The sequence below is a fragment of the Lissotriton helveticus genome, chromosome 1_2 (assembly GCF_964261635.1).
Source record: "Lissotriton helveticus chromosome 1_2, aLisHel1.1, whole genome shotgun sequence".
NCBI classification, from domain to species: Eukaryota; Metazoa; Chordata; class Amphibia; order Caudata; family Salamandridae; genus Lissotriton; species Lissotriton helveticus.
Window position 1 is genome coordinate 425,540,725 of NC_136058.1, and position 72,089 is coordinate 425,612,813.

General features: G+C 48.4%; 1 pseudogene; it reads right to left on the reverse strand.

Annotated features, from left to right (window-relative positions):
- Window positions 1–18,695: 18,695 nt before the first annotated feature.
- Window positions 18,696–57,395, reverse strand: LOC144804931 (uncharacterized; annotated as a pseudogene).
- Window positions 57,396–72,089: the final 14,694 nt, after the last annotated feature.

Genomic DNA, 72,089 nt, shown 5'->3' on the forward strand with positions numbered 1-72,089 from the left:
TGGGTACGCCCACTTTGCATGTCTTTAGCGATAAATATCGCTGACATGCAAAGCGGGCCCCAAACCTGTAGCTATCGCCTATAAGCTGTCGCTAACTGCTGTTAGCGACAGCTTGCTAATAGGGCGATAAAAATATTGCCAGCTAAAGCGGCGATATCGCCCTTGCTAATATGCCCCCACAGTCCTCTGCATCAGCACTTGTCAGGGGTGTTACTGTGGCTGAAATTTACTGTGCGGTGACATGGGCTTCCCTCCTCCACACCTTCACTAAGCGTTATTGCATGGATTCAGAGGAGAGGAGGGATGGCCAGTTCAGACGTTCAGTGCTTCAGGGTCTTTAACAGGGTTATTTATTTATTTATTTATTATTTAGTAGTTTGTAGAGCGCTCAGCTACCTCCAATGGAGGTGTCCCGGCGTTGAAGATATTACCTCACAAAGGGTCAGTGGGATGATGTAGGGAGTAGATAAATTAGATGAGGGATAAGAGCCAGGTCTTCACTTTTTTTCGGAATAGGGGTTCTGACGTCAAAAATCTTAGCTCTGTAGGGAGCTGGTTCCACAGTTTGGAGGTGGCCACTACAAAGCCTCTTCCTCCCATGCGGGCCAGGCAGAAACGGGGGCAGATCAATAAGGCGGAGATGGTTGGATCTGAGGTTTCGGGGTGCTTGTGAGAACTTCAATCTTCGACGCAGGTAGGTAGGGCCTCGATCATTAAGAGCTCTAAAAGCCAGGATTAAGGCTTTAAATTGAATGCAGAGTCTCACTGGGAGCCAATGAAGTCTGATCAGATGGGGGGAAATAGAGTGGCGGTAAGGGATCTTTCAGATCAGCCTGGCCGCTGCGTTCTGGACTCTCTGTAGTTGGTTTATGAGGTACACCGGGGCACCTACATACAGACTATTTGCGTAGTCCAAGTGAGCTGTGATGAGAGAATGGACAACTGTTTTTCGAGAGTCTATTGGCAGGTATGGGATGATTTTTTTTATCATGCGAAGCTTTCCAAAGCAAGATGAGGTGACTTTATTAATTTGCGTCTTGCAGGAGAGGGCAGTGTCAAATTGGAAGCCTAGGTTACGGGCAGCTTGAACTGGGTCCGGGGGAGGGTCGAGCTCAGTCGGCCACCAGAGGGTGGAGGGAGTGGGGGATTTCTGATTAAAAAATAGGACCTCAGTCTTGTCCGTATTAAGCTTTAAGTTATTAGCCGACATCCAAGAGGCAATGTTCATCATGCATTGGCGAAAGTTGTGGAATGATTTTTCGGAGTGGTCTTTGAAGGAGAACACTAGTTGGGTGTCGTCGGCGTAAAAGGTTACTTTGACGCCCCATGATTCCATCACTTTTGCCAGTGGTTTTAAATACACATTGAATAATAGCGGACTGAGAGCAGAACCTTGCGGAACGCCCCAGATCAATGGTTTCTTGGAAGAAAGGAAGAAGCCCAGCATCACCTGTTGGAATCTGTTCGTGAGGAAAGATTTGATCCAGGTGAGGGAAGTTCCGCTGACACCTACCTCTTGCAGGCGAGCGAGTAGTGTGTCATGGGAGATGGTATCGAATGCTGCGGAAAGGTCGAGGAGAACCAACATGGCCTCCTCTCCCCTGTCCGTGCATTCTCAAATCAACTCGGATACCTCAAGAAGAGCTGAATCTGTACTAAAGTCCGGTCTGAATCCAGATTGGCAATCATGGAACAAAGAGTTGGATTCAAGGTAGTAGGATAGTTGCTCTTGGACTGCTTTCTCAAGCACTTTAGCTGGCTTGGGCAGGAGTGAGATTGGCCGGTAATTGCTTAAGCAGGAGGGGTCGATGCCTGCTTTTTTTTGGATTGGGATAAGCATAGCGTGTTTCCAAGCGGAAGGGACCGTACCTGAGAGTAGGGAAGAGTTCCATATTTCGAGGAGGGGGTTAATAACTAGAGGGGCAATTTCGTTCATAATTAAGGCCGGGGCTGTATCCAATGAGAGCCTGATTTACATTTCACGAATAGGTTCAGGGCATGCTCCTTAGTAAGAGGATGAAAAGCGGTAAATGCATGCTTGCTGATAATGACAGGGTCCTTGGTGGTATTGGTAGCGTTCTGAAGAATAGTTTCCGCAATGTTGGATATTTTTTTTTCTAAGAAGTCTGATAAATTTTCACTCAGTGCTTGGGAGGGGGGGACTGGGGTGGTCATAGCACTAGGATTGGTAAAATCTTTAACAATATTAAAGAGGGTTTTGGAAGAGTTTTTTGCCTTTGCAATGGTATCAGCGAAATAGGTGCTCATGGATTTGCGTTTAAGTTTGCGAAACTCCTTGAGGACTTGTCTGTAGTGAGCTTTGGCTTCTGGGTCGATCTTTTTACACTTACTTCTGTGTTCCCTTAGTTCCTGAGTGAACCAGGGGGCTGACCGTTTTTGCCTGCGGGAGGTGAGGGTTTGTAACGGGGCTAGTTTCTCAATAGAAGTCGTGAGATCATTGCTAAATATGAGAACCGCTTCGTTGAGATCGTCAGGTAGAGGATTTAGGCTGTTATGATATTGTTGTTCTAGGGTAGAACATGATATCTTGTGCCATTTTCTGCCTTGTGTTCTGATGGCAGACTCCTTTTTGACAATTTGAGTTGAGGATACCTCAAATGGGATTAGAAAATGGTCAGACCATGTCAGAGGTAGGGTTTGGAGGGTTTTTAGTTTTTCGTGGTTTGAAAAGATAAGGTCAAGGGTGTGTCCTGCAGTATGAGTGGGGCCCTTAACTCTTTGTGTCAGATTTAGGTTTTCCATGGATTCTAGGAAATAAGAGGCGCGGTTGCAGCTGCTTATATCAACGTGGAGGTTGAAGTCTCCCAGTACCATGAAGTGGGGATGTTTGATAGAGAGATCTGTGGTGATTGCCAATAGTTCAGAGATGGCAGATTGGGGGTTGTTCGGGGGGTTCTATACCAAGATACCTGAGGCAATGGCTGTCGTAGAGTCCGTGACCGAGAAGTATAATGCTTCAATTGGCTTTATATTCAGGATTTTCCTAGAAGTGATTTTCAGGTGGTTCTTTAAAATTACTGCGATTCCTCCTCCTGTTTTGGAGCCTTCACGGCATAATCCAGTGAAGCGGTAGCCGGTGGGTATGGCGAGAGAGATGTCTGGGTTGGAGGAGTCTTTAATCCACGTCTCAGTTAGAAATAATGCGTCCCAGGAGGTGGAGGATAGTAGTAACCAAATATCACTGGCGTGACAAGGTAAGGAGCGACAGTTCACCAATCCCATAGAGTGAATTTTGATGGGAGAAGGTCGGCTAGTTGTGGAGCCATGGGGCCAAGTCCAGTAGGGGCAAAGAGTGAACTGGCAGTTATGACATTTGTACAGGGGTGGGCTAGGTAGAGGGAGGTTGCATATAGTAGTGGGAGTGCAAGATCTCATACCAAGGTCTAGGAGCTGTGACCTGGTCCATGTTAGTCTCTGCACGGGTTGAGGATTAACAGCATGGCTGGCCCTAGGCACGGATCTGACGCGGACGGGCGCAGACGAGCTTGCCTTAGGCGCGCCTTCGGCGCACAAACGTCGCGCCCGCTGCGCGTTCGAAATATGCACATGAATTATAGGGAGTAGGCGCCGGGAAGGAGGGGCCTGGCCTCTGAAAAGGGTGGTGTCCCTAGGGTGCGTCGGTAATGGCGGCCAGAGTTGTTTGTAGGAGTTCCCTCGGCAGCGCTATGATCCGCTGCGTGGGTGTAGTCAGGAGACTGAGTATCAGTACGGTGAGTTTTTAAAATCAACACACTTCAATCGTGACTCTGTTTTTAAAATCAACACACTTCAATCGTGACTCTCAAATGTTTAAAGTAAAAGTGCTCGCTTAGTTAGGCTCCCGGCTTCCGCCTCAGGAGGTGTTATCTTCTGAATGACGCTGGGCTTTAGCGTCTTTTGTAGTTAGGGTGAAGGGCGTGGCCTCTGAAAAGGGGCGTGTCCCTAGGGTGCGCCGGTAATGGCGGCCAGAGTTGTTTGTAGGAGTTCCCTCGGCAGCGCTATGATCCGCTGCGTTGGTGTAGTCAGGAGACTGAGTAATGACTCTTGGTAATGACTCTTGGTGTGGGTACAGAATCATGAAAGTCTTCTATAGCTGTGGTGATTCATAAGAAAGGGGGAGAGAAGACCCCTCCAACTATCGGCTAATTTCCCAATTAGGCAACATTGGAAAATCTTTGGGAAACTCTTACAGTCCCGACTCGAGACCTGGACAGAGGAAAACAATATTCTCTCTATCCTTCAGGCCCGATCCTGAAGAGGCCAAAGTAGAATCGACCAGGCTCGGAGGTTGTACATGATCTGTATGAAGTTTGTGTCCCTGGAAACTCCCCGCTCTTCTTGGTCTTCAGAGACCTAAAAACAGCATTCTATTCTGTCGCCGCTCCGTCCTTCAGAGTCTTCTGGAGGAAGGAGGTTCCCAAGCAACTATTTGAGTATCCGAAAGGATCTGCCCGCTGCAATCATTCCAGAGTAAGATTTAGAGTAAAAGGAGAATGCACAGAGAAGTTTGAAATACACATTGGCGTTGGGCAGGGTTGCGCACTTGCCCCAGCTTTATTCAACATTCACATCAATGGAACTGATTCTCTCCGGAATCTTCGTCTTTATGTTCCGATATTGGAGAAGGAGAATATCCCGATCCCGGTGGTTGCAGATGATGCAGTAACATTAGCGCGTACTGAAAAATCCATGCATCAACTTTTGGAAGGCTTCGAGCTATTCTGTAAGGTACAAAATTTAATAATCAATAAAGAGAAAAATATATGATAATTATTCCTAAATCAAAATTTTTGTTGACATTCAGGATTAATGGTAAACCAAATAAGTGATTTAAAACATGACTACCTCGGCATACGAATGGATGACCATTAATATTGAATGCTCTTGTGGCGAAGGCAGAAACAAACTTGACGCCACTATTCTACATTTTGCTAACTTAAGCAGCAAGGGACCAATAAAACTAGCACTGATGCATTCAAGACAATTGTACGTGTGGCCTGCCCTTATGGAGCTGAACTGTGGGATTTTATGAAAGTTCAGGCTCTTCTTAAACTGGGAAACATCTTTTGTGACATGTACTAAACCTGGGTCCTGGAACCCCAATGAAAGTATTAAGAGCTGAGCTGGGGTTCACCGTAGGATCTCACCCCGTAAGATAATGAATGCGAGTGTGCTCAAATCTATCCTTTGCATCATATAGAATGGTCCTGCAGGAACTGCAACGATGCAGGATTACAATAGTTTACCCTGGTTCAAGCACGCTGAGAACATTCTAACATACACTAGTTGAGTAGAGAAATAGAATAATCTGGAACTGATGAATAAGGCAACACTAGAACTGGTTAAAAAGAAATATTGGACATGCTGTTCCCTGCTGAGAAAATGGCTTTATATCTTTATATCTCATGTTCAGATTAGAAACTCTTCAGGTGCGGCCTTTACTAAATCATGGTTAATGCCCCCGGATTCGGATCTGACACGTGTCCCCGTGCATAAGGGGTCCTGAGTCATTTATGCATTTTATGCTGCTGTGTGATATGTCACTTAAACGAACCAACGCACCGGGTTGCCTTCTACTTACTGAGTCATCACCTGACATCCTGGCAGCCCTCCCCGACAATTACTATATCCTACGTACAGACAGGCCGCTAGGGAAGAGAGGGGGAGGAGTGGCTGCAATTATAAAAAAAACACTTCCCGCCTCTGCCCTGTCTCACCTGGTAATTCCATCAGTAGATTCTCTTGTAATTAAATTTACTTTACACAGTAGCACGCTTAGTTTTCTGATATTATACAGACCCCCGCAACAATGCCTGACCCTTGCTAATCACATTGCATCTTTGATCACTGACTATGACAAAGTAATGATTATAGGTGACCTGAACTACTGGGCCAATGAGACTGATGATGGAAAATCTTCCAGAGAGCTCTCTGAGGGCCCGATGTAGGTAATTCCTATTCACCTACTCTTAAATACCGAATCATACCGATTCGGTATTTAAGAGTAGGTAAATAGGATGGGGCAGATGTAGTTAATTCTTATTTTAGAATTACAGAATCTGTAAGATTCGGTATTTACTGATTCGGTAAATACCGAATCGGTATTTCCTATTGATTCCTATGGGCCTTGAAGCCCATAGGAATCAATGGGAAATACCGATTCGGTATTTACCGAATCGGTAAATACCGAATCGGTATTTCCTATTGATTCCTATGGGCCTTGAAACCCATAGGAATCAATGGGAAATACCGATTCGGTATTTACCGAATCGGTAAATACCGAATCCTGCAAGGGTGAACGGGGTGTCACTTTGACGCCCTGTGGCACCCCAATTCCAGGCTTGTGTGCCATGTGGCACACATACATGCCCTAATGGCATGTCTGTGTGTCACATGGCACAGGTGTACATGCATAGATGTGCATGTACACCTGAATTCGGTATTTTACCACCCAATTGTATTGGGTGATAAAATACCGAATTCTGAAGGCCTGTAGCACTGTAAACAGTGCTACCTACATCTGGGATTTACCGAATCGGTAAAATTACTGATCCGGTATTTTACAGAATCAGTAAATTTACCGATTCGGTAAATTTACCGATTCTGTAAAATAAAGGCCTCTACATCTCAATCACCAAATACCGGTCGGTAACAGCTGAATTCGGCCATTACCGACCGGTATTTGGTGACCTACATCGGGCCCTGAGTCCCTTGCCAGTCTAAACCTTACTCAACACATTGATACCCCTACGCAAATTAAGGGCCACACCCATGATCAAGTGAGGTCAATCAATGTTAACTTGACTAACCTGGCAGTACTACCCTGCGCTTGGTCTGATCACCATATCATCAGTTTTAATCTGCCTGCCCCCCACTAAACTCTAATCCCTCACACACAAAAAGCACTTTTAGAAACTGGAATCGGGTTGTACTGGATAAACTAGTAGAAACTCTGTCTAGGGAGCAGCCGGTACCAGAAGCCAATTCTGATAACTGGGAGAGTGAGATTACCGATTGGCAAAGGAAGGACTTCGATCTCCATGCACCTCTACAGACCAAAACCTACCGCCCTAGGTAGTTTGAAAAGGCCAAATGGTTTTGCAAAGATCTAAAAAACATTAAACTCCAAGTACGCCAAGCCGAGCGGAAGTGGAGGAAAACCTACCAAGCACAAGATAAACTTGATTACACCACCATTCTACATCAGTATAAGGCAGCTATACTAGAGGCCAAGAGAGCTTTCTTTATGAATACGGTACTCGACTCCGACAATGGCTCGAAAGAAATCTTCAAGATAGTGAAAGAACTCTCTAACTCCAGTCGTGTCACGCCATCTTTTGTGCATAGTCAGGTACTTTGCGATGACCTGAACTCCTTTTTCTTCGACAAAATAAAGAAAATTAAAAATTCCATTGCTCCCACGAACTGTGACCGCCGAAACAATAGGGAGACTTCCAATCCTTGTGTTCTAAACCCCCTTCCCTTAATGGACAAGAAATGTTTCCTGGACCTTATAGCTAAGATCAAATCAGGCTCACCCAAGGAGGATTGCCCCATCTATGTCTCCAAAGCAATCTATCGGTCCTTCCCCAATATCTTTCTTAAATTATTGAACCATTCACTGAACCTTGGCATTGTTCCACTTACTTTTAAAGAAGCAGTGGTCATTACACTTTAGAAAAAAGGAAGGCATAGACCGCAATAAATTGGAGAACTACAGACCCATCTCTCTCCTCTCTTTCCCTGCGAAAGTGCTGGAGACCCATGTGGCTACTTGCCTAATCTATTTTCTGGAAACCACTACATTCTTGGACAACCGTCAGGCAAGTTTTTATCCTGCACACTCCGCTGAAGCAGTGACTCTATCAGTACTGGGCGACCTTAAGAGACAGGTTGACATGGGCCATATTCAGGCTCTGATCCTCCTTGACCTGTCTGCGGCATTTGACACCGTGAACCATAAAATCTTGTTGGAGCTCAAGGTCTCGGGGGCTCTGCCCTTGCCTGGGTCAGCTCATTTCTGGAAGCTGTAAACAGTCAGTGTGGCTATCACCCTTCAAATCTAGAAAGGTAGACCCGAACTGTGGCGTTCCTCAGGGTTCCTCCCTCTCGCCAATTTTATTTAATAACAATATACGCCCCCTGATTTCAGGTCTATGTCAGATGGGTGAGAAAATCTTCAACTACGCAGACCACATGCAGCCTATTTTCACCCTTGACAACTCTGTAGAATCTAAGGATTTTGTCAAGAGGTCTATGTTCTATGTCAAAGCATGGATGAATTAAAATCAACTAAAGCTGAACTCAGAAAAAACTGAGATCATCGTTCCCCACAGCAAACCTGACTACTGGACCCCCTCCTATTGGCCCCTCTGTCTAGGAGAGGCACCCATCCCTAAATCTGCTATAAAAAGTCTTGGTCTTCATATTGATGCCGACCTCTCTGTGAGCACCCAAATTGGCTCAGTGACATCGGCATGCTTTGTCCAATTGCGCAAACTGTGCTTCTTTAGTAAGAAAGCCATCACCCAAACCGCCATAGCCCTAATCCTTTCTAAAATTGATTACGGGAACGTCCTCTACATTGGACTCCCACAATTCCAGAGACACCGATTGCAGATGATTCAAAATCAAGCGGCGAGGATCATCGATCTTAAGGACAGGCGATGCCATATCACCCCCCTGCTTAGAGACCTCCACTGGCTCCCAGTGGAGCAACGAGCCTCGTTCAAAGCTGGCTGTACACTCTTCAAAGCTATTCAAGACACCGACCCAAGATTCATCGTCTCTTTGATCAATAAATATCTACCTAAGCGGACTTTGAGGTCCTCGCACCAGAACCTCCTGACGGTGCCCAGAATCCGTCGCAAACACGCTGGCGGGACTAGGTTCCCTTTCCTGGGTCCCATGATCTGGAATGCTTTACCTGCTCACCTCAGGCATGAGGGAGACTATCTGCGGTTCAGAAAACAGCTAAAGACCCGGCTCTTCACTACGGCCTACAACTAGCTATCTCAGGCCCACAACTGCACTCATCTCTTCACTCTCACAGTGCCAAGAAACCTGACGATGTGCCTGCACTCTAGAAATCCCCATATAACATAACATAACGTATCATGACACAGGACGTCACACCTTCTCCCCCTAGCACATTCTAAACTTAAAGAAAATAAAAGGAAACTTAATTATGAATGCAAAGGATACAAAGAACATAATAGAGAATGCAGTTATGAACACAACAAAGCGATTTTATAGGCAAAGAGAAAACTGGGGTGCATGGGAAATGGGAAAGAGCTCACTTTAAGAAACACAATTGTGCAAACGTCGGGGAATACGTTTCAAGCTAAGTGGCCCAGAGCCCCTTTCTCGTGCAACAGGCTCTTCCACCTCAGACCCTGAATCAGGCCCACCTGTTGTGGTGCTAGTATCAAAACTAGCACTAGCCTGGCACTTCACCACTCAACTTAGATTCCAAATTCTATGGTCACTGGTCTTTATTGCATTTTGAAAACCGTGATAACCTTAAACGGAAAACCGAATTTGGATCTGGGAGACTTGATCTTGACCCAGTCTCCCAAGTCGACCACTGGTCTCTTCACAGCCCTACTTTTATCATACCAGATCTTTCTTTTTTTCATCACCTCTTTCTCTCTTTCCAGTCCTCAATACTGTCCACTGTTAGACCTGGTACCATTGGCGTGAGTCTCCCTTCCATTTTTCGCTGTTGTCTTTTCTGTTTTTTATATGTTTTTGCTGCTTAGATGCTTTGGGCACTGCACCACTGCTATTCAGTGCCACAGTGCAAGTGCTCCCTATGTTAAATTGATGTAATGGATTAGTGACTCCATGATTGGCTTATTTGATTTACTTGTCAGTCCCTAGTACACTACACTACGTGTGCCCAGGGCCTGTAAGTCAAATGCTCCTGTTAAGCTTGCAGTACTGATTGTGCCACCCGCAGAAGCAGCTTGTAAAGTATGTCTCAGGCCTAACCATCCAAGCCTGCCTCTGCTAGGTTGTGTATTCCATGTCTGGTTTGTGAGTGACAGGGGCTGGGGTGGCTCCAGGAGACAGGGTGAGTCAGCACAAGGCTGAATAGACCTATCTTCATTGGGAGTGGGGGGAGGAGTAGCACCTGGGCCTGAATAGGGCTGTGCCTGCCTTCCACAATGCTGGCTCCACCTCCTGTGGTGCGTCTGATGACCCTGGCCCACACTGACAAAGGAAGACGTTTTGCACTGGCAGGATGCACCAAGAACTGGTTTAGGCTAGGTACAGACACTCTCTGCCTTCAGAGACAAAGGATTTGTGTGTATAAAAAGGGGAACCCAGACCCAAGAACGTTAGATCACTTCTGAAAATCAAGATGGACCTTTTGCCATGGAGAAGACCAGAGAATCGGCAGGAGTTTCTGACTACCCCTATGCCAGTGTGTTGTTTGCTGGGGATGGCCTGCAGTGGTTTCTTTATTGCCAAGGAAAGGAGAAAAGACTTTTATGAAACTTTCATCATCTTGCAGAAAATTTCCAAGGGCTTGAATTTGAGCTTGTCTCCTGTCTGAAGCCTCAGGGATACAAAGACTTCACCCATTCTGCTTGCCCGCATCTGGAACTTGATTTTCTGGCTGCTACAGAAGGAAATTGAAACACCGACGCCGGCGAGCGACGCCGTAATCTGCATCGAAGCCGCGAGAGCTGCTCTCACTTACAACGTAGACCCGACGCCGGCCACGGTGCCACATCGACACCAGCGAGCGACATCGTAACATGCCACAAGTCCTGAGCGCTGCTCCGACTTTGTGACATAGGCCCGACGCCAGCTGCTGTGCCGCATCGACTCCAAAGCTGATATTATCATGGAGCCGATCCTCGACATGGGTGGTCAAGAATCCATTGTCATTATGAACGGAACCGTGGTTTCGGCACCATTGTGACGTCACCTCCTCTCCGGTAAGGAACCAACGCCTCCCTTGCTTTGCCAAGCATCGCGGACCTGACGAGTCGCCTCCCCCGAAGCAAGGAACCGATGCCGCACAGTGCCAACGACGCCACATCTCCTCGACGCTGCGAGCTGTCTTTGTTTTCGCTTTTCCAAGGTACTGTTCTTTGTGGGTCTGTTTTGACTCCGCACCCGAATGCGGCGCACCTCGCGGTCGATGCCGTACTTTGGGATTTCTTTGACCTTGATGTCGTGATAACATAAGTTATGCCTTTCTTGGAGAAGACCTCCTTAAGAGGTTTGTGGTCAGTAAGAATTCTGAACTTTTTCCCCCACAAAACATTTCTCAGCTTGCGCACCACCCTGAAAATACCCAGAGCTTCTTTCTCTACAACAGAACAGTTGCATTCAGCACCCCTCAAGGGCCTAGAGACAAAAAGAATCGTTTTAACCTCCCCATCAACCTTCTGCAAAATAACTGCTCCTAACCCCTTCAAGCTGACATCAATCATGAGATAAGATACCTTTGTGACGTAAAAACTTCCTGAAAAGGTTACCCATTCAGATGTTTCTTAATGCACTCAAATTCTTCATCACAGCACTTGGACCAAACAAATATGCTTCCCTTCTGGAGGAGAGACCTCAAACGAACTTTTCCGAACTTGTGATAAAATTCAGCTATTCCCAGAAACTTTACAAACTCTTTTGTTCAAAGTGGTGCGCAAATTACAAAGGGTGTTTACTAATGAGTCTTTGGGTTTGATGCCTGCAGCAGACAAAAAATGCCCTAAGTACTCTATTTCTTTGACACCAAATTTGCACTGCTCAGCCCTAAGGATGAGGTCAGCATCACGTAACTTCTTCAATACTGATCTCAGCCTCCCATTATGCTTCTCAAAATCGACACCAAAGATGGCAACATCATCTGGGTACACTTTGATACCCTGAAGGCCTCCAAGAATGACCGTCATCGCCCTCTGAAAAAATGATGCAGAAATCAGTCCGAAAGGCATTCTTAGAAATCTAAAGGTACCAAAGGATGTTACACAGGAGGTACAGTCCTGGGAAGAGGAGTGAATATTCTGAATGTTCTGAAGAAGAGTGATGGCTGGCCTTGTGATAGCCGGAGGTCAAGTCCAAGGAAGAAAAATGCCTTGCCCCCTCAAGAGAACACAACATTTTAGTTATGTTGGGTAAAGGGTAATGATCTACAATAACTGCTTTGTTGAGCTCCCTCGAGCTGACACAAAGCCTGGCCTCCCCATTGGCTTTGCGGGCCATAACAACAGGAGAGACCCACTCCGTTGCTTCAACTTCTTGAATCAATAAATCAATCAATGAATCAATCAATGAATGAATCAATCAATCAATCCGTTTGTAAAGCGCACTACTCACCCGTGAGGGTCTCCAGGCGCTGTGGCCTTGTGTGCGTGGGTGAGGAGCTTGAAGGTAATCCTCTTGTTGATGGGGAGCCAGTGCAGGTCTCTCAGGTGGGGGTGATGTGGCTGCGGCAGGGGACGTCCAGAATTAGACGTGCTGAGGCGTTCTGGATACGTTGAAGCCACTTTAGGAGTTGTGCTGGAATTCCTGCATTTAGTGCGTTGCAGTAGTCTAGCCTGCTACTGACGAGGGCCTGGGTGACCGTTCTTTTTGTTTCGGTGGGGATCCACTTGTAGATCCTGCAGAGCATGCAGAGGGTATTGAAGCAGGAGGAGGAGACGGAGTTGACCTGCTTGGTCATGGAGAGGGTGGAGTCAAGGATGATTCCTAGGTTGCGTGCGTGGTCGGTGGGCGTAGGTGCTGCTCCCAGTGTGGTTGGCCACCAGATCTTTTCCCATGCTGAGGGGTTGGAACCGAGGATGAGGACCTCCGTCTTGTCTGAGTTCAGCTTAAGTCGGCTGTTCCTATCCATTCGGCGACTGACTTCATTCCTTCGTGGAGGCTGGTTTTGGCGGTCCGAGGGTCCTTGGTGAGGGAGAGGATCAGCTGGGTGTCGTCGGCGTAGGAGATGATGTTGAGGTCTTGTTGTCGGGCAACATGGGCTAGAGGAGCCATGTAGCTGTTGAACAGCATCAGGCTGAGGGATGATCCCTGGGGTACGCCGCAGATGATGTTGGTGGCTTCGAAGCAGAAGAGCAAGAGGCAATGCTCTGTGTTCTGCCAGAGAGGAAGGATGTGGTCTAGTCCAGGGCCTTCTCTTGGATCCTGGCTTTGTAGAGGCGTGTTCAGAGTGTGTGGTGGCAGACTGTGTCGAAGGCGGCTGACAGGTCCAGGAGGGTGAGAGCAGCTGTTTCTCTGTTGTCCTGTATGATCCAGTTGCTTGTTGACGGCTTTCTCGATGACTTTCGCCGGGAATGAGAGCAGGGAGATTGGCCGGAAGTTCTTATGGTCCCTGGGGTTTGCCTTCGGCTTCTCGAGCAGGGTGTTCATTTCGGCGTGCTTCCAACTTTCCGGGAAGGTTGCTGTCTCAAAGGAGATGTCTTTCCAGAGTTGGGGTGCAATGGCTGTGTCGGCTTTATTGAAGATGTGGTGCGGGCGTGGGTCTGACTGAGATCCAGAGTGGGTGGAATTCATGATCCTGCGTGTGTCGTTGTCGCTGATGTTGGTCCAGGAGATCAGGCGGCTGGTTCAGGTGGTGGATGCAGGAGGGGAGGGATCTGTTGTTGGGGGGGTCGTAATGTTGAAGCTGTCGTGGATGTCAGAGATCTTGTGATGAAAGAAGGTGGCCAGCAAGTCGCACAGGTCTTGCGAGGGAGGAATGTCGTTGGTGTTGGAGCTGGGGTTGGAGAGTTCCTTCACGATGTTGAAGAACTCTTTGCTGTCGTGTGCATTGTTGTCAAGGTGGTCTTTGAATGAGGATCTTTTGGTGGATCTGATGAGGTGGTGGTATCTGCATGTGGCGTTCTTGTGGGCTGTGTAGCTGTCCGGTGTTCGTTCGCTGCGCCATTTTTTCTCCAGTTTCTGGCATGTTCGTTTGGAGGTCTAGAATTCTTCAGTGAACCAGATGGCTTTCTTGTTGGTGCGGCTGTTGGAGGGTTTCTTGACCGGAGCAAGGATGTTGGTGCAGTCGTCGATCTATCGTCTGATGATGTGTGCAGTGGTGTTGGGGTCGGTATTGTTGGCTGGTGGGTTCTGGGAGAGCGTGGGGGTTAGTTGGCCTTTGGTGATTCTGCTCCAGCAACTGCTGGGCATCTATTGGGTGCGGTGGTGCATGGTGGGCTTCCTGAAGGTGAGGTGGATGCAGTGGTAGTCGGTCCAGTGGAGTTCCGTGGTATGGTCGAAGGAGACAAGGGGGCTTGCGGAGAAGATGGGGTCCAGTGTGTGTCCGGCGGCGTGGGTGGGTGCGGTGACGAGTTGTCTGAGGCCGAGTTTGGGGTGATGTGGCTGCGGCAGGGGACGTCCAGGATTAGATGTGCCGAGGCGTTCTGGATACGTTGAAGCAGCTTTAGGAGTTATGCTGGAATTCCTGCATTTAGTGCGTTGCCGTAGTCTAGCCTGCTACTGACGAGGGCCTGGGTGACCATTCTTTTCGTTTTGGTGGGGATCCACTTGAGATCCTGCGGAGCATGCGGAGGGTATTGAAGCAGGAGGAGGAGATGGAGTTGACCTGCTTGGTCATGGAGAGGGTGGAGTCGAGGATGATTCCTAGGTTGCGAGTTGTCTGAGGCCGAGGTTGGCGAGGTTGGCGATCAGGGTGGTGGAGTTGGCGTTGTTGTTCTTGAGGTGGAAGTTCAGATCCTCGAGGAGGATGTAGTCCGTGGAGGTGAGGGAGTGGGTTCTGACGAGGTCGGCGATGGAGTCGCTGAACTGCGGTCGGGGTCCGGTGGGCCTGTAGATGAGGGTTCCGCTGAGGGTGGTGTTGGGGTCAGTGTGAATGATGCACTTGGCTAAGAGATTGTCTAATTCAACTTTCATGCTCTCCCTTACTTACAGTGGTGCATTCCTGACCTTAACTGTTTTTGGAACAGCGTTACATTTGACCTTTATCCAATGTACATGGTTTGTGAGACAAACCCAGTTCACCAGCAAAGACCTAAGGGAATTCCTTGATCCAGTCTCGATTAGCATTACTAACAACCCTAACTGGTGGTAATTATTTTAGGCAGACAGATCTCATTGGGATCAAGGCAGATATTTAGATCACGTTGATGGAACCAACTTATGAGTTGGTCCCCTTTCATCAAGACATAGATTTTACCAAGGATGACTCTCCCTTTGAAGTTAATCGTGCCCCAGAAATAACCCAGCAACTCAATAGTCACCCCACCTTAACCTATTGGTCTAATAACTGGCTTCAACAGGGTGACTTTGCCCAGCAGATTACGCTCATGAAATGTTTTGGGGACTAGCAGTATCTTGGCCCCAGAGTCAAAGAGAATGCTCACCGGAGCATCATTGATCAAAACTAGCTCTTGAGGGCCATCCCTAGCATTCCCTGTGACTGGGAGAATATTGATTCCTTCCAAATCTTCAAAAGATCAACTTCCCTGACTTTTTTATGCTTGTTGCCCATTCTCCAGCTCTTTGAGATGTGACCTTTTCTCTCACAAGTTTTGCACATGGCCTTCCAGCTTGGGCAGTCTTTAACCTGTTGACTGCGGCACCAATTTTCCCACTGTGCGGGCATAATAATGAGCGGTTGCGGTACGGACGGCCCCCGGCCATCCTCCGCACATGCTCACTGTGACGTCAGATGGCCTGGGGCCGTCCGACGCACACAACTGGTTAAAGTTGTCCATATAGCCAGAGTTGCCACACCTGAAGCACTTTCCCTGACAATTCTTTGTGTTAAAGGGCTTTGAAGTGGTGTTCGATTTGTGTTTTAAGAATCTATCCACCACTACTTTGACATTAATGTTACCTGAACTGTCTTTGCGTATAATATCAACACATGGTTTTGAATGCTCATGACTTTTGGCTATGGTCAGCAATTCTTGAAGCGAGGGCATGTCTTTTTGCCACAGGGCGTTTCTCGTTTTGTTGAGGCGCATCCCAACATAAACTGATCTCTTAAGCGCTCCTCTAAAGCTGCACCAACATTGCACGTGGAAGCCAATTTGCGCAAGGTAGTTATGTACTGTTCGACTGACTCATCCTGCCTTTGCATTCTTCTCCTGAAGTAATATCGCTCAAGGACAGTACTCACTTTGGGGAGGTAGTGCAAGTCCAACTTTTTGAAGCAGATCTCGTATTCATTAAGAGTGTCAGAGTCACTATCAGAGAGTTCAGGAAGGTGTTCAAAGAATTCTTGTCCCTCAGAGCCCAAACAATGCATTAACCATGAGGCTTTCCTCCCTGCACTTAAGGAAGTGCCACAGACACGAGCATAATGTGTGAAAACCTTCTTTCACGAGAGAGGAGGAACTCCTGGAGATATCAAAAATAAGGGAGGGGCAGTGACATTTTGCATTATGTATGTACTATGTTTTGACCTAGTTACGACTTAAAGGTGAACTTCAGTGATCTGCGTACAGTGCACAATATCCACAAACCTTATAAGCTGTGTGCATCAGCGAAACTGTGTGAAACTTCAGCAATTAAAATTTAGGCCAATGCGTACAGTCCCGGAAACTGAATTTGCTGTGCGAATCAGCGGAACCATCAGCCCGATTACAGATGGCACATATTTATATAGGGAGGAGTGACTTTAGTCTGGTGCTCAATAACATGTGTAGGTGTGAGGCTGGTGGTGCCTGATAACTGAAAGGCACATATTTGTTTACATACAATTTCATATATGTCTTATTTATTATTCCTATTGCAGCGCCTTACCTCTACCTTGAGAGGGCCTGTCTTAGACCAGTGTGTGGACAAAACCCATGCCGACAAATCAAGGACAAAGGGATTGGGACATGGTCTAGGGACGCAAACAACAAATCCTACATCAAACCTCACGTTTAACTGATGGAGAGCGGTGAGCGACATGACGCGTAATACTGAGAAAAAGTAACCTGGAGAATTGCTGCAAATTAAAGTAAATAAAAAAAAACGAATAAAGAACTACATAACCACAGCTGTGCGACCTGGAAGCCGATTGTTTCTCAATATAGCCCTAGTTTGTGATTACCTTACAGTGCTCACATTATCATCCGCGCTAGAAGAGATGGGAGCCTGGGGTGCCTGGTCACAGTAGCTCATTTACATACAAAGGGGGGTGACAGCCTGTTCACAATGCACAGCACAACTTGTTTACGTAAAGTGCTTGTACACAGAACAGGGTAAAGTCTTGTTTCTCTTTTTTCATTTTCTTTAATATATCCTGCACCTCGCTCTCTTCTTCTCTTTCTTTCATTTCAATTCATCATAAATTACTCAAATTCACTATTGCTTTATCAGCCCGGCACAAGTCGGAGGGTCGCCACAGTTTGAAGGGGTCCCCCCACTATTATCTAGAAAGAGGTCTCAGTTCCATCTAGCTCCTTAGCCTGCGACTGATAATTGTTACTTTGTGCCACAGCACTGCAGACACAGGCCTCCGAGTGTTTGTGTGAGTGGCGCAACAGAGGAAGAAAGAACTTGACAAAATTAGCCATTCTATTGCTTAATACATTGTAAATGTGAAACACTTTGGGACTGGATAAAGAATAACATCAGGAAACAAACGCAAAGTAATGCATATTTTATTTATTCACTGAAAACTGTTTAAAAATGTAATTTCCAAGTTCCACATATCTGTTTAAAAATATTTACACTTTCAGTCATTTCCGAGTTTAGTTACAAACTAATAGTGGGAAAAACACAAGATGTATAAAAACTGAAACCAAAAACGTATTCTTACATTATTTTATGTTTCTTGTTTTTTGTTTTTAAAACAGGCCGTCAACCTGTCACGTGAAAATGATTATAAGGGCCTGACATCACTTCTTGTGATGTCACTACATGTGACGTCACTGTGCTTTGCATATGATAATGGGCTCATTCACTATTTTCCTTACTTGTGCCATGTTTATTGGCATGACATGGGTCTATAGGTATTAAAAATAAATATATAAATTCACAGGGGTTCAGCCCGTTTCTCTGGTGATGTCACGCATTGACATGTATTTGGCTGCTTCTTCTATTTTTAGGAGAGTACAAATAACGTGCCGTTCCCCCTCCTTCCATTTCTCTCATGAATGTCACTGCCACTTCTGGAATTCATATGACAAATCATTTGGAACATTTGTGGACAAGGGACAATCTAGTGTGGAAGACGAGTTGCTGGGAGTGCAACGTATTGTCCCGGCACATATATGCTTTTGATGTGGGATTTCGCTATTTCGCTTCATTCTTCAAACAGAGTCTGCTGCTTACAATGGCTCAATTCTGGTAAAAAGTAGAGTTTGGCAAGTCACAAAATGAATAGGGAGAGCCAAGTCGGAGAGGAACGACGGGTCACACTTAATTATAAGGCCTGAGGCACGAGCTGATCCATCAACCGATAACAGTCAAGGTATATGCTCTTGTATATCTAAAAATAGGTTATTTCTTGAACACTTGTGCTTCGCTTTAGTTCATTACATATACTGCAGTGCCATTTGTTAATACGTTTCCCATCTCCAGAGCCCTGACAACATGTCCACTCTGGGTGTGTTGGGTTTATAGGTTTTATCACTAATCCGACAAGTTAGCTGAAAATACTGCTGTTAGTCCCAGTATTGTTCAGTGTTGCTTTTACAGGTAGTGTGGTCAGGTGTGATTGAATGTTTTTCTTTGGATCTCGTCTTCACCAAATAAAAATCAACAATGTTTATTTTCTTTTAATCCACATTGTGCTTGTCTCCCACTGTGTATCCTGGTACATCATGTCACTTTGCTATGTGTACGGAAGTGAACAATCACTGGAAACATACACTTTTATAATTCTGAAAATACTGTTATCTGTTTTTCGTCTTTACTGCTTGTCGGGCTTTCTATCATTTGCTATTTCAAAGTCCCACATAATTAGAATTTTATCTTTTTACGTAATCCATTCCTCTCACAATACCTGCACTGTTCTGCTCTTGTCTATGTCCTCAGATGGGCCAATATTATTTTTGTCTGTTCTTAAGTTCATTCCAAAGTCCCTGCATCTATAGGATTATTTCAATGTGAGTTAAATGAAGAAGTGTATTCACTGAGGGCTGTGTGGGATCAAAAATTGACAAAAGCCCTTCACACTTTCAGTGCCTTCTATGTTTTCTCCATGTATGTTCGCTGATGACTTTGTAGCTCTGATATTTGACTAAAGCTCTTCTCACATTCATTGCACTTGAATGGTTTTTCTCCTGTGTGAGTTCGCTGATGATACCTTAATAATGAAGAGTCGCGAAAACTACTGTCACATTCACGACAATGATAGGGTTTTTCCCCTGTGTGTGTTTGCTGATGACTTTGAAGGTGTGATAACTGACTAAAGCTCTTCACACATTCACTGCACTTAAATGGCTTTTCCCCTGTGTGTGTTTGCTGATGTCTTAGAAGGCTTGATAAATGACTAAAGCACTTTGCACATTCATTGCACTTGAATTGTTTTTCCCCCGTGTGTGTTCGCTGATGACTTTGAAGGTGTGATAACTGACTAAAGCACTTTGCACGTTCACTGCACTTGAATGGCTTTTCTCCTGTGTGTGTTCGCTGATGTCTTTGAAGGCTTGATAAATCACTAAAGCACTTTGCACATTCAGTGCACTTGAATGGTTTTTCTCCTGTGTGTGTTCGCTGATGACTTTGTACCTTTGATAATCGACTAAAGCACTTTGCACATTCACTGCATTTAAATGGCGTTTCCCCTGTGTGTGTTCGCTGATGTCATCGGAGGGTTGATAACTCACTAAAGCTCTTCCCACATTGATTGCACTTGAATGGTTTTTCTCCTGTTTGAGTTCGCTGATGATACCTTAATGCTGAAGAGTCGCGAAAACTACTGTCACATTCACTACAATGATAGGGTTTTTCTCCCGTGTGTGTTCGCTGATGACTTTGTAGGTTTGATAATCGACTAAAACTCTTCACACATTCACTGCATTTAAATGGCTTTTCCCCTGTGTGTGTTCGCTGATGTCTTCGGAGGGTTGATAACTCACTAAAGCACTTTGCACATTCAGTGCACTTGAATGGTTTTTCCCCTGTGTGTGTTCGCTGATGACTTTGAAGGTTTGATAACTGACTAAAGCACTTTCCACATTCACTGCACTTGAATGGTTTTTCTCCTGTGTGAGTTCGCTGATGATACCTTAATAATGAAGAGTTGCGAAAACTACTGTCACATTCACGACAATGATAGGGTTTTTCCCCTGTGTGTGTTTGCTGATGACTTTGAAGGTGTGATAACTGACTAAAGCTCTTCACACATTCACTGCACTTAAATGGCTTTTCCCCTGTGTGTGTTTGCTGATGTCTTAGAAGGCTTGATAAATGACTAAAGCACTTTGCACATTCATTGCACTTGAATTGTTTTTCTCCCGTGTGTGTTCGCTGATGACTTTGAAGGTGTGATAACTGACTAAAGCACTTTGCACATTCACTGCACTTGAATGGCTTTTCTCCTGTGTGTGTTCGCTGATGTCTTTGAAGGCTTGATAAATCACTAAAGCACTTTGCACATTCATTGCACTTGAATTGTTTTTCCCCCGTGTGTGTTCGCTGATGACTTTGAAGGTGTGATAACTGACTAAAGCACTTTGCACATTCACTGCACTTGAATGGCTTTTCTCCTGTGTGTGTTCGCTGATGTCTTTGAAGGCTTGATAAATCACTAAAGCACTTTGCACATTCACTGCATTTAAATGGCTTTTCCCCTGTGTGTGTTCGCTGATGTCTTTGGAGGGTTGATAACTCACTAAAGCTCTTCCCACATTGATTGCACTTGAATGGTTTTTCTCCTGTTTGAGTTCGCTGATGATACCTTAATGCTGAAAAGTCGCGAAAACTACTGTCACATTCACTACAATGATAGGGTTTTTCTCCCGTGTGTGTTCGCTGATGACTTTGTAGGTTTGATAATCGACTAAAGCTCTTCACACATTCACTGCATTTAAATGGCTTTTCCCCTGTGTGTGTTCGCTGATGTCTTCTGAAGGTTGATAACTCACTAAAGTACTTTGCACATTCAGTGCACTTGAATGGTTTTTCCCCTGTGTGTGTTCGCTGATGACTTTGAAGGTTTGATAACTGACTAAAGCACTTTCCACATTCACTGCACTTGAATGGCTTTTCCCCTGTGTGTGTTCGCTGATGTCTTCGAAGGCTTGATAACTTACTAAAGCACTTTGAGCATTCAGTGCACTTGAATGGTTTTTCCCCTGTGTGTGTTCGCTGATGATTTTGTAGCTCTGGTAATCGACTAAAGCTCTTCACACATTCACTGCATTTAAATGGCTTTTCCCCTGTGTGTGTTCGATGATGGCTTTGAAGGCTTGATAAGTGACTAAAGCACTTTGCACATTCAGTGCACTTGAATGGTTTTTCCCCTGTGTGTGTTCGCTGATGACTTTGTAGCTCTGATAATTGACTAAAGCTCTTCCCACATTCACTGCAGTTGAATGGCTTTTCCCCTGTGTGTCTTTTATTATGTCTTTGAAGGCTTGATAAGTGACTAAAGCACGTTGCACATTCAGTGCACTTGAATGGTTTTTCCCCTGTGTGTATTCGATTATGTCTCTGAAGGTGTGATAACTGACTAAAGCTCTTCACACATTCACAGCACTTGAATGGTTTTTCCCCTGTGTGTGTTTGCTGATGTTTTTGGAGGTTTGAAAAGTGACTAAAGCACTTCATGCCTTTACTGTATTTAAATGGCTTTTCCCCTGTGTGTGTTCGCTGATGTCTTTGTAGGTCTGATAATCGTCTAAAGCTCTTCCCACATTCATTGCACTTGAATGGTTTTTCTCCTGTGTGAGTTTGCTGATGATTCCTTAATGCTAAAGACTCGCGAAAACTACTGTCACATTCACTACAATGATAGGGTTTTTCCCCCATGTGTGTTCGCTGATGACTTTGTAGGTATGATAATCGATTAAAGCTCTTCACACATTCACTGCATTTAAATGGTTTTTCCCCTGTGTGTGATCGCTGATGTCTTTGAAGTTGTGATAACTGACTAAAGCACTTTGCACATTCACCGCATTTGAATTGTTTTTGTCCTGTGTGTGTTCGATGATGATTTTGTAGCTCTGATAATCGACTAAATCTCTTCACACATTCACTGCATTGAAATGGCTTTTCCCCTGTGTGTATTCGCTGATGTCTTTGTAGTTCTGATAATTTACTAAAGCTCTTTACACATTCATTGCATTTGAATGGTTTTTCTCCTGCGTGAGTTCGCTGATGACTTTGAAGGCTTGATAAGTGACTACAGCTCTTTACACATTCACTGCACTTGAATGGTTTTTGTACTGTGTACGTGTGCTGAAGAAGCTTAAGTAGTGATGACAAACTAAAGCTCTTCCTGCATGTGTATGATTATTCTTTCTTGGTTAGTGTCTGTGGGTCGGGTATATATTTGTCTACATCCCATGACTGTATTTCCTGATGGGCCAACCTGGCTGATAAAGCACTTGTGTTTTTCTTACACACTTCATATGTGTGCAGTATTATGCACGTTTGATTTCTGTTTTAACAATAAAATGCAATAGCCACCAAATATTTGCCACACTCCTAATACGTAGAAGGTGTCTTTGTAGGCGATTGTGCCTTTAGATTAGATTATGGCTATGCACGCTTGCGGGTAAAGATGTATCTTCCTTTTGCCGGTGCAAATTGGGACAGTCTGTTGTATTGTAGATAGACAAACTCCTCTTTCCTTTACCCATCAGGTGTCTGGCTCTGCTCTGTTGTGCTTTTCTATGGTTACTGTGGTTTAGCCAGAAAGAGTTTACAATTCTCCTAGAGCACGGAATGATGGCTTGCCATTATTTTAGAAAAAAGAGCACTGCGTTAAACACATCATACCGATACCATGATCAAAGTTGGTATTTGACACTTGTTTATACAGGCGGCGGTTTGTTATTGTTGTTTCCTTAATTTTCCTAAGGTAATTTATTTGTCTTTTGGTGTGGAGGTGCACAGCTCAGTCTCTTGCAATCACTGAACTGCCCTTGATGCTTCATCCGGGATCTGTCAGTTTGTGTGCAAGTTCCTCTGTCGCCGACTGCGCTGATGTTTTCCTGAATACTGTAGCTCATTATTTCTGCTATTATTGAAGATTTACAGCATTCGCTTCATTATTGATGGTCATTTCAAACATTCAAGGCTTGTTTTCTGTTGGATGTAAAGATATTTAAAATCACTAAATTGAAACATAATTGAATGAGAATTCACAATAGTTGTAAAAGACATTTCGGGGGAGATTTAGTAAATCTCCACGCAATGCAGTGCAGCCCCCCGCTGGAGGCTGTGCTCTTACCTTCCCTTTCCCTTGCTCTGGCACTGATTACAGCAGCCCTGCACCATTCACACACCTTAGCACCAGAGCGCTAGGGTGTGTGTGTGTGTGTGTGTGTGTGTGTGAGTCCAGCATAGGGTTTGTTCAGGAAAGACACACTTCTTATACAAAAGACTATGGCTAGACACAAGGGAAAGCTTTTCCCACTTTGTATTCATGTTGCACAGTGCAGCACGCATGCAAAGTCAGAAAAGGAAGGAGAAATTAAAGAATTTTCTCCTTCCTTGCACTTAGTTTAGAAGGGTGCAGTTTTCTCACGCTAAACCCAATCTACTGTATTTGGTAAATTGGGTTTAGCGTGAGAAACCATGGGTGGTTGCACGGGAACGCCCATGAACCACCCTTGGCAAGCCCCCATGGTGCAAGGTAATACGAAGCAGTGCTATGCAATGCTTCATATTACTTTTACGTTATTTACTGGAAAGAAAATTAGGAAAAAAAGATTTTGCACTGTTTTGTGCCACTTTTGTGACACAAACACGGTGCAAAATCTTAGTAAATCTCCCCTTCTTCTTTACCGCCTTTGAAACTTAGCAAGGACTATTTCATCACACACAGATATTTAACTAAAAGTTCTGTTAATCAGGTGATATCTTATTAATGTCTGAAAAGAAGGTGATTTACCAGTGTTCACAGAGTAACTGAGCAAAGTAAGGGCGCTCACGGAGCACCCAAGTGCTAGAGGTATAGCTTACGATAGACGCATATGGTCAAGATTTCTTTGAAACAACAATAGATTTTAGAAAAAGAGATGATCAGGCTGGGCTGCAAAATTTTCAGTAATCATTACGAGGTATACAACAAAAGTAACTCCATTCACACACTTCTTATTGTTTCTTTCCTATTCACTTAAGATCCTCTCAAATACCAACTCCTGTCTTTACCTCGCTGTTCATAAGTCACCTCTGACACTTTCAACAGCTCCCTTGGTTCAAGCATTTCTGGTTTCTTCTAACCTGGAAGATTGGAACATTATTGTGGGTTGAGGAGGGTTTCCTATTGCCATAACAACTGTCCATCTCCTTGAAACTAGTGCAGCATACAGAGCCTGGTTCTAGCCCTGAAAGACAACTTTAAAAAGCAAGTTTTTAGTTCTTCCTAAAGTAAATAAAGTTCTGTAAGATACAGCTCCTTCCGGGGCTTTTGTTTAAAACAGAGAGGGGCCTGTCCTTTACATTATACGCGCAGATAAGGCAAACAAGTGTTGATTCATAAAATTTAATAATCAACAATATCAGTCATTTAGTACTTATAGAGAATCCATCACAACCAATAATTTACCTGACATATCCCCGCAGCAGATTTGTGCATATTACTCTTTTTCCCCCCTTTTCTACCATTACATGGCATCTGGCATGACGTTGTCTGTTTGGGGCCCAGAATGCCAGTTTGTGACTGGATGGGAATTTGGCAGAGCGGGAGGAGGTGTCAGTTATCCTCAGGTGATGCAGCATTTCTAAATTTCCATATTCCTAATATTCAAGTTTACCTCGTTTCCTGTCCTTCGGCCCCCCTACTGACCTGTGGCTGCGCAGTAACTCTGTGGGGTTCATCAGAAGTCAGATAACTGCCTCATATTCACAAGGCCATGGATCTCACTTATTCTACAACACTTATTGCAGACATAGGGCCTAGTTAGGAGTTTGTCCAACAGATTATTGCCTCAAAACTTCTGGTGGGTGAAGAATTCCGCTCTGCTGGCAGAGCTCGCAAAGTTTTTCCTACTCCGCACTCTGTGCGGAGTTGTTCCAAAAAACTCCATGCAGAACGGAGTTCTTTTCTCAAGCGGTATGCCAACGGTAAGGTGGCAAGCGCTTGTGAGAAAATATAATGTGCTAGACCTCCTCCTGGCGAGATTTCTCATTGCGGGAGGTCACAGCAGGTCGCGACCACTCGAGTGTTAAAATCTGCCATTCTCGTTGATGAAGCTGCCATTCGATTAGAATGTCAATTAGAGCGGCAGTAAGCAGCATCGCCCTCTTGCACGATGCGTAGTGCTGTTCGTGCTGATTTTACAGTGTGGGACAAACTCCTGGCACTAAAAATCAGTGAGAGCAGCGCAGCTTAACAAACTCTGCCACTAGCAGAAGTCTGCAGAGTGCGGTGGAGTTTCCCTGACACTTCGTGGAGTTCAATGAACTACACCAAAGCATTATCAACACGTGACAGATATCCTGTCTGCCTTATTATAATTGCCACAGGATGCAATGCATTTTTAATGGGGCGGGCAGGATACATGTCACTTTTGTGATGGAATAAACCATCCTCTGAAATCTAAATCATGCCTTTGATGTACATGGTGTCCAGTGTGGCTAGCTGGGCTTGAAGGATCTTGTGGTTTGTGGGTCTCTCACTGCTTTGAGGTCACCGCCAGGCACACCTTCTGTCAGATGCGCCCTGTGCAGATCTTCCTTCCAGGCAGGACCTCCGTCAGCTGCGCCTTGTGCAGATCTTCCTTCCAGGCAGGACTTCGGTCAACGGCGCCTTGTGCAGATCTTCCTTCCAGGCAGGACTTCTGTCAGCTGTGTCCTGTTCAGAGCTGCCTTCCAGGCAGGACTTCTGTCAGCTGCACCTTGTGCAGATCTACCTTCCAGGCAGGGGCTCCAGTTAGCTGTGCCTTGTGCAGATCTTCCTCCCAGGCAGGACTTCTGTCAGTTGTGCCTTGTGCAGATCTTCCTTCCCAGCAGGACCTCTGTCAGCTGCACCTTGTGCAGATCTACTTTCCAGGCAGGACTTCTGTCAGCTTTTGCTTGTGCAGATTTTCATTCCAGGCAAGGGCTTCTGTCAGCTGCGTCTTGTGCAGATCTTCCTTCCAGGAAGGACCTCTGTCAGTGGTGCCTTGTGCAGATTTTCCTTCCAAGCAGGACCTCTGTCACCTGCACCTTGTGCAGATCAACCTTCCAGGCAGGACTTCTGTCAGCTTTTGCAGATCTTCATTCCAGGCAAGGGCTTCAGTCAGCTGCGCCTTGTGCGGATCTTCCTTTCAGGCTGCGGCTTCTGTCAGCTGCATCTTGTGCAGATCTTCCTTCCAGGAAGGACTTCTGTCAGCTGTGCCTTGTGCAGATCTTCCTTCCAGGCAGGTCTTCTGTTGCTTGCACCTTGTGCAGATCTTTCTTCCAGGCAGGAATTCTGTCAGTCGTGCATCGTGCAGATCTTCCTTCCAGGCAGGACTTCTGTCAACTGTGCCTTGTGCAGATCTTCCTTCCAAGCAGGAATTCTGTCAGTCGTGCCTCATGCAGATCTTCCTTCGAGGCAGGACTTCTGTCAGCTGCGCCTTGTGTAGATATGCTTTCCAGACAAGGGCTTCTTTCCTCAATTATCAGTTCAAAGGTCGGGAGAGGTAGAAATGGTCTAGGTCTTCTTCTTTATTGCAGTTCTACTTTTCAAGCCACAGACCTTGAGCTCTGAGATAAAGGAGAGTCTGGATTTTCTGAGCTCTGTGGAACATTAAGACAGTTCTACCGCATCCAGCACATACTACAAGACTCCAAGAGTCCACGCTACAAGTGCTGCTCCAAGGTTTAATTCAACCACTGTATCTGAACATCCCCTGGCAAATGCCAAATAGAGAATAAACATCCTGCCTGCACCAGCAGAGTGCAGAAAGCTTTTCAAGCACCTGGAGGTACATGGACTTTCTCTATCTGCCATAACTGAAGATGTTAAACCTTGGTAACATCAATCCCCTTTGGACAAGGTCCTCCAATTTGCTATGAGAATGTAACTCATCCTGAGCAGACACAACCCCTCAAGTCTGTACTGCATGAAACTGGGTGGTTCTCACCCAAAAGAGGACCCTCCACAAATTGCTGACATTTTCTTACACCCCCTGGACAGCCGTGGCAACACACAGACCAACTACACCCTCTCAGGGATCACCCGTCCATCTGCCAGGATCAAGACTCAGATCTTTCAACCTTCTCTGTTACCGTCTTTGGAACAGCCTGTCTCTGAGATTCGTGGAAGCGCCACACTCAGTGAGCTCAGAGTTGCCTTGTAAAACCACGTCTGTGCAGTGACATGCACTGCACAGATGTGTAAATAAATCTACCATTATCATTCCATGTACCACTGTCATACTGCTGATGTTTCGACATGGATGTTTTGCCGTCTATCACAGCAGCTTCTTCGTTTAAAATCTTACTCATAAGTTTGTTTTGCATCATACCTACTTACTTATGTACTGTTTCTGACCCTACGACATCTCTGGCAGACATGTTGTGCTGTCTGTTGCTAGATAAATAGGAAGTAGATTGCTACTGCAGGAAGAGTGCAGTGTCCTTGCAGTCAGATGCACTTGATTGGGATAAAAGGTACCATGTTTGTTAGAAAACCTGCAACTGTTAGAATAATAACATACCAAAAGCAGCGCATATAATGCAATAACACAGACCAGGTACTAGAAAAACGTGACACAAACAATGCAATAACACTGGCCAGGCACTAGGAAAACATGACGCAAACAATGCAATAACATAGGCCAAGCATTAGGAGACTCCGGCGCAAACAATGCAATAACAAAGGCCAGGCACGAGGAGAATCTGAGGCAAACAATGCAATAACACAGGCAAGGTACGAGGAGAATCTGATGCAAACAATGCAATTACACAGGTCAGGCACTAGGTGAATCTGATGCAAACAATGCAATAACACAGGTCAGGCACTAGGTGAATCTTATGTAAACAATGCAATAACACAGGTCAGGCACTAGGTGAATCTGATGCAAACAATGCAATAACACAGTGTTAGAAATGGCGATTTCTGATTGGCTGAGGCTTGCGCCAAAGCCAGGCAGAAACCACCACTCTAGTCAGGGCAAGGAAGTCACCCGCCAAGATAACCCCTGCTCACCCGTTTTTGTGGTGATACATGGGCTTCCGGCACGATACCGCTCTGTGTGGTCGCTAGTAGCTAGCACAGCTGCTGGCGGTTTGCGGAACCTATGGCACCTGAGGAGCCTGTTGACAGGTCGTCACCCAGAAAGCACAGAATATAGGAGGATGGCTCCTAAAGGAACACGTGGAAGACGGGCTCATGAGACGTCCGGGGGTGGCGTCGGAGCCGGCGGTGAAAATGTAGGCGAGGAAGGACCTAAAACGGGTAAAACTGCCACCGCCTCCGTCGAGAAGAGAGGTGAAGCCGGTAAGACCTAGACTATTACAATACCTGCTATATTTAATGCGGCAGAGGAAAAGCGCAAGGGAAAATCAGATGCCGCCCATGCTAATGCTAATGACTCGATTGCGGCTGTTAATGCTAATAGTAATAGCCTGCAAATGGACGAAAACGGGGGAGACGCCGCAACTATTGTAAATATGGAGGTGGAGGCAGTGGAGGCTGCAGATAAACTGGGCTCACTGAGAAGAATGGCTAGTGGTAATACGGACGCAGTCTTGAATAAAGATACTGTATCAGTGGCGGCTTCTGACAAGAGTAAAACACAAGCTCCCGCACAAGTGCAGCCGCTACATTTTACACTACCATTACAAGCTGTGTCTGAAAACCCCTCAGTAACGGATGGTGAATCAGGGGATTTCTATTCTCTATTCATCCTGTGATGATCTAACTGCGCAATACTCCAGGCAAATGAGAATGGTAGATGATAGTGAGGGTGAATTAGAGAACTCTGCTGATATGGGGGAAGATAGTCCTGTTACTATACGAGAAAGAGAATACTCAATGATTGATGCAGCGGCAAACAATGGTTCACTGTCAGAGATACACTGTGGCAGCATAGAGGCAGCGGCAATGGCGGAGCAGGATATCACTCTGTATACTATTTATCAAACTATCCTCTCACATATGGATAAGACGGAGCAGGACAGTTTAAGGATACAAAATTCTTGTGGTAGACTCCAGAATTCGATAAGAAAGTTGACGAAATCCCAAACTGATTTTGGAGAAAGAATTGTTGAGGTTGAATCTCGGGTTTCCAGTATAGAGGATCAATTAATACAACAAAAGACTACTACGGAACTGTTGAGTGCGAATAAAGATGATGTACAATGGAAATTAGCTGACTTTGAAAATCGCGCTCGGCGCAACAATTTGTGAATTATGCAAATTCCTGAGGGAAAAGAGGGACAAGATCCATTATTTTCACAAGCATTCCCTGAGATTACCAAGTGGGACTGGGACAGAGAAATAGAGCGGGCGCACAGGTTCCCATTCAATTTACGTATACAACCTGGAGCATCTAATACTAGACCCAGACCCAGACCCATTTTGGTATCGTTTAACAGTTTCTTAGCTAGGGAGGATGTGTATTTGAATACACACCCTAATAAGAAAAGCAAGGGGGAAGGATGTGAGTTTTTTACAACACCTGATTTCTCCAAATATACAGTAGATGTTAGGTGGCAGTTACGACAGATGGTCACACAATTCGAGAGTATGGGGCACAAGCTTACATAATGAATCCTGCCAAACTCAAAGTAATCTATAAAGAAAATACTCGCTATTTTACTAATGTGGAGGCTGCAAAGGAGTATTTTCATACTATAAAGGGAAAAGAAGGGCCATAGAGCTCTACTAAATTAGGATTATTGAATAGGGGTGGTTTTCTCTTTTTTTCTCTTTCTTGGGTCAGGGTTGAGTATATTATTTGGATATTGGTATTCCTGTGGGGGGAGGCTGGAGACTTGGGAAGCTTTACATTGAAGGGCCATAAGTCCTAAAGTCTCGGTAATAGGGCGGGGAAGGAGGATTGGGGGGGGTGGGAGAATTGCACAGGGAGGTGGGTTGTGGTAAGGGATAGCAGCACGGGGGGGTAAAAAGGGATAAAAACCCTGGTGAGGGCAAAAAGCAGCACAGGAAGGGAAAGATGTTTGAGCTCAAGACGATACGTTTGAGGAATTTGTTGTACACAAGAGAGAATTGCGTTATAGTTTGGAGCATTAAGAATAATTTTTATGACTCGTAACATTAAAATATGCTCTTTAAATGTGCCCGGCCTCAATAATGTGAAAAAAAGGAATAGGGTGGCTTCTGAACTTTGCTATGTTCAACCGGATATTGATTGTCTCCAGGAGACACATTTATCATGGAGCAATCGCTCTTAAGTACATGATTTGGGCTACTCATTAATTTGTGCAACACAGCAGACCTCTATGACTCGGGGGTAATGATTCTAGCAAAACCACGCTTGAGTACAACAATTCGTACCCTAACTGATAAATGGGGAAGATGGCTATTGCTGAGGTTAAAATTAGATCTTCTCATATAACTTTATGCTCAGTATATGGGTCAAATTTGGATGACCCTGAGGTCTTAGTAAAATTGAATATGGAATTGGCAAACTGGGTAACTCCATTGATAATGTGTGGAGATATGAATATTAACTTAAATAATACTGAACTGGCAGGAGGCCCTGACAAATATGTTGGACGTAAACCACGGGTTTTTAAGGCACTATACAATCTGGTAACAGATCATGGCCTGGTAGATGCCTGGAGTAATTTGAAATCAACCTCACCCGGTTATACTTACTATTCATTTCCACACAAAAAAATAGTTCGATTCTTCTTTATCTATACTGGCTGAAGCTCATATTGAACTATTCCCCAAAGTAACATCTGATCATGCACCTTTGGTGCTGAGTATACCAGATTCGTCGACGGATTTTGGCATTAGATCTTTTTCTTTTGACAGGAAATTATGTTTAGATGCAGAGTTTAAGACTACCATGGCAAAATGGATAACGGAATTTATTAACTTTAATGTAGAAACTGCCAGTATTGATATAGTGTGGGAAACATTAAAAGCGTGCTTTAGAGGGGAGGTGATGAGCTATGGTAATTTTTGCCAGAAGAAATTAAGGGGGGAAATGCAAGACTTATATATGCTATTGAGAACTTCTGAGGAGAACTTAATTAGGGAAATTTAAAAAAACTGTTCTCAACAGAATATAGTAGATGCGAAGGATAAGGTTGCTAGATGTAGAGCTAAGATAACGGGGGTGTGGAGTGAGGAAAACGCGAGAAAATATTTGGTATACAAACGACATATGCATGAATATGGTGAGGCAATTGGGAGGTCACTAGCCCTACGGTAAAAGATGCCTCCAGATCTTTAGTTAATATGCAGGATCAACACGATAATTTACAACAGGGCCCAGACAAAATTCTTGACATACTTCACCAGTACTATTAAGAGTTGTATTCGCAACAGAATGTTGATCGAACAAAAGTAAGATTTGATCTAGGGGAGTTAGCACAGTTGAGTGAGAATGATAAGGAATGGCTAGACAGTCCATTTACAATGGAAGAACTGGACCTAGCGGTAAAAAGTTTGGCGAATGGTAAAGCAGCTGGACCAGATTATATCCCTGCCGAGGTTTACAAATTATTTTTTGAACAGTTAAAATATCTTATGTTGGACACTTTTAGGGCCGCTCAGAAGGGTAAGGCACCAAAATCATGGAATGACGCCTTGATTGTTGTTTTTAGTAAAAAGGGTAAGTCTCCAGAACTTCCGGGATCATATCACCCTATTTCTTTGCTTAACTGCGATAGCAAATTGTATTAAAAAATACTTGCTAATCGAATTTCAAAAGTGATCACTCTGCTGGTTTCTTTAGATCAGCACGGATTCATTCCTAAATGTGGCACTGTGACACATATAAATAAAGTAATCACTTTAATGGATATTGCTCAGGCCGAAAAACGTGCATTAGCTTTAGTATTACTTGACGCAGAGAAAGCGTTTGACCGGGTTGAATGGTATTATTTATGGGAGGTTATGAGAAAATCAGGTTTTGGGGATAATTTTTTGACAGCAATCCAGGTGTTATACTTTGCTCCAAATGCGAAAATTGCTGCAATGGGGAGGAAATCTGCTATGATTAGCATTACAAGAGATACAAGGCAGGGGTGCCCCTGCTCCCCATTATTATTTGCATTATTTATTAATCCCTTACTAAATAAATTAACTAACAACCCTTTAATCAAACCATCTATAGTGCAAAATATAGCACATGGGGAAACAACCATTATAACGCAACTTTTACGACGCACTACCATTACAATGCAACTTTTACAACGAAACATCCATTACAACGAATGCCTTTACAACGCCTGACATTACATAGCAGATGCTATTACAACGCATGCCATTACAACATAAGTATAGGTAAGTATATCATTTTATTTAAACATTTATTAAATTAAAAAAAAATGTATTCTATTTAATAAATATTATAATTAATTAAATATATTAATTTAAGTAATTTTATAAAATAAATTAAATTTATTAATTTAAGTAATTTTAAAAAGTATTTCAATTTTTAGGGTACAGGGCTAGGTTTGGGTTATGGGATACAGGGGTATTTTTAGGGTTCAGGGCTAGGTTTGGTTTTTAGGGTACATGGGTATTTTTAGGGTTCAGGGCTAGGTTTGAGTTTTGGGGTATTTTTAGGGTTCAGGGCTAGGTTTGGGTTTTGAGATACAGGGGTATTTTTAGGGTTCAGGGCTAGGTTTGGGTTTTGGGGTACATGGGTATTTTTAGGGTTCAGAGCTAGGTTTGGGGGTACAGGGGTATTTTTAGGGTTCAGGGCTAGGTTTTGGTTTTGGGGTACAGGGGTATTTTTAGGGTTCAGGGCTAGGTTTGGGTTTTGGGGTACAGGGGTATTTTTAGAGTTCAGGGCTAGGTTTGGGTTTTGGAGTACATGGGTATTTTTAGGGTTCAGGGCTAGGTTTGGGTTTTGGGGTACAGGGGTATTTTTAGTGTTCAGAGCTAGGTTTGGGTTTTGGGGTACAGGGGAATTTTTAGGGTTCAGGGCTAGGTTTGGGTATTGGGGTAAAGGGGTATTTTTAGGGTTCAGGGCTAGGTTTGGGTTTTGGGGTACAGGGGTATTTTTAGGGTTCAGAGCTAGGTTTGGGTTTTGGGGTACATGGGTATTTTTAGGGTTCAGGGCTAGGTTTGGGTTTTGGGGTACAGGGGTATTTTTAGGGTTCAGGGCTAGGTTTGAGTTTTGGGGTACAGGGTTATTTTAAGGGTTTAGTTTTAAAAATAGTACTTTAAATAAATTAAATTAATTAATTTAAGTAATTTTAATATTATTTATAAAAAGTTCACAAAAAAATAAAACAAGCATTTACAATGCAATGGTTTCGCCTTTGGAAAAGTTAGAGCTATTGGCATTGCTCATGACATTTCTTTTTTTTTTTTAATAAATAAATGGCATTGTTATTTACATTGCCAACAGCTCTGAGAGAGAAACATTGAACATAGGGGGGTGGAAATTTTGTGGGGATCACACTGGGGACAGAAGAAAAGAGCTGATAAACCTATGCACTCTCACGGAGTACAATCCGAGACAAAAAAAGTCATCGAATAAGAAGCAAATAAATGAGATTGACAATAAACACAACCACTGGTAAGCAATGGACAGGTTGTAGGCACACAGTAGGCCTTTTGCAATCAGACAAGTTAAACTACGTGGGCTGGACCACAAAAAGTAATGTGTTCTCGCTGCGTCAAAATGTCAGGAAGTTAAGAAACAAGCATGGCCAGTACAAATAAGTATGATCTTAATAGGCTGCACTATCAAAGACACACTCATCACTCTGAACTCACACTAGCACTGTTCATCCCCTGCACTTGTAATTGTGGTTTGGCTGTATGTAGTAGTGTATGGATGGATGGATGGATGGATGGATGGAGTTTATGGGATGGATGGATAGTATGGATGTCTGGATGTAGTGTTACATGTTTGGAATGTAATGTATGCTTTGGGATGTATTGTTGGATGTAGTGGGATGGACGGATGGATGTATGGTGTGGTGTTATGAATGAATGTAGTGTGGTGATGGATATATGGATGAATTAGGGGATGGCTGGCAGAATGGAGTGGATGTTTTGTATGGATGGAATGGAGGGAGGCTATGGATGGATGGAGTGGTGGATGTAAATAGGGATTTAGTGGGATGGATTGTGATGGATGGAGTGTGATGGTTGGATGCAGTGGGGGGATGTATGGATGGAGTGGTGGGATGGATGGATGGAGTGGGATGGATGTATGTCTGTTGTGGGGGTATGAATGAATGTAGTGGACTTTGAAGCTGCGGATCCAGGTTCGAGTCTGGTTAGAGGCTCAACATCAGTGTGATTCTGGGCAAACCACTTAATCTACACGTGCCTAAAAAAACACATGAATGTGTCTTTCCATAATGCAACTGGCGCTCATGTAAAGCGCTCCGATATCTTGGGGTCGAGTTCAAGCAGTATAAAAACTGCAACAACAAAAAAAGATAATAAGTGGCTGAGGTGGGATTCGAACCCATGCAGCTAGAGTAAAAAGGTCACTGGCGTGCAAAAATACAAGGGCTGAATATACGGTGCTCAACTACTAGGAGTGGCCCGGCTATGCCTCAAGAGGGTGTGGCTTAACGGCCAGATCGGCCGACTTTGAAGATGCGGATCCAGGTTCGAGTCTGGCTAGAGGCTCAACATCAGTGTGATTCTGGGCAAACCACTTATTCTACCCGTGCCTAAAAAACACATGAATGTGTCCCTCCATAATGCAACTGGCGCTCATGTAAAGCGCTCCAATATCTTGGGGTTGAGTTCAAGCAGTATAAAAACTGCAACAACAAAAAAAGATAAGTGGCTGAGGTGGGATGCGAACCCATGCAGCTAGAGTAAAAAGGTCACTGGCGTGCAAAAATACAAGGGCTGAATATACGGTGCTCAACTACTAGGAGTGGCCCGGCTATGCCTCAAGAGGGTGTGGCTTAACGACCAGATCGGCCGACTTTGAAGCTGCGGATCCAGGTTCGAGTCTGGCTAGAGGCTCAACATCAGTGTGATTCTGGGCAAACCACTTAATCTACCCGTGCCTAAAAAACACATGAATGTGTCTTTCCATAATGCAACTGGCGCTCATGTAAAGCGCTCCGACATCTTGGGGTCGAGTTCAAGCAGTATAAAAACTGCAACAACAAAAAAAGATAATAAGTGGCTGAGGTGGGATTCGAACCCATGCAGCTAGAGTAAAAAGGTCACTGGCGTGCAAAAATACAAGGGCTGAATATACGGTGCTCAACTACTAGGAGTGGCCCGGCTATGCCTCAAGAGGGTGTGGCTTAACGGCCAGATCGGCCGACTTTGAAGCTGCGGATCCAGGTTCGAGTCTGGCTAGAGGCTCAACATCAGTGTGATTCTGGGCAAACCACTTATTCTACCCGTGCCTAAAAAACCCATGAATGTGTCCCTCCATAATGCAACTGGCGCTCATGTAAAGCGCTCCGATATCTTGGGGTCGAGTTCAAGCAGTATAAAAACTGCAACAACAAAAAAAGATAATAATAAGTGGCTGAGGTGGGATTCGAACCCATGCAGCTAGAGTAAAAAGGTCACTGGTGTGCAAAAATACAAGGGCTGAATATACGGTGCTCAACTACTAGGAGTGGCCCGGCTATGCCTCGAGAGGGTGTGGCTTAACGGCCAGATCGGCCGACTTTGAAGCTGCGGATCAGGTTCGAGTCTGGCTAGAGGCTCAACATCAGTGTGATTCTGGGCACAGATCACACTTCTTAGAAAATATTTAAAGTTTACACTTCGTTGGACAACCCCTTCTAGAGACACCCTACTTTTTCAAGCCACTTAAAGCCATGCCTTACCCCTCAAAGTGTTCCCATTCCCAGCCTGAGGATGCAGTCATTTTTTAGGGGCGGGCAGGGTAACACTTGAGAGCTGTTCCCAAAAACAGATGGGCAGGCCAGCAAGTAGGTAAACATCGCAGGAAGACTTTTGCCACCCTCTGGACAGCCCCCTGATGCAATCGTCTTATATTTAGAAGAAGATGGGCTTCGATGTATTTTCCCCGGGAAGTCTGTTCTCAAACACTACTGGGAAAAGCCAGGGGCTCTCATAGGCGGCCACAAGAAAGGAAATGTACTGGGTTTCTAACTATTCAAATAATCCAGCTCGGCTGCAGAGGCCCCCACGCACTCGTGGGCTGTTGTTCCATAGCACCAGCTGCACTATTTTGTGCCCCTCTACAAGGTCCAGGGTTTTAGGCGTTAAGCCAAGTAGAGCATGCACCACTCCCACTCAAGCCAATTCCAGCCGGGAAGATCACTGACAAATGTAAACAAAACCGTTCAAGGTATGTGAGGACAGTGATAGAAAACTGCATCGGTGCCCCGGCATTTCTTTCCAACTGCAATAACAAGCAGCGAGCATGTCCGCTAACCATTCATAGAATTAAAAACCAAGCACGGCAACGCCAGGCTACAAAAATATGTTTACGTGCCAAACATGCCAAGAGTAGTTAACACTTAAGTTTACAGCTGCTAACTGATTGATCCAACTTAAAAGCTCAAGCTAAGCATAGGTCTTTCAGGTGCTATCCCCACAAACACTGCAGTCAACCTGCCAGTATTAATCCAAAAAAGTAACTCATTGCAGCGTTTTGAAGGGGCGCAAAAGTCCAGTCGTCCCACACTCTCCCCCCCCCAAATACAACAGGTTAGAGAAATCAGAACGCGAGAAAACCTGTAATTTCCAAACGTTTCTAAGCAATTAAACAAAGTGCCTTTTCACGGAACACTTCCTGTGTCGTTTATTATCAAAACTTCAAAACATGCTACAAAAAAAAAATACATTGCATAAAAATACGTGCAAAGGTCAACCAAAGTCGCGCCACTTTCAATGTGCCCCCAGACACGTTTTGCAAGTACTCGAGAGCAGGTTACAGCGTGGCCATTTCTAAGTAAGTTATACATTAAGCCATATAAACGGGGTGGTTGGTGCCACTCACCTGGTTTTGCACTCTCAGAGCCATTTTGAGATTCGGGCAGCAGTGCTAGGCGCACGGGCAGTGAGCGGCACAGCGGCAGTACTTCCTGCCCCCTCTCCCGTAGCTCCAGCCCTCGATGGCACCTGGGATCCGCACCGGTGCCCCGCCTAGCGCCTGATAAACTTCCGAAAGGGCGGGTCTCTTCTTTCTTCACACAGCCATGCCAAGTGGGCTAACAGGCGCAAGCGCTCCGATTTCACAGGCAGAAGAAGCGATACTAAAGAGAGCTGCGGCTCACAGCGCGAGCCCCGGAGCTGCCCGCGCAGCCAATAACATTTGACGTGACACACCTTGCCCCAGGGGCGTAGCTAGAGCTTGTGGCGCCCGGGGCTATCCCTCAGATTGCCGCCCCTTGAATCCGCAGTCCTGTGATTGTGTGAGGTTAAGTCTTGACTCAAATTTTGAATCTCACCTCATTGTCAATTTTCGGGCACAGATATTTCTCACATGTATCATTGGAATGCTAGTTTTACATTGATTAACTAGTGCAAGTAAGTGTTAACTATCTGAAATCGCAGTTGTGGAGGGATACGGAATACATTTCTACAAAAACCTATGCACACAGGCGTGCTGTAAAATTGTAATTGCATTTATATAGCGCTTACTACCCCTGACGAGGCGTCGAAGCGCTTTTTTGGCGAGTAGCACGCTACTCCGGGACCCATAGAGGATTAGTGTTGAATTAGTATAGTGTATACCTTCTGAGGACAGACCAGAGCTCTGTGGAGCGATAGCCCCAATCGACACAAAGCGGAAGGGATCCCTCATGGGTACTTACAATTAACTTGATCTGACCTTGTGTAAAATAACCTAGTGCTCATGTAAAGCTCTCTGATGCCTTTGGATCAAGTTCACACTACATAAAACTGCAAAAAACGCCAATGAAAGACTTTTACCTTCAAGGGTTCCATAGCTGCCAAGGTTTCAGATTGCTATGTGTGACAATTTCATAATTTCAGTGTAATTATGAGTGACATTTTAACAACTATGAGTGACACTTTCTCGCAAGCAAAATCAAGCAATTAAGACAATAGAAACATAAATATCAGAAATAACAGACATGTCAAGCGTCTCCCACCCACACACCCATGTAGCCTGTGGTTTACTTTAAAGGTATTGGAAAGTTTTACTGACCTCAACAATATAAGCAACGGCCTTTACCTTTAACTGACTGTAGGATGTGAGAAGCTGCAAAGAACAATCAATATTTTCGCATCAGACACAAAAGCTAATATGAGACCCTCTCTCAGTTGAGCCAGTAGCGCAGCACGTCAGAAAGGTTGGCCCTGGGAAATAACTGCCTTGCCTACGCATTAACAATACATATAGGAATTCAGAATTAAAGCAGATGGGATATTGTAGCTGTTCTATCATATGCCCGTAGCTACTGACAATCCAGGGGGATTTCCGTTACACTATCAAAGCCGACACCCGGTTCCCACTCATACATCAAAAACGTGCTGAAAGGAAGTATTTCTTCGAACCCTGGCTGCCCCTGTAGTAGCTGTGCACTTTTCCGACCGGGACCATTAGCAGTGTGATTAAATCAATAACTGAGCATTGCCCCCGGGGTCTGTGGTACGGCCGCCCGTTATTATTAACGAGTTTCACTGCCTTCCCTGCTCACGCACCCAGCACCTACCAGCAGTAAATAAAAAACGGGTCTTGGCTCGTCCAGAGAGCTAACTTTCTTTTCAAGCAACTCCATCTGAAGAGCACAGAGCAGAGCGTGACCACGGGAAAGGAGGCGGCCTGGGAACAGCAGCACACAGCACAGGTGGGATGCTGCAGAGGAAAGGAGAAAGGCACAAGCACCCCCTGCAGCTCTTGCTTTCTACCATCCACCACCAAATTGCCATCACCGGTTCCAAGGAACGATCGATCATGCGGCACACAATGTTTCCAGTATAGCCGGTAAAATAGTTCCCATCCATTCTGCTGACTTCATGAGCTCACATATTCGGAATTAGTCTTTGACATGTTTTTGAATAGGAGCTGTCTTCCGCTTGCCTTGCACACCACATAGATTATAAAGGCCGCCTCCACGGGCCACAAGTGCCTCGCGGCACAAGGAGACACTCTTGAAAATAAATTCAGGTGGCATTACTCATGTTGCTACCGTTTTCGGCCGCCGCCCACAAGTTAGTGCCGCCTGGGGCGGACCGCCCCCCTCGCCTCCCCCTAGCTACGAGACTGCCTTGCCCACAAGGTAATTTGAGCTCGGTCGAGTCAATGAGGTTGGAGCCGGATTTTTTCCATTAAAAAAAAACACCTAGTTTTCATTCAGATCAGAAACCCGTATTGCCTTTTCCCTGTATTTAACAGCTACTACATTCAATAACTGAAGAGTTTCGGTTGAATACATGACAACGAAATTAGTAATGATCCCAGCTTCCAGTCGGACAGTTAGGAGCTGTGACCCACAGTTGTTTTAAAATGGCGGCAGGCGCGTTATTTTAATTTTTTAGAAAGTAACCAGGGCACAAGTCCTAACAAGTCAGGTCCCTGGCCGCGCTGTGATTGGCTGACGTCACGGGGGTGTCCCGGGCCGGCAGCCAATCACAGCGCGGCCCGGGAATGACGTCACGGGGGTGTCCCGGGCCGGCAGCCAATCGCAGCGCGGCCCGGGACAAAGGGGCGGGGCTTAAAAAAAGCACCAGAAACGCCCCCGAATCGCGTTTTCAAGAGAAAGCGCGATTGACAGCCTCTGTCTCCCAATGGCTAGCCTCCATTTATGGAGCTAGCCAATTGGAAACAGAGGCTGTCCTAACCTCACTACTAAAAACAAAAGATTTCGACTGGGAGGGGCTTCGCCCCTCGCCAAAAGTCGAAACCTAAAAAGTCATTTTTACCCCTACACTATCCAGCACTTACCCTACTATTACACCCCCCTGGAGTTAGATTAGTACATTTTACCCCTATATTATCCTGCACTTACCCTACTATTATTCCCCCCTTGTGTTAGAATTTTATTTTAAACACCTAGACTATTTTTAAAAAATATATATTTATTAATACATTAATATAAAATCAATTTACTAATAAAAATTACGTTAATATTTATTAATTACATTAAAAAAAATAATAATATACTTACATATACTTACGTTGTAATGGCATGCGTTGTAATAGCTTCTGCTATGTAATGTCATGCGTTGTAAAGGCATTCGTTGTAATGGATCCTGCGTTGTAAAAGTTGCGTTGTAATGGTATGCGTTGTGAAAGTATGCGTTGTAACGTCATACATCCAGCACACAAGGTTTTCGCATATGTGGACGATGTTTAGAGCTATACTTTTAGAGATCACATTTCAGCATACACAACAATTACAGTCTACTTGTGCAAGGTTCCTTTGGTCTCCAGGGAAACCACGGAGGGCAAGGAGGCTGATGACACTTCCGATTGAGCGAGGGGGTTAGGCCATCCCAGATTTTTTGTTATATTTTTATGTCTGTTTTCTACAAAGAATGCGATTGTTATTACCAGGATTATCGGTGGAGAATATGGCAGATTCACCCTCTATATATCAGTTATTGCTGGGAATTCATGCAAAACGTAGCCTATTTAAAGAGCTAGAGGGGAATTATTACAAGAGAACACGCTATAAGGTAATGGAATCAGCTTTTAGAGTTTGGCGAAAGGTGGCACGTATGATTAAAATTGGGAAAGTGTCATATTATACACCATTTAATGCAGACAAAATATTACCTTGTGTTTTTCATGATACAGCAGCCAAAGCGTGGACACGTTTTGGGATAGTGCAGATTGGGGATATGTTTGAATCAGATGGGTCATTGGCTACTTATGAGAGATTGACTTTAAAATATCACTTGACTAAGTCGTCCTTTTTCAAATATCTTCAATTAAGAGACTTTATAAACAGGAAACATATTTATGGGGGAAAAAGTCCTTTAATCGAGGCGATTTGCAAAGGGGAGAAAATCGGGCTTTTGTATAATTTAGACCTGATGATTTGCAGAAGTTTAATTTATATTGGCAGGCTCAGCTGGAAGAACCGTCTTTATTAATGGAAGATGCAATAATTATGTCTAAGGAAGTATTCCAATCTGCTAAATTGAAGGCGCAATTTTTTAAAACTATTTTTCGTTTATATTATACCCCAGAGCGCATGATGAAGTGGGGCTCGCAATATGATGGCAAATGCTTTAGATGTAAAGCTGATAATGCGGATAGTATTCATAAATTTTTTAGTTGTTGTAAATTACGTCAATTTTTGATTCACATTGAAAACTTTCTCTCTATGATTACACAATCTACTGTGAAGATCTCTTCATCTCTGATGCTTTTAGGGATAGGTGAAAATGTTAAACAGGGTACTGTTCTATCTGGGGGCCCCTGATTACACCTTGGCCAAACTCCAACGCACCCAGAATGCGGCGGCCAGGCTCATTATGAACCTCCCCCCTAGAGTATCGGCTAAACCTGCCCGTAAAGCCCTACACTGGCTCCCTGTCCGCCAGAGAGTAGAGTTCAAGGCCCTATGTACCACCCACAAGCTCATCAATGGAGCTGGCCCTGCCGCGCTTAAAAATATGGTCACCCCATATAAAGCCTCAAGACCCCTTCGCTCCGACGCCGAACATCTTGCTACGGTGCCCAAATTCAGGAAGGCTCGCACCGGTGGTCGCCGCTTTTCGGTCAAAGCCTCCACAGCGTGGAACTCACTCCCTCTCAGCCTACGCCTGGAACCCTCCCTCATGGTTTTCCGCAGGAAACTTAAAACCCTCCTGTTCCCCAAATAAGGCACTCCCTCCCACACCCCTCTGGATACTTTCAGGTTGAATAGCGCGGGGATGCCTACGGGTCACCAGGCGCTTTAGAAATCGCAAAATAAATAAATAAATAAATTTAAATTTAGATACTTGATATTTGTGGCTATGACTGTTGCCCATCTATGTATCGCCTCTGACTGGTTACAAGAAGAACCCCCCGCATTTGAATTTTGGCGCTCGAAGCTGTATAACTTATTTGAATTGGAATGGAGTCTGTATGCACTGAAGGGAAACGGCAATTGGGAATATTAATCTGGGGTGCAATTCAAGAACATCTAGCGGTGTGAAAACGCGAATTATGATGTCATTTTTTAATCCTTAATTATGCAGCATGAAATAATGCCAAATGTGTAAATTATGATATTTGAGATCTGTTTTTTTGGTGTAATCCTGTGCTGTTGATTTGTCCCTACGGGGGAATAATAAAAATAAAAAAAATGAACTTAGAACACAGCCAGTAATCACTGGCAGACACTATACCCAGTGTCAACCGGAAGTATAACTCATAACAGTTACAATATTTCACAAGTCTAAATACATTAGACCCTCACCACCTAAGTAAACATTACACGAGGGGCCTAAATCACACAGGGAAGTATAATCTCCCTAACATCACCTAAACAGGTAAAACAACCTCCTATGCATAAAACATATCTAGAGACATCAAGACAGGGAGTGCAAAACATACTATACAAAGTAAATTTTTTAACACCCAAAGCATTAGCACATAAATCACATTTAGCACAGAACTCACATCAAGGTCCAGGTTGTGCCACTGCGCCAAAACCTAAACGTAGCAACAAACTTAAAAACAATAATCCCTTTCCATGTGACTATCTAAAATGCAGAGTTTTGTAGTGAAGCCAGTGATCGCTGTGGTACTGCACAAACATAAGTCCTTTTCCCACCGCTGATCACCAATTTTAGAAATGGCGATTTCTGGTTGGCTGAGGCTTGCGCCAAAGCCAGGCAGAAACCACCACTCTAGTCAGGGCAAGGAAGTCACCCGCCAAGATAACCCCTGCTCACCCCCTTGGTAGCTTGGCACGAGCAGTCAGGCTTAACCCGGAGGCAGTGTGTAAAGCATTTGCGCACGCACCCACCAGCAACAACATCCCAGGCCCCCCACAAAAGGAACTCCTTACAAGGTTATATAAAAAAATAGCCTTTGTATTATCCAAACACATCAGAATCATAATCACAGGATGTACATTGTGCCACTGGCACGGGCAATATTTACAAGGGATTATGTACACCTGATAGGGCCACATGGACCACTTTTAGGATCAGCACTTGGTGATGAAATAGTAAAAGAAAACATATGAACTTAGAACACAGCCAGTAATCACTGGCAGACTATATACCCAGTGTCAACCGGAAGTATAACTCATAACAGGTACAATATTTCACAAGTCTAAATACATTAGACCCTCACCACCTAAGTAAATATTACACTAGGGGCCTAAATCACACAGGGAAGTATAATCTCCCTAACATCACCTAAACAGGTAAAACAACCTCCTATGCATAAAACATATCTAGAGGCATCAAGACAGGGTGTGCAAAACATACTATACACAGTGCATTTTCTAACACCCAAAGCATTAGCACATAAATCACAATTAGCACAGAACTCACATCAAGGTCCAGGTTGCGCCACTGCGCCAAAACCTAAACGTAGCAGCTGCCCACTACTTGCTGGGCAGCTGGGGACAGAACAGGACCTAAACGCTGCAGCTGGCACTAAGTGCTGCGCAGCTGTGGAAGGCCAAAGTAGGGGGCGAAGGAGCGCGACTCACTCCTGAGTCCAAAGACATGTCCCTAGAGAGAAAAACCTAAACGGTGCAGCTGCCCACTACTTGCTGGGCAGCTGGGAACTCAAAATTGCGACAGGGGCCCTCACTGGCCCTTAGGAACATTGCTGCCACACGTGGGAGCCTTCTAGGCTCTGGAAATCAATACTGCCCAGAACAGTGGAGCCCTCTAGCTCTGGACACACATGTGCCCTCTGGAGCACTCTGGCTCCTCAAATAAAAGGACTGCACAAAGGGTTGGAGCCACGGGACTCAGCACGGGCTTCTCTGGCCCCTCATGGGCTTTAATAACCTAACAGTGCCCAAAAACAACGTGGGAGCCTCGTGGGCTCGAAATGCAAAATGCCCCCAAATCACGCTAGAGCCTCGTGGGCTCTGGAGGAAAAATGCTGCCACACTGGGGGGAGCGGCCCGCTGCCAACCGGGGCCGCTCCACCACCCGAAATGCCCCGTGAACGTTGGAGCGCCATGGCTCTGGGGGAACACAGGCTCCCAGGACCTCCACGGGGCCCCTGGTACAGAAGATGCCCCCTAGGAGCCTCGTGGGCTCTAAATATCACAATGCCCAATCGTTGGAGCCATCCGGCTCTGAATAATGAGGCCATAATGTTGGAGCGGCCCGACAGGGTGCCTCGCACATGAGGGACGTCTCATTGGGGCAGCCTCTGTCAAGCAGGGCTGCCCTGAAGGGAGGCACCGGCAGGGTGCTTCCCTCCCACCCCCCCTGTTGGCTTCACTTACCGGCCAGGCGCAGGGGAGGCTCTCTCTTTCGGGCGGTGGGGCAGGCACCAGCAATGTGCCTCGAGCCCCTCCGCTTCTCTCTGTGGCGCTGGCAGGGCTCTCCCTCAATTTCGGGAGCCCCACCTTCGCGAATGTGACGTTCTTCACCCGGTCCTCTCTCCTCTGGGACCGGGACTTGAATGGGAGCCCCCGAGTCGCCGGACGTGCTCTCAAGCACTGGCCCCACCCACCACCTTCACTTCCGGTTCGCGCTAGGTAGCGGCCCGGCAACGCTGCACCAGACAACTCGGGTGGCAGCGGTGAACTCTCGGGGCCACAATGAGGGGTGGGCTCCCTCGGTATATAAAGTGAATAGCGGGGTGGGCACCCACGCTGACATTAATAAAGGAAGCCAGGAGGGGTAGGCTCCCTCAGCAACAAGGCAATTTGAAGTAAAGCGCTTCCCAGGTGCTAGGGGGGCACAGAGACCACCAAGCCCACAAGGGAGGACCCCAACAGCAAAATGGGGTCCCAGAGGTCCTGGGCATCAGGAGGGGCAATGCAGGGCCCAGGGGCCAGCACACAGAGCACTCCAGCAAGGAGACAGCCCCCATGGCAGTCCCTCCAGGGCCCCACTAGCAGCAGCCCCCTATTGTTAGGACCCAAGCAAGAACTCCAGGTAGCCAGGCATCCAGGGGCTGGGCAGAGCCCAGGAAGGTAAGCCTTCCCGTGGGCCACAGCAGCAGCACGCCCCTGGTAGATTCAAGTCAGGTAACAAGAACATTTTACATGAGATCACAGCCTCTTTTTATATACACAAATCCTTTGTTGTCAAAGGTGCAGACAAGAGTAGGAGCAACTGGAGATCCCAAAGGTCGAAACGATCGCCCTCCAAGGAGAAGGAGGCTGGGGAGGCTGAAGCTCCAGATGCTCGCAAGTTAGACCCGTGGAAGATGGTGAAGTATGACTTGACTCTGCGATATGTGGTGCTGAGTGAGACCATGGAGCGGCTGTGAGTGGCCAAGCCGAAAACGGCAAGCGACATTGACATTCTCAGAATGGTGTGAAGGCTTATGACTTTGCCAACATGGGATGCAGATGTGGGTTGGGGGAACGAGAGGGAGGCATTCCCCAGGTTTAGAGGAGTTTGTTTTTCGGGGGAGTAAGTTGGGGATTGGGGGGCTGTTTATGGGGATCCATTGGGATAGATGGTCTCCAACCTCCCGTTACCCTATGCCGCGACAGGTACTTCAACGTTGCTGAGGTATGGGGGGGGAAGTTGGGGGGGTGCGGAAGAGTTGAGGGCAATCTTACAGGGTCAGAAGTTGTGGGGTTGGGGTCGGGGGGAGGGGGGTGACGGGGAGGTTAAAGGGAAGTGGGGGGGCGAATTGCACTGAATACAGCTGTCTCGCTTGTTGATTAGAATGTGTTTATGCCTACCATGCCTATTGCTGAATCCATTGTTATGCTTGCGATTGGATGGCGACTGAGGACCCCGGAAGGAGGCTGACTAAAGCCTCAATGAGAGTGATGAGTTGGAATATGCGGGGGGTGTTAGATAAGATAAAAAGAGGTGCAGTATTACGACAGGGGAAGAGAGAAAGAGCGGACATTCTCTTACTACAGGAGACGCATCTGTTGGGTAATAAGGCGCTAAGCCTGACGCGGTATGGCTACGACCAGGTCTACTACGCCAGGTTTGTGAGGGGGTCGAGAGGTGTGGCGATTCTGGTGCACCGAAGGTTGTCCTATATCCACTCCACGCAATGGATCGATCCACAGGGCCGATATGTGTTTATTAAAGGGACGATAGGCACGGAATCGCTTGTACTAGGGAGCGTTTACGCCCCGCCTCCACTGCAGTGGACATTAATTGAGAAATTTTTCACCATATGGGCCGAAATTCGGGATAGTCTGGCAGTGATAGGAGGCGATTGGAATGATGTAATGCAATGCCGGTTAGACCGCTGCAGACCTGGTAGTGAGCAACATGCAGACGCACCCTCCAAACTGGGAAACTTGGTGCAGGGAATGGGATGGGTAGACACGTGGCGTTATTTACACACACAGGATCGGGAATACACATATGTCTCTGCTGTACATAAATCCTTTTCTAGACTTGATTACATATTTGTCCCTCTCGCCATCATAGGAAGGGTTGACTCGGCGACCATCTTGCCACGCGGACTGTCAGATCACTGTCAGATCACTCTCCCGTTACAGTGGACGTTACATTAGATAGGGAGGGACGGACGGCCATTTCGGTGGCGCCTCTCAACTTGGAATCTGCAAAAGGAGTCTTACCAGAGTCATATGGGGAAGGCTATAGCCCACTACTGGGAGGAGAATATAGGCACGGTGACTGACGTGAGAACGACTTGGGAGGCCCTGAAACCCACGCTCCGTGGGGTAGATATTGATTGGTGCGCGGAGGCGCGACGAAAACGAAAAGAGGAGCTGGTGAGAGCCGCAGCAGAGGTGGAGCTGTTGGAGACTAGGTGCGGGACTGCGCAAGACGGGGGGAGGTGGGACAGCTACTCCTGGCACAGCAGTCATATGCGTCCCTGCTAATGGACAGGCGTGACAAGTATGGCTGGCGACACGGAGCAGAATCTATCAACGGGGGGACAAATCGAGTACGATGCTACATAGGCTCTGCAAAAATACGTTTCAAGCGCAGGCGCTGCCGGGTCTTCGAGATGACGCTGGGGTATCAATCCTAGCCCCGAAGAAGCTAGCGGACAGCTTCGCCCAATATTTTGCGGCCCAATATGCTCCACGGCAATGTCTCCCAGAGCTAGACGTTGCCAAATTTATTACCGACCTTCCGCCCTGTGCACTCCCACAGGAGGTGCAAGATCGCCTTGAGACTCCGCTGTCGGCTGAGGAACTAGGCACGGGCCTGGGGGAGCTCAATACCGGTAAGGCCCCTGGGCCCAATGGGTTCCGGACGAGTTCTTTAAGAAGTACCATCTCCAGTTGGGGACCCACTACAAGGCGGCCTTGGAGGCGGCGAGGGAGCATGGTTGTGGTGTTCTGTAAACCTGGAAGACCCCCTGACAGACATGAGTCCTATCGTCCAATCTCTCTCCTAAATACCGAGGCCAAGATACTGGCCAAGGCACTGGCAAATCGACTCTTCCCCTATATCACGGAACTGGTCCAGCCAGATCAGGCCGGATTTATGCCTCGTAGGGCGACGAGACATAACATCAGACGTGCACATGTGGCGGTAGAGGCAATGAAGAGAACTGGGGCCCAGGCGGCACTGCTACTGGCCGACATCGACAGGGCCTTTGATTCCCTGAGCTGGGTTTATCTGTTTGTGCTCCTCCCGCATCTTAACCTAGGGCCGCATTTCATGTCATATCTAAAGTTACTAAATACCTGTTTGACGGCCTCGTTGAGGGTGGCAGGAGCGACATCAGAGGCCTTTCCGATAGGGCGTGGCACCCGGCAGGGATGCCCCCTCTCACCATACCTGTTCGCTCTGGCTCTGGAGCCGCTGGCCGCATGGGTTCAGATGGACGTGCAGCTTTGGGGATTCGAATGGGAAGCAGGGCCGTCGTATAGAATCGCACTGTATGCGGACGATGTCCTATTCTTCCTCACAAATGTGAATCGGTCGGGTCCTAGAGTTTTAGAAATAATGAGAATCTTTGGTGAAGTGTCGGGACTGTACCTGAACCGCGGAAATCCACCCTTTGGGTGCTAGGTGACCGCACGGGGATTGGGACATGGGCATCGATGCTGCAGGTGGCGGTGGGGGGCCTCAAATACCTGGGATTATTTTTGACGGTCTCGCCGGCGGTGGCTTGGGAAGGTCCAGAATGAGATGAAATCTTGGTCCCGTATGCCCCTCAACCTTTATGACAGATCAGCTATTTTCAAAATGATTGCCCTCCCGCGCCTTCTCTACCAGCTGCAAAATCACCCCTACACGATCCCGTCGCAATGGTTCAGTGAGTTCAACTCGGCTCTGGGCCAGTTCCTGTGGGCGGGGCGGGCGGAGCGAGTGGCCTTGCGTACCTGCTTTTTGTCCACATACTGCGGAGGCCTGGCGACCTCCGATATGCTATCCTATTATCAAGCATCACATCTACTGGTCCTAAATGAATGGTGGTACGGAGACAGAGGGGACCCAGCGTATGCCATTGAGAGATACCTGATGGACCCAGATACGTTACACACTATCTTATACTCCACAAAGCTGAGGAAGGGGCTGCCCAGGGCAACCCAGGTGGTATTTCAGATTTGGTGACAGTCGCTGCGCCGTATGGGATGGTGGGGGAGACTAACGGCAGAGACCCCGCTCTGGCACAATGGACAACTGCCGGCACTGGCATCGCAGCAGGGCTTCCGTGGCTGGTATTCAATAGGAATCTCCACTTTGGGGCAGGTCCTGAAGGGCACGATACTCAAATCCTTTCAAGAGCTTAGCACTGAATACTATATGCCCCGAACACAGTTCTTTAGGTACCTACAGTTCAGACATGCCCTCACGCCCGTGCTGGAGGGACTCGACTCCGTGCCGGAATTCAGCCCGATAGAGGCGAAGATATTCATGGGGGACCTAGAGGACAAGAAAATATCCCACATTTACCAAACACTAGTTACACACTGCTCTTCTAACTTACAATCATTACGGGACCGCTGGGTGGGGGATGTGGGGGACTTGGAGGAGGAGGATTGGAGGGAAGCCCTTGAGGCTCCTAGAGGAGCAGCCATTGCCATGCGCTTGCGATTTATACAATTCAAGTACTTACACAAGGCCTATTACACCAGGGAGCGATTGTGGCGGGCAGGTTTGATTGAGTCTCCAATGTGCCTAAGGTGTGGACATGAAGAGGGTACGTTTCTTCATACTGTGTGGAGCTGTGTAAGTTTAGTAGGATTCTGGACTGGGGTGTGGGACTGTCTGTCGGAGGTGCTGAGCTGGGACCTCCCCCGTACCCCCAAATTGGGATTGCTCCATGTGCTTGAGGGAGTGGGTGGTAACATCTATAAGAGACATTTGCTTTTACTGGGTCTTACAGTAGCTAAGAGGGATATAGCTCAGGCTTGGAAAGATCCCAGGGCTCCCAAAGTGGTTACGTGGAAAAAAGGCCTGGATTTCTGTATGGGGTTAGAGCGACCGATATTTGAAGTCAGGGGCTACCCTAAGAAATATCACAAAATATGGAAAAAGTGGGCGGACTACATGGGTCTTTTGTTGGAACCCCCGGCACCGTTGGAAGGAGATGCGGGGTTGCTATGATGGTGTCATGGAGGTGATATCATACACACTATGTTCTGTATAGACTACGGACTTTCTTGTGGTATATAGAGACGTTGTGCAGGGGGGGAGGGGGAGGATAGAGGCCATAGGAGGGGGGATGGGGGGATGTAGGAGGGGAAGGGGTTATGTATTAAATTGTTTTATGGATCACTGATTATGCTATGATATATCTGTTGCAGCTCCTCCGGGGTACAGAGTGCTGTGTCTCATATATGATCTGTCAATAAAAAGAGTTTTGAAAAAAAAAGGTGCAGGCAAGGGGCGAACCAGATGCAACTGGTTCCTGAGCACTTTGTTTTGCTCAGCCCCTCTCCCTATTCACAGGATTGGTTAGGGACATTAGACACACCACAGGGGGTGGAGCCAGCATTGTGGAGGGAAAGCCCAGCCTTATGCAGGTCCCAGGTGCACTCCTCCCTGCCATCAACATACAGATCTCTCCATTCACCACCGGGGCAGACCCATCCTGACTCCTGGAGCCAGGCACACCAGCCAGCTCCAGCCAATCACAAGCCAGACAGTCACTGCACAGACAGGCCAACTTCTAGAAGTGGCACTTCCACCCTAGACACATGAATGCCGCACACATCATCGCGCAGCATTCAATCTCACGAGTTCGCACATGCCAAACTCAAGCCTGCACTCCCCACACATCAGGAACTAACAAAGACACACACATTCCCCATGCATTCCTATGGAAGGGCAGGCCAATCTCACATACGCACTCAGAGAGCGCACGCACTTTACACTGCGCCACAGTGCTAAAGTGCGCAAAGACCAGAAATCACTATACTTATCTCAGAGTTCAAATGCAAAACGTTCAGGGGTGAACCTGCCAGAAGGGCCAAGTCCAACACAACCCCCTTCCAGCCAAAATGCAGGGCAGACCAATCACCACTGTGATGGGCTTCCATGCTTTGGGCGATATAACACGGACGCGGGCCCGCACTGCAGGGACACCCTCGGCTTCTATGCCACGTTGTTCCACCAAACAAGCATATACCCATTAAAAAAAATTCAGGCCCAACTAGGCTACCCCACTGGTACTCCTTAGTTGTCCACTGCTAGACCAGGCCCTAGGCCACCCAGATACCACTGGTCCTTGCCAATCCAGAGTGGGGGGTGGTAACCCCTGGCCTACAATAGCCATTCTCCACTCCCTTCCTCAGTGTAGTTCCAAACTACCACTGATCCTTCAACCTAGGGACCGCACCCTAAGGCTGACCAGAGGTCACAGGCAAGAATGCCCACCCTACCTCTACTTCTGGGGTTGCGCACTCTCCCAGGAGAAGCACCCTCGAGAACACAACTCTCCCACCAGTTTAGGACCTCTCTCCCTCCACTGGTCTACCACCTTAGATCCAAATTCCCCGGATGCACAGGGGTCAGACTCCCTCTGTACCCCCTTCCAGAGTTCTGCACCCTCCCAACTGGAGTGGTACCCCTAGAAGACAAACCGGCCAGGACACTGGCTACAGTCGCCCTGCTGTCCAGGACAGGCAAACACCTGAACCTGGCTCCCCAACCTAGGGATGCTACCCTTTGGTTAGATGCCTGTCGCACCAGGACTTTTACAAGTTAAAAATGAAATCTAAGGCTTTCTCCTCTCCTTCAGCAGCAAGGCAACCACTGCAGGCCAATCCCCAGGTCAGGGACAGTACTCCTCCTACAGCTTACCCAGTTCCTTCTCTTCAGGCAGAAGTTTGAACGCTTCCTCCGCCCCAGACATCACCATTGCCATCCCTGAAGACTATAAGATCACACGCAAGGACCGTACCGGCCACACAGGAGGAGGAATCGCTATCGTCCATAAAAAATCAATCCACATCTCAACCAGCTCTGACGTCAACCTCGCCAACTCTGAACACCTTCACTTCCAGATCCACATCGACCCAAAGACCACACTCAGAGGCACCCTCCTTTACAGACCACCAGGACCCCACGCAAAATTCAGTGAAGACATCACGGACTTCATCACTCCACACGCGCTCCCCTCCAAAGATTACATCCTTCTGGGAGACCTCAACTTTCACCTTGAAAAGAACAACGACCGCAACACCACCACCCTCTTGGACAACCTCGCCAACCTCGGACTTAAACAACTGGTCACTTCCCCCACCCACATCGCAGGTCACACACTCGACCCCATCTTCACCTCCAGCAATCATGTCTCCTTCAGCCACACTACGGATCTCCTCTGGACTGACCACAGCTGCGTTCACTTCACCTACAACAAGCCGAAACCCATCAACCACCTCCAACCAACTCTGCAAAGAAACTGGAACAAAATCACCATCGACCAGATTTCCTCATCGCTCCTTCTAAACACCCCAGCCCACTCTTCTAACCCTGACCAAGCCGCCGCCAACTTCACCTTATGGTTATCCAACACCGCCGACATCCTAGCACCACTGAAAAAACGTCAACGCAAACCTAGCAGCAAGAAGGCCTCATGGTTCAACGATGATCTTAAGAAGTCCAAGAAACTCTGCCGCTCCCTTGAAAAGGCCTGGAAAAAAGACCCAACCACTAGCACCAAGGACGCCTTCAAAAACGCCACCCGCACACACCACCAACTAATCCGAAAGGCCAAGAAAACAGCATTCAAGGATCGACTAGACAACAACGCCCACAACAGCAAGGAACTTTTCAACATCGTCAAGGAATTCACCAACCTCTCGGCCAACTCCAACGACATCACCCCTTCTCAAGCCCTCTGCGACTCCCTGGCTTTATTCTTCCACAACAAAATTGCGGACATCCACAACAGCTTCGACAACCAACCCGAAGACCAACCCACCCAACCATACGCTGAACATTCTCCCCCCTCGAACACTCTTAACGACTGGAACCCAATCTCCACTGAGGACACCATCCGCCTGATGAACTCTATCCACTCAGGATCCCCCACAGACCCATGTCCTCACCACATCTTCAACAAAGCAGACTCCGTCATAGCACCGCACCTCCGAGACGTCATCAACTGCTCCTTCAACTCCGCCACCTTCCCGGAAAGCTGGAAACACGCTGAACTCACCGCCCTTCTGAAAAAACCCACAGCGGACCCCACCGAACTCAAAAATTACCGCCCCATAACGCTCCTTCCTTTCCCAGCCAAAGTCATCGAGAAAGCTGTCAACAACCAACTCGCCGCTTTCCTCGAAGCCAACAAATCCCTCGACCCCTCACAATCTGGCTTCCGAGCAAAACACAGCACTGAGACCGCCCTCATCGCAGCAACAGACGACATCCGAACTCTACTGGATAATGGAGACACAGTCGCCCTCATCCTCCTCGACCTCTCTGCAGCCTTCGACACAGTCTGCCACAGCACCCTTTTACAATGCCTCAGAAACATCGGAATACAAGGAAAAGCACTTGAATGGATCACCTCGTTCCTCACCGGAAGAACCCAGAGAGTCCGCCTTCCACCATTCAAGTCCGAGGCCACTGAAGTCATCTGCGGCGTACCACAAGGATCCTCACTCAGTCCCACCCTCTTCAACGTATACATGAGCCCCCTCGCGGCCATCGCTCGCCAACACAACCTCAACATCATCTCCTACGCGGATGACACCCAACTGATCCTTTCTCTCACCAATGACCCCAGCACCGCCAAAACAAACCTACACGAAGGAATGAAAGAAGTTGCCGAATGGATGAAACAAAGCCGTCTGAAACTGAACTCAGATAAAACAGAAGTCCTCATCTTAGGTACATCCCCCTCTGCATGGGACGACTCTTGGTGGCCGGAAGCCCTTGGAAAAGCACCCATCCCGACAGACCACGCACCGAACCTAGGCGTTATCCTGGACTCTTCACTCTCAACGAACAGACAAGTCAACGCTGTATCCTCATCCTGCTTCAACATTCTTCGCATGCTCAAAAAAACATTCCGCTGGATCCCCACCGAAACCAGGAAAACAGTCACCCATGCTCTGGTAACGAGCCGACTGGACTACGGAAACACCCTCTACGCAGGTACTACCTCCTCCAGAAGAAACTCCAACGAATCCAAAACGCCTCAGCCAGGATCATATTAGACATCCCGCGTAACGAACACATCTCTGGCCACCTGAAAGACCTCCACTGGCTACCCGTCAATAAGAGGATCACTTTCCGACTGCTAACCCACGCACACAAATCACTCTACGACATCGGACCAGAATGCCTCAACTCACGACTGTCCTTCTACACCCCCTCCCGCCAACTACGTTCTTCCAGCCAAGCCCTCGCCACTGTACCCCGCATCAACAAGACCACCATGGGAGGCAGATCCTTCTCATACCTGGCAGCTAAAACATGGAACTCACTCCCCACCTACCTTCGTCTTACCCAGAACCACCTAGCATTTAGAAAGCAACTTAAAACGTGGATATTTGACAAGTAATCCTCCTCCCCTCCCTAAGCGCCTTGAGACCCTCTGGGTATGTAGTGCGCTATATAAATTCTCTGACTTGACTTGACTTGACAAGTTTCTTCTTGTAACTTCAGGACACTACTCACAGTTGCCCTTGCGTCCAGATCCAGAACCACCGGCTACTGGCTCCCCAATCTAGGGACATACTCTTTGGTCAGATGCCTGGTGCACCAAGGCTTCCTTGAGGGTGACACATAACTAATGTGTCATGTAGCAAGTCTGCCTGTCACTCAGGACAGAAGTGGCATCACCATGGTCACTCCCCGGCGACACAGCCCTTCCGGCTGGCCCCTGACCCACTGGTTCTTCCACTGGGAAGGTTTTCCTCCTCGCACCCCTCCATGTGGACTTCTGCACCCGCCCAACTGCCAGACATCAGAACTACTGGAACCCTGGTTACAGATGTTCCACGTTCTCCAGACACTGGCAAATCCTCCTCAAATGGCCTATTAGTACAGCCTAGGCCCCGGACCTGATGTTGCCTTAAGAAACAATCCAGGCCCTGAGACTGGGTTTCGGGCACCTGGAGACACGCAGTCCCAGCAACTCCATCTCCTCTGAGACAGGGTGTGAGCCCCTACACCGGGACCTAGCTGGGCTACTCTGAACCTCTTCCTCCAGGCTGGGCTGGAAGACACCTCAGCCACCCCTTTTGGAATCACCCCAATCATTCAGCAAGTTCCCTATCTCAGAGAACTCACACCAATTATTCAGCACAACACACCATTCATCCACACCCCCCCACTCGAACTGGTAAGGCAGTTTCTACCACCCCTGATTTCTCAACCTAACCACACGTGACACAGGTATCATTACTCCGGGAACGGGGAATGGGACGTTCACATGCATCCAGCGCATCACACATTCATCCCAAACCCCTCTCAAGACTGGTAAGACAGTTTCTACCGCCCCTGATTTCTCAACCTGACCACCACGGGACACAGGTACCATTACTCCGGGAATGGGACGGGGAACACATGCACTGGACACACTTATGCTGCCACCGCTGGATCCCACCCTTCCTGGGGAATCCAGAAAACTCACACTGCACTTAGGGGATTGATCTACCCTCCCGAGCTAGTGATACCTAACTCACAGTGCACAAGAACACATTTCCAAAGAAATGACATTTAGAACAAACTTAAAAACAATAATCCTTTTCCATGTGACTATCTAAAATGCAGAGTTTTGTAGTGAAGCTAGTTATCGCTGTGGTACTGCACAAACATATGTCATTTTCCCACTGCTGATCACCAATTTTAGAAATGGCGATTTCTGGTTGGCTGAGGCTTGCGCCAAAGCCAGGCAGAAACCACCACTCTAGTCAGGGCAAGGAAGTCACCCGCCAACATAACCCCTGCTCACCCCCTTGGTAGCTTGGCACGAGCAGTCAGACTTATCCCGGAGGCAGTGTGTAAAGCATTTGCGCACGCACCAACCAGCAACAACATCCCAGGCCCCCCACAAAAGAAACTCCACACAAGGTTATATCAAAAAATAGCCTTTGTATTATCCAAACACATCAGAATCATAATCACAGGATGTACATTGTGCCACTGGCACTGGGCAATATTTACAAGGGATTGTGTACACCTGATAGGGCCACATGGACCACTGTTAGGATCAGCACTTGGTAAAGAAATAGTAAAAGAATACATATGAACTTAGAACACAGACAGTAATCACTGGCAGACACTATACCCAGTGTCAACCTGAAATATAACTCATAACAGGTACAATATCTCACAAGTCTAAATACATTAGACCCTCAACACCTAAGTTACAGTTATTCCCTGCTCTTACCTGCCTGGCCTCGCATACCCCCACCTCTGCCATCACACCTGCACTCTAATTGTGGCAAATCACCGCGTTTTGCGGGTCCTTCACCCCTGACTCGTGGCGGCCATCTTGGGTGAGTGGGTTCCAGCGCTTCAGCAAGTCCTCTCTCCATCTCGTTAGGAGAGTACTTAGGTAGGCAATTTTTAGCAGCGCTCCCTATTCCAGCGCGAGCGCTATTCATGCAGCGCTTGTTTTGTGGCAGCTCCAGATTTTAATTACCCGTTTTTGCATTTGATTTAAAATTTGTTTTCACAGTTATTCCCTGCTCTTACCTGCCTGACCTCGCATACCCCCACCTCTGCCATCACACCTGCACTCTAATTGTGGCAAATCACCGCGTTTTGCGGGTCCTTCGCCCCTGACTCGTGGCGGCTCTCTTGGGTGAGTGGGTTCCAGCGCTTCAGCAAGTCCTCTCTCCATCTCGTTAGGAGAGTACTTAGGCAGCCACGCTAACGCGCAGCGGCCACGCGCAGCGGGGACGCCGGACTGACGCCGGAGTTACGCCAGAGTTCAGCCCGTCTGTGCCCGTCCGGGCCCAGACGGGCTCAGGGCTGGTCCCTATGCCCGACCCACTGGAGCCACCTTATATGCGTATTGGGTATGGGAGGGAGGAACTCATGTCTTGGCGGTCTTCGAAACTTACCACATGCAGATTCGCCCACGAGGGAGGACAGCCGTTCCTACCTTGCGGGGCCTGTATTACGGGTCAGGATAGGGTCCCTGACAAATCGGTTCTTTCAATAGCTTTGCTGAACTGTCGGTCTTTACCCAGTCACGCAACTGAAATCAACTCCCTTATTCTGGACCACAAGTTGGATGTGTTATTTTTAACAGAGACCTGGTTTTCCTCCTGCTCAGGCCCCGACATGGTGAGAGCACTTCCTCCAGGCTTTCTTATATCACATCTGGACAGACCTGTGGGGCGGGGAGGAGGAATCGCCATCCTTTATAAGGATTCGCTAGTGTGTAAGGTTCAGGACGGAGGGATGAGCGATTGTGAGAGCTGTCAGTTCTCTCTTCGCTTGACACCCACTGCGTCCTTGGCGGGCCTTCTGATCTATCGTCCACCTGGGTCTTTGGAGAATTTCCTTAATTCTCTCTTAGAAACTACTGCGCTCCTTGCTTCTTCTACCGGTAACTTTGTAGCTTTGGGTGATTTTAATATCCATTTCGATGACCCCTCCAACTCTCTGGGAATAGATCTGCAAGGCGATCTTAAAGCATTTGGGATCAACTTGGCTAACTCGGGTGCCACACATGGGAAGGGTCACTTGTTGGACCCTATATTTTCAAACACAGATTGCCTTAAAGTACTACCTACATTGGCTCTGCCTTGGACAGACCATTTCTTGGTGCCTGCCCAGTGGCAGTTTGATGTCCCAGTGGCATCGGCTCCCAGGGTATACACCGTGGAAAGAGCCTGGTCCAGGCTCCCAGTGGACACCTGGGCGGTACATCTGGAGGCGTCTCGGCCTCCCCCTGGCTCTAATCCATTAGTTGCCGATGAGAACTTAAACATCTGGCTCACTAACTCGCTTGATGCTATCCTCCCCAAGAAGAAACAACTCACCAGGGGTAAGAGAGTGGGATCCGCGCCCTGGTATACACCTGAGCTGAGAACACTGAGGAAGGGCTGCAAGAGGCTGGAGCGGACCTGGAGGAAAGATTGGAGCGAAACGAGCCGGAGAGAATATCGGGCGGCTCTTAGTACCTACAAATCCGCAATTCGGGCAGCGAAATCTGTGTTCTTTGAGGAGAGAATAGGCTCTTCTGCCAATTCTATGTCACGACCGGAGGCTTCAGATTATGCTATATTTTCCTTCGCTTTATTAACATAAAGACTCCACAGCAGCTTAGGAAAAGATATATGATAGTAACAAAAAATGCTTTAAGGCCTAAAGCATTTGACGGAACGTTCAACAGATCAAAACAACAACTCCCAAGAGTCTCTTTGTATAACGACAGTCCATAGTCCTTCCACTCTGTCCATCACCGCTATAAACCCGGCCTTCTCTTCCTCTTCCTCCTCTTTCTTCGCTGCTCCCGCAGCCAGATAAGTGCTTTTCACGTTTCTTTTATGTGTTTACTGATTGTATTATGTACGATCGTTGGGGGTCTCTCTCCGTGGTTTGATTTTCCATTGCAGAGTCCCCAGTCGCGGGAACGTTCCATCGTTCCTACGCGATCTTTCTTTCCCATTTGTGTGCGGTGAGTGAGTAAGCCGCCAGGGGGCGGCCTAACGTCTCGCCGACTCTTCGGCGCGCCTCCGCAGTTACGGGAGCCGCGCCGTGGAGTCTGTTCGCGCAGGAGCCAGCCCCCGCGTACCCCTCTGACACCTGGTGCTCCGGGTCTGTACCTCCCTGTTCTGACGCCCCGTTGGGGTCTGTATTGCGGCGCTGACCGCGTGAAACACCTGCGGGTGAACTTTGGGCACCTCTTTTGTTCGTGTGTGGCTTGGCGCGCTTGAGGGGTGCGGAGACTCGGTCCCGGCGAGGAGAGTCTGCGCGCTGGGGGGTTGGTGCTGCCCCACCTGCCACGTCCGTTGGCCCACAAAGTGATCGCAGCCAGTTGGCCTGCCCATATCCGAGACTTATCTCGACTGCCGCCCTCCAGGGTGTCCCGGAATTACCCCTGTGATTCAGGATGGAAGGGGAGTACGAGGAGGAACCCTACCCCTATCTGCAGGACGACGAATTTTACCAGGCGGTGGATAATTCGATTTATCGCTGCGTGACGGAGGTGTTAGGGCCTATGGAGGACCGCCTCTCCACCCGCATTGTGGAGGAATGCGCGAAGCTGGCGTCAGCGCATGTGCCTCCGACCCCCGATCTCCCGGGGACATCTGGCGGGTTGCCGCCCGCGCCGAAGAGGCCCTGTAGGGAAGGCCCGTCCTCGGAGGCCCAAGGAGTGGACAGGGGCGCGTTTGAGCGGTTGCGGGACGCCTTCCTGGCGAAGGCAACGGCGTTGCCCCCTGCTCCCTTGGCGGATCCGGGTACTTCAGGGGACGTGTCGACAGCCCCCGCTTCTCCTGTGTACGACTCTCCAGACACCGATGACGACGGGGAGTCGACCCGATCTTGGCTTCCGGCACCCTCTGCCAAGGAGATGCCACGAGATGAGTCGGGCATGCTGGACCCGGACGAGATCGTCCACCCCCGCTCCGCGGCTTGGACACCGGGGGAGACGGTGGCGAAGTTCGTAGCGGGCAGGCTACGCAAGCCGCTGGAGAAGGAGGCGAGGGGTTGCCTGCGGTGGGAATGCCCTAGACCGACTTTGGAGGGTAAGGTGGCCATGACCCCGGAGTTGGATGCCAAGATGGCCACCTTCTTGGCAAAATTTATGAAGGATCCCAGAAAGGGCATCGATCGGTCCTAGCGGGCCTGCCAGGATAAGCTGTTGGATGCGGTAGGTCCTGCCACGAAGATCCTCGATATGGCGGAGGAGGCGAGGGCAAATGGCACCGTCATTTCTACGGAGGTGCTTTCTAATTGGGCCCAGAGGGTGATCGTGTTCTTGGGCAACGCCAACTGCGCACTGTCTACTGAGCGGCAGCGTTCGCTCTTGATTAAATTGGATCCGAAGTTAGGGGACCTGGCCTCGTCTGAGGCGGGTGCCGTTGCCCAGGGTGGCCTCTTTGGCGAACCCTTTATCAGAGAGCTGGGCAAATTCGTGAACACGTTCACTTCGCTGGACAAGGCTCAATCCAGCATTAAACGGGTGTTTCACCAACGTTTCTCCGGAGGGGCCGGTCGCGGTGGGGGCCGTGGCCAGCAAGCCAACAATAAAGGACAAGGCTCCGGCAGAGGCCAGTACCAGACCTCAGCCAACTTTAACAACTTCTACCCCACCAGAGGGCAGCGCTTCGGCGGCAGAGGGTTCAGGAAGAACTCTGGACAAGGAAATGCCTCCGGTAAGTGTACTCTGTTTGGATCAAGTTCCGATTGGGGGGATGTTGGCAGCCTTTTACGGGGAGTGGGAGTTGCTCACTGCCGACGCTTGGGTCTTGCAGACTGTACGTGGGTTCCACATAGAGTTCTACGACCAGCCCACACAAGCGGTGCCCCCACGTCCAATGGTGTTCTCAGAGTCCGACGCGCAGTTGATAGACGGAGAGGTCTCGGACCTGCTCCGCAAAGGGGCCATCCGCCTATCAACGCGCCACCCAAACGGTTTCCTCAGCAATGTCTTTCTAGTGGACAAGACAGATGGGGGCAAGAGACCTGTGATCAATCTCAAGGAATTCAACGGGTGGTTGGTCTATCGACATTTCAAGATGGAGGGTATCCACCTCCTTCGAGACGTACTCCTCCCTCGGGATTGGATGGTGAGACTGGATCTCAAGGATGCCTATTTGGTCGTCCCCATCCACCCCCCGCATCGTCGTTTCCTTCAGTTTATATGGAACGACAGGGTGTTCGAGTTCGCCGCGCTACCGTTCGGTCTGTCGTCGGCCCCCTGGTGCTTCACGAAAGTGCTCCACCCGGTAGTGGAGTTTCTCAGGAGCCAGGGGGTCCGTATGTTGGTGTACTTAGACGACATCCTCCTCATGGGGCAGTGCCCGGAGGCTTTGGCAGGCCGTGCACCTTCTTCAGAGACTGGGGTTCGTTATCAACGGCTCCAAGTCGGTTTTCGTTCCCACTCAGAGGATTATCTTCCTGGGTTTCGTAGTGGACTCGGTGCAGGCTGTCTTGAGCCTGCCGGGTCGGAAAGTCGCGAAAATACGACACCTGCTCCGGCAGACGATCGCCAAAGATCGCACTTCTTTGCGCCATATCGCCAAGGTGGTAGGACTTCTGTCGTCCTCCATCCAAGCGATTTTCCCAGGCCCCCTGCATTACAGGGCGCTCCAACGCCTGAAGGCGCAACACCTACGTCGTGGAATGTGCTACGATCAGTGGGTTCCCCTCACGGAAGAAGTGAAGGAGGAAATGTCTTGGTGGCTGTCTCACATGGAGGCATGGAATGGTCGGGCGATCTTCGGATCGGCCCCGGACCTAGTCATAGAGTCCGATGCCAGCAGGTCAGGCTGGGGCGCCCGGTGCGGGGATTTTTCCACCGGCGGCGCCTGGTCTTCAGAAGAACAACGGTTGCATATCAACTGTTTGGAGCTCCTGGCGGGCTCCTTCGCAGTCCGTTGTTGGACCAAGGATTCGGTCAAGGCCTGTGTCCTTTTACGGATGGACAACGTTTCGGCGGTTCGTTATGTGAACCATCTAGGAGGTCCTCGTTCCCGCGCTTTGGCGGATCTGGGGAAGGACTTCTGGGACTACTGCCTGTCGCGTCACATTGCGGTGACGGCGGAATATCTACCGGGTCAGGCCAACCAGGTAGCGAATTGGCACTCCAGACACCTCAGGGACGCCAGTCAGTGGAAACTGGATCCGGAGGTCTTCCGGTGGTTACAGACTCTCTGGGGTCCTTTTTCAGTGGACCTGTTTGTGTCCCGTCTCGACCACCAGCTGCCGCGTTTTTTCAGCTGGAGGCCGGACCCTCTGGCGGAGGCCACGGATGCCTTTCTTCAGGATTGGAGTCGGGAACAGCCGTTTGCGTTTCCCCCGTTCTCCATGATAATGTGAGCGGCGGCCCAAATACGCCGCCAAGGAGCGGAGTTGGTGTTGGTTACACCGCTCTGGAGGTCTCAAGTGTGGTTTCCGGTTCTTCTGGAACTTTCTGGGATTTTCCAATCCTACTCCCCCTGTTTCCTCTGCTCCTGACAAATCCGGATCGGGAACCGCATCCTCTCATCACGCAGAGCTCTCTCCGCCTCGTGGCATGGAGGCTCTCAGGAGACGCTGGTTGCTCCCAGGCCTTTCGGGGTCTGCTGAACACTTGCTCTCCAAAGCATGGGCCGATAGTACGACGAAGAGCTACAGATCCGCTAGGCTTAAGTGGATGCGTTGGTGTCTACGAAGGGATTTGGATCCCTTGGTCGCAGGCCTCGTTCCCGTGCTGAATTTCCTAGCTCACCTAGCCGATAAGGGCTTGGCCTATAGAACGATCAATGCTATTCGATCGGCGATTTCGGCAGGCCATGACAACATCGATGGCCACCCAGTAGGGGGGCATCCTTTTGTGTGCCGACTTCTGCGGGCTATTCGTCTCGCGTTGCCTCCGGAACCCAGGTACTCCGTCCTTTGGGACGTCAATTTGGTTCTGAACTTGTTCTTGTCCTGGCCGGCCAATTCCTATCTGTCTCTTAAGGAACTATCGGCAAAGTTGGCCATGTTGCTATGTTTGATTTCTTGTAGACGCGTCTCTGACGAGCGCGCGCTGGATGTATCTGCACGCATTTTTTCCCCGGATGGGGTCACTTTTACCGTGGGCCGACGCACCAAAACGTCGTCACGATCCATTTCCTATCCAGCTTTTCTTGACACTCCTAAGTTGTGTGTTGTGCAATGCCTCAAAGCATATGAGGATCTGACCTTGGAGTTGCGCCCCCCGGGCGAACGTCAGTTGTTGATTGCTCTGCGGAAGCCACACAAAGCTGTCTCCTCCCCCACTATTGCTCGGTGGGTGCGGTGGGTCATGCACGAAGCAGGCATCAATACTACTCTCTTTGGAGCACATTCTGCCAGAGGGGCCATGGCCTCTAAGGCGTTCTCGGTGGGTGCTCACTTGGAGGACCTAATGCGAGCGGCGGATTGGTCCTCGGATTCCACCTTTAAGAGGTTTTATTTTAAGCCGGTGGTGGATTTGGCCCAGTTGGTGGTAAGTAAGCTTTAAACTAGCATAATCTGAAGCCTCCGGTCCTGACATAGAATCGAAATTTGCCTAGCTTACGTAACGGTAAGTTTCAATTCTATTAAGGACACGGAGGCGAGGATTATCCCACCCAGGCTACACATTGGTGTCTCTACCCACCCGTATGGCAGTAAGTAAAGCGTTTTCCTTTACATTGTCTGTGCTGTATTAAGTCACTGAATGCTCCTCGCCTTATTGTTGCATTCCTGGGCCACCTCGCTTACGCTGTTTCTTTTTCGACAGGCAACGAGGGTGCTAAGCAGGATCAATGAGGTTCAGGCGTGATCTGCGCGAAGAAAGAGGAGGAAGAGGAAGAGAAGGCCGGGTTTATAGCGGTGATGGACAGAGTGGAAGGACTATGGACTGTCGTTATACAAAGAGACTCTTGGGAGTTGTTGTTTTGATCTGTTGAACGTTCCGTCAAATGCTTTAGGCCTTAAAGCATTTTTTGTTACTATCATATATCTTTTCCTAAGCTGCTGTGGAGTCTTTATGTTAATAAAGCGAAGGAAGATATAGCATAATCCTCGCCTCCGTGTCCTTAATAGAATTGAAACTTACCGTTACGTAAGCTAGGCAAATTTCGATTCCTCGAAAGAATCGTTTAGGGTCATCAAAGAACTCTTGAAAGCTCCCGAACCTCAGGTCATCCATGATAATCCACGTGAAAAATGTTCAGAACTTGCCTCCTTTTTTAAAACTAAAATAGATAACATTCTGGCATCTCTCCCCCGGCTAGCCCAGGAGACCCCCTCTGGTGGTAATCTAGGGTCTCAGCCCAGGGGGCGGGAGTGGAGTTGGCTTCTTTCGGCCCTGTCACTGTGGAAGAAGTTCTCGCAGTCCTGTCGACCATGAAAAGTGGTTCTCCTAAAGATCCTGCACCAATGAAATATCTTAAGCAGGTAGCCTCCACCATTGGCGGCCCAGTGACGGACCTTATAAATCTATCTTTCACCCAAGGAGTGGTGCCCCCCAGTTGGAAGGGAGCGGTTGTCAAGGCTCTCTTGAAGAAGCCTAACCTGGACCCCGCCGACCTCGCCAACTTTAGGCCCATTTCCCTGCTCCCCGGCCTTAGCAAGGTGGCGGAGAAGTTGGTGAATAGTCGTCTATCGGGCTATTTGGAGTCCAACGCCCTTCTGGGTGATTCCCAAACGGGCTTTCGCCCCGATCAGGGGACCGACACTGCCCTGCTGGCAGTCGTGGAGAATACCAGGAGCATTTTGGATTCAGGGAGATCGGTGGCAGTGACACGCCTGGACCTCAGTGCGGCATTTGACACCGTAGACCATCAGGTGTTCTCCAACGGCTGTCAGGGGTGGGGGTCTCCGGGATGGCACTGAAGTGGTTCGCTTCCTTTTTGGAAGGCCGGACGTTTGAGGTGTGGGAATGCCACGAGAAGTCATCATCGGTCCCTCTCCAGTGTGGTGTGCCACAGGGCTCATCGCTGAGCCCTACTTTATTTTTTTTTGTTAAATTTGTACTTTATTACACCTTCAGGTCGTAAACACAGCCATCATCGCCTACAACCCGGAGGCCGGCGGCAGCAGAAGGTCATTCTCAAATCCCTGGGTAAAGGTAAAGCACACAGCCATGATACCAACAGCCCGGAGGCCTGGCGGCGTAACTGCAGGTGTAAAGGAAGCGTGCGGTAGTACCAGTCCATGAAAGCAGCGGACGATTGGCTTCAATATGTCTAAGGAAAGCCCACCCGGCGGCGCCGGCGGTGACAATCCCAAGCGCAGTACGGTGTGCCAGGATGGTATGTCCAGTGTAGACATATAATAGCAACTGCATGAAGACCCAGGGATGGAGTCTCTCAAGAAGGAAACCTGGAAAAGGTGTAGAAAGGAACCAAACCCCCATTCAAACATAAGCCCACCCACCCCAGAAACTAGCCAGACTACCTAAGACCGTGTCCACTCGCCCACTCCCACCATCCACCACTTCCACAACCCCCATTATAGGGCCATGGGTGTCGACTCACGGGCCCACGAGGGCGAAGTAAAGTTCAGTGGGGGTAACGTCTATCTCCGTCCAGGACAGCCGTCCCAATCACCCCTCCAATACATAGCACAGTTAAGACCAGACACGATCCATCACTCACTCACAAGACTTAAGCCTTCAACCACCATTCTCCTCAGCCTCCGCTACCGCAACCCCATTCTCCTGCAACACATCCAACTCCCCCCCTTCAGGATCTGACTCACCATCCCCTTGCGCGTTCTGAAACGCCCTAAACAACCCCCAGAAGTTCTTGGGGCGACTCTTCGGAGGAAGTAGTTCACTGTACACCTCTGATTGCGTGCAACAGTAAAGTAAGTCCGCCTCCCAGCGCTTCTTCGTGGGAACTGGCCCCCGCATCCAGCACAAGGCAACCAGACGCTTTGCCATCAGCAACGCCATGTCCGCCAGCCTCCGCACTGCCACCTGCAGCGGTTTGGAGAAACCGAGCAATGCGAGCGCCGGGCAGGGTAAAATCTCTTCAAAAGAGATCCGCAAAGACCTCTACCCAATACTTATGGATATTAGGACAAGTCCAGGCCAAATGGAGAAAATCTGCCGTGTGAAAGTGGCAACGCTCACACTCCGCTGACTCCCTCAGCCCATACCTATGCAGCCTTTCGGGCGTGTAATAGACACGCTGTAGAAATTTAAAGTGTATCAGGCGGTGTCGACTGTTGAGCGAGATCTTTCTAGTGTTGGCAGAGCAATAACGCCACATCTCGTCTGAGATAGGAGTTTGGAGGTCAGCTTGCCAGGCCAATCGGGCCTTGGAGGGGGGGCACTGCCGATGTCTATCACCCAGTGCCCTGAGAGCCGTGATCAGTTTACGAGAAGATGGGGTCTTGATCACATAAGTGAGCTCCGGCACTTCCTGTGGTTCCGCCAATTCCGGACCCAACGTGGCCAGCGCCGCTCTACGAACCCTATGATACTGAAAGCTATGTAACAGTGTTGCCCCAGGGCAGGACTGAAGGACCTGTTGCAACGTCTTCAGGGTGCCATTTAAAAAGAGATCCCCCACCGTGACAATACCCAATTCACGTAACGCCTTCAGGACGCCTTTCTCCGTCAGCGGGGCCAACCAGACTGCCCACTCCACGCGGAGCAAGGGTGAGTACAGCAGCACACTCTCTCTGGAGCTTACCAGTGCATGCCAAGCATGGTTCGTGGCTGCGATAGAGTCCAGATTGCCGACCCTCCGATCGGCTGGATAGCAGACAGTGGCCGGGAGGGGGATGGGGTCCGCAAAGAGTCGTTCCAGTTTCACATGAGGGATGTCAGGGTCCCCATGAATCCATGAGTGAAGATGTACTCCCTGAGCGATCCTATAGTACCGCTCCAGGTCTGGAGCCCCAAGGCCTCCTTGCTCATACGGAAGCATGAGCGTTTGCCACTGCGCCCTCGTCTGCTTTCCCCCCCACGCAAGGCGGATTAGCGTCTGAGTAAGTTGCCGGAAAAAAGCTTTGGAGAGGACCACCGGTATATTCGTAAATAGAAAAAGAAATCTGGGGAGCACTACCATCTTCATGAGCGCTATCCTGCCCATAAGAGAAAGCGGGAGTCTGCACCACACTTCGACATCATCCACCAGTTTGGAATAGGCGACCCCATAGTTCTCTCGTATCAGGACCTCCGGGTCAGTATGAATGCGAATCCCCAGATAACGGATTGAGTCCGTGGTCCACTGCAATGGGTACTCCGAGTCGAATGGGAGTGTCACCGGAGTCAAGGGCAACGCCACCGATTTGTCCCAGTTGACCCGAAGGCCCGATAAAGCCCCGAATCTCACCACTTCCCGCAGCACCGCCGAGAGGTTTGTCTCCGGGTCACGGACATATAGCAGAGTGTCATCCACGTATGTTGAGATACCAATCTTGTACGTCGGAAAGTTTATCCCTTCAAACCTATGATACTCTCGTATGGCACAAGCGAGGGGTTCCGCCACCATGGCGTACAACAGCGGAGAAAAGGGACAGCCCTGACGGGTGCCCCTTCCAATCTCGATTGGAGCAGTGACTAAGTTCCCTATCTTTAAACGCGCAGTGGGCTTGTAATATAGAGCTCCCAACATTTGTAGAAACGGTTCGCCGAGCCCATACTTACGAAGGACTCTGAGCATGAACGACCACTCAACAGAGTCGAAGGCCTTTTCCATGTCTAAGAAGATGGCTACAGCCTTATTCTCCTGTTTGACATGTTGTATCGTGCCCAATACCGTGCAGATATTATAAGTGAGGTTGCGTGAAGGGACAAACCCAGCCTGCTCTGGGGCCACCAGTTCCGGGACCAGAAGCGCCAAACGAGTCGCGAGCACCTTTGCATACAGTTTCGCGTCCACATTTATCAGCGACAGTGGTCGGTAAGAGCTACATTGATTAGGGGGTTTACCTGGCTTCGGGATGGTAATAAGTAGCGCCTCTCTCATAGATTTCGACATGCTTCCCTGTTGACAAATATCATCAAACAGGAGCATCAGGTACGGGACAAGTTTTTCTTGAAAGGCCTTGTAAAACGCCACTGTGAGGCCATCCCCACCAGGAGCGCTACCAGACTTCATGCCCTCCAGTGCCTCCGTTATCTCCTCCTTTTGGATTGGGGCCATAAGAAACTCTCTCTGCCAGTCGGCCAAGAAGGGCATTTGGATGTAACTTAAATAATCGTCGATTTCCTCCTCAAGGTGGCTAGACCTCGAAGAGTAGAGTGCCGTATAATAAGAGTGAAATTCCGCTAGGATATCCTGCTCCTCTGCCACCATTTCCCCAGCAGCAGTCACTAATTCCTCAATAACTAATGGGGGTCTGTTGTTGCGCATCAGTTTGGCTAGGAGAGCACCTGGTCGCTCCCGTTCCCCGTACGCGCGCGCCGTGGCATATTTACCCATATGTTTAATTTCCCTATCCGCCTCCTCTTGAAATTCCTCTAGCAAAGACTTAAGTTTGTCTGCGTCTGTGGCAGTACCCGAGTCTCCCGCCTGCCGCTCCAGCTCAGTGAGTTGAGTTTCAAGCAGTTGCAGCCGGCGCCTAATAGCCTTGAGCACCCCAGAGTGTTTTGCCATCGTCATCCCTCTGATGTACACCTTAAACGCATCCCAAAGCACCTGAATACTATCCACCGATCCCACATTAGTCGAGAAGTAGGTCTCTATATCCTCGGCCAATTCCCCTCTGAAAACTTCATCCAGGAGGGAATACGGGGGGAACCTCCAGGTGAACGGGGGAATCCTCCTAGCAGGAGCAACCAGCAGCAAGAGTAGCGGCGAGTGGTCAGACAGTGTGCGAGGCAGCACCGTACACCCCTTCACCGCATCAAGTAGGGAGCGGGAAACAAACCAGTAATCTATACGTGTATGGAGGTTATGGTAGGCCGAGTAATGGGTGAACCCACCCCGCCCCGAGTGTCTATGGCGCCACACATCCAGCAAGTCAAGCTTCACACATTCCGACAATAGAAGCAGTGCCGAAGCAGCCGGGGATCTAGGGGGGGCCCGCCGATCTGTCCAATTCTGGGTTCAACACTAAATTGAAGTCCCCCCCCCACAGCATTCTAGAGCCCACAAACTGCCTACAGCTGTCTGCCAGCAAAGTATAGAAATCTGGGGAATCGTAGTTGGGGCCATACACATTCACCAACAACAAATCATGACCCTTCCCAACACACCGTGCAATCACATACCGCCCCTCTGGGTCTACCGCCACCCTCCTTTGCGACAATTGGGATTTGGGATTAGCCCAGGTGATCACCCCCCTAGCATGCGTGGTGAACCCAGCAGCAACACAAGCGGTACCAAGACCCCTCGACTACAACATAGGACTGGACAGTGGGAGGTGTGTTTCCTGCAGCAAAGCGAGGTCAATCTGATGGCGCTGCAGATACGCCAGGACCTTCCTGAGTTTACGGAAATCGTTGAGCCCTCTCACGTTCCATGACAGCAATCGTAGAGAGCCCAGGGTGCGCTCCGGTCCTAGAGACTCAGCGGTCGACATAGCAGGTTAGAGAAACCAGTAGGGCAGAGCAGACGACAAAGCAGACACATTTCAGTAGTTGGCTTAAATAGACCCCCCTCCCAACAGTCCCCAACCCCTACACAACAGACTAGCAGCAGCATAAAAACATGACAAACAGCTACCCACCCACAGCCGACCAACCCCAACCCGGTCAGACAGAGCATGGCACTACCCACCCCGAACCCGCCCCAAAACTACCCACCACAAACCCAAGACCCTCTAGAGAGTCAAAAGCCGAAAGCGCAGGGGCAGAGGTTCCCAGCCAGACAGTAATACGCTCAGACAAGGACCAAGTACAACCGTAGCTCCCCGCCCCACCCCCATTGCCGTCGGCACCCCACCTCAACCCCAGCAAGAAAGCAAACAAAGTGGTGGATACCAAGTCCCATTTTTCTATGGGCTGCACCCCCCCAAAACCAGAATTACAGCAGTAAATCTTAGCAAGTACACAACTCAGCAGCTCTACACAGGTCCCATGAACCGAGTTCAAGAGAGCAAAAAAAAGGGTTCATCGGGCTTGTTAGTGCAACACAACCACTCACGATGACTCAGCCAAACCTGGCACTGGTGCAAAGGGCAGATCACCCCTGACCATCCAAAGACGCAGCCTCCTCCTCGTCTGTACGTCGACCCCTCGGGCTATTGCGCTGTTCCTTGGCCCATTCCTTAAGTGATTTTTTCAGGTCCGCTGGGTCGGTGAAAAAATGCGAGTGCCCCTGTTTGTTGATCCGGAGTCTCGCCGGGTACAACATGGCGTAGTCCAGCCCCATGTCTCTCATCTGCTTCTTATAAGGGGCGAAGCGCTTCCGTTCCTCCTGTACTCTCGCCGTGAAGTCAGGATAGAGGGAGATGTTCATGCCCTCAAACTGTAGTTCCCCTTTCTCCCTCGCCAGCCGCAGTGCCACATCGCGGTCCCTGTAATTCAAAAGTTTGGCAATGATTGGCCGCGGTGGGAGGCCAGGCTGAGGTTTCGGACCCAGAGTGCGGTGGGCCCCTTCGACGATAAACATGGGGGAGAAGACGTCCTCCCCCAGCAGCGTGCGAAGCAACTTTTCAACAAACAGTTCCATCTTGCCAGTGTTGGTTGATTCCACCACACCTGTGATGCGGACGTTGGAACGCCGCGAGCGTGCCTCCAAGTCCTCCGTTTTGTCCTGTATGACCTGGAGCAGGCGACCGAACTGCTTACGGTCCTTATCCCACTCCGTCTGGGCCTCCTCCGCCTCCGTCAGCCTACGCTCCGCCATATCCAACCTCTCAGCATGTTTGTCCACTCTCTCAGACATCCGGTCCATCCTGAAGGATAGAGCGTCAATTTTTGTGCCAATCGCGGACATACTCTCCTGCAAGCCCTTTTCCATGGTACAGAGCATTTCACGAATGACCGCGCAAAGCGAGCTATCAGCCGCCTGCGACGAGGGTTCCGGAGGAGCCCCCTCCGCGCCCCTCGGTTTCCGCTGTTCGAATGTGAGCGTCGGTTGGTTTCTGTCGCCCTTTCCCATAGCGTTGCACACAGGACGTTGATGCGACAGAGCTCAGGAGCCGGCACAATGCAGGGGGGGCGCCGGAGAAGCGAACTCCGTTAAGCAGTCTGTTGCGTAGCAAAGAATGGAGGTTAAAATGGCGGCCGCGGGCCGCGAGGTCCGAGCGAGACCAGGGGAACGATCTCAGCCCCCAGGCACACACCACAGTGCAGGTATCACCACAGACTGTTGAAAAGCGCCAGCACACTCCAAACCGCGTCCCGGCACCAGTGCCCTGCCAGTCCCCAAGTAGGCCGAGGTAGAAATGTCACCCGCCAACTGGCGTCCGTAGGATGCAGTTTCCCGCCGCCGGGCTCCCGGGCCTCTCCGGAGTGCCCCAGGCCACCGCAGTTAAGACACAGTTGACACACCAGTAGGAGCAGTGCGACAGAGTCCAATGACCAAAGCACCGGTGCAAACCGGTCCGGGAGAATCACAGGATAGAAGGCAGTCCGGAAGCCCGGGACCTCACAGGCACTCCACGCCGCACGTAGCGTTACGTAGGTCGGGCTGCCCCAAGGATAGTCCGTGGATTGCGGCCTGGTCCGCTACGCCAGACTCCGACGGTCCGCTGATCGATGCCACCACCGATTTCGATCCGGGAAGGTGCCCCCGCCAGCACTGGAGATCGTAGAAGCAAAATCTGCCCCCGCTAGGGTCGGCAAGGCGCCAAAAAGGATGTCTTTGTCGAATATTAAAGGGGCTCAGGCGAGGAGCTCAGTTCTCACACGTCTTTCATGGACGCCAGCAAGCTCCGCCCCCGAGCCCTACTTTATTTAACATTTACATAGCCCCACTGGAGAGTGTGGTACTTCCTCTGGGTATCAAGATCATCAGCTACGCTGATGATACTCAGTTGGTGGTAGGGCTTCCCCAGTCGGCTTACCATCCCGACCGGCTGCACACGTGTTTGGCTAAGATCTTCACGTGGATGTGTAGCTCAGCACTCAAGCTTAACGGCTCAAAAACGGAACTGATGATGTTGGGGAACTCTCCTCCCTCCTTATCATCGAGCAGCTGGCCCAGCTGTCTGGGAGCGGCACCCACCCCCAAACAGGAGATCAAGAGCTTGGGGGTGTGGTTGGAGCAGGACCTGTCCTTCAAGACACACGCTAAAAAGACCGCTGGCGTGTGCTTTGGCCTGCTCCGGTCAGCCCGGAAGATCTTACCACTCCTCCCAGTGGCCTCTAGGAGGTTACTCATACAGGGGCTCATCATCTCACGACTGGATTTCAGTAACGCGCTGTTTCTGGGGGCCCCAGAATCCACCCTAAACAAACTGCAGCAAGTGCAGAATGCGGCCGCCAGGCTCTTGATGGACCTTTCCAGGCGTCAGTCGGCTCGCCCTGCGCTGAAGGCGCTACATTGGCTCCCTGTCAGAGAGAGGGTGAAATTTAAAGCACTCTGTATGGCCCATAAAATTCTGCAGGGGAAAGGCCCACCCATCCTATGGGATATGGTTCAATCTTATAAGGCCTCCCGCGCCCTCCGTTCAGACCATCAACATCTGCTGCAAGTTACGAGGGTAAGGAAGGCAAGAACCGGTGGCAGAAGATTTTCCATAAATGTGGCCACACTGTGGAACTCTCTTCCTCTGTACTTGCGCTCAGAAACGAGCTTCCTAGGTTTTCGTAAACTTTTAAAAACTCATCTGTTCCCTGCCTAATTCCTGTGTCTCTTGTTTGGTGTTTTTTCTGGATGAGCGCGGGGATGCCCAAGGGTAACCAGGCGCGATATAAAATTCATTAATAATAATAATAATAATAATAATAATAAGTAAACATTACACTAGGGGCGTAAATCACACA